Below are 60,948 nucleotides of genomic sequence, written 5' to 3'. Positions count from 1 at the left end.
GCGCCGAACATTCGGCGTGAACTCGACGTGGGGCTTCGTAAATAATCAATTCTACTTTCTAATGATTGGATTACAACAAGTGGACATCTTGGGACATCTAGCTAAATATTGTTTAGGCATGTCTCAAATTTGGCCTCAATAAAATTTTAGTACGGATTAAAGGCCAAACATGTCTAAAGGTCCTATCTGCAGAAGAGAGGCTCTCTTTGGTTTCCCTCTCTTTCGTTAATATCTCAGCTGTTTATTTGTATTATGATTGTCTCCTTGCATTGACCGATGGTCAAAACAATCGTCTTTTGATTTGTACTGCAAAAATAGTAGAAAAGTTCCATTACATTGCAATTTGGGTTGTTTAGTGAATAAAATATTGCTATTTTCTATAGCCTAATCGATAGAGCTCATTTTTCTGAGTATGACGTGAATTTATTGGATTCCAATACCTTTGTTTTGATGGTTAAATTAACAAAACAGTTTTAATTTTCGTGGATAGAATGACAGTTCAATCGATAAAATGACAGTTCGACCCGAACAAAAAAATTCCCCATACAAACTTTAAATGAATTTTAAAAATAGTTCCCGGATTCCAAAAATTATGAAATTTCGGATTTCGACTAATTTTTGGGCGGAGAATCCGATAATGAAATAATCCGGATACCCCTAAAGAACCCAAATTGAAAGTGAACAAACAGAGCCTTTCAAATGCAGATAGCACCTATTGAAATGTTTGGCCTGAATTTGTCATAAGGGAAGATTCATTTATTACGTCCATCGTTTTTCGGGATTTCTAGACCCCCCCTCCCCCCTCTGTCACGCTATTTTCCTATATCTAATACACGTACTGTCACACTTTCTTAGACCCCCCCTCCCCCCAAAATGTTGGACGTAATTTTTGAACGTTCCCTAATCCAAACAAAAACCATCCGGCAGCCCCTCGCGTGTGCGTCGTTGACATTTCTCTGTCTCCACTGTTTACATAATAAAAATCAGCCGGTTAGTGTGTCGGGCGCGCATTTCAATTTATTTTATTTTTCAAAAAATAAAGTGCAGTTTTACTTGATTTAAATAGTTAAAAATGAATAAACTGAGCTTATTTAGAACCCTGCTTAGCAACAAACTACTGCTGAACCGTTTATCTAGTTCAGAAACCAGATTCGCAAACTTGTTCGACGCTTCGAAATTCTTCTGTCCTCTCCTCGGTAAGGAAAGCGGAGCATTAAATCAAATCAAATTTTGATGGACGCGTTTCTTATTCAGTTTTTTTTATGTTTCAGATGTTAATGAGCCAGCTATGTATAGATATCTGGCTAAACATAAGTATCTGATAGATCTGGATCCCGCGGACGTTCGCCGAAAAATTGCCTATTTCAAGTGTTTGAACGCCACCACAGAGGAAATTCTACAGCAACCAACATTATTCACTTTGCATCTGATAACTCTAGAAAACCGAACCACAATCCTGCGAGAATGTGGATTTGTGGAAACGTTAAATCTGATGGCTCTTTCCAAATATATAACAATCGTCCGGCAAAAAATAAAAGCTCTAAAAAATAACAAATTGATTCCACCGGATTTAAACGTAATGGAACAGCTAAGCAAGCAGTTTGAGATAGAAGTTAAGGTCAATATCGACTTCAACGAAGAAATGCACCTACAAACACTTCGTGAACTATTTATCAATGCTTATATTCGCGAAAGACTGCAGCTTAACGATGAAGAGATCAATAAACTATGGAAGTCCTATTCCAAGATCAAACACAAAAGTTTCGGCCATACACAGCGGGTAGTGGACATTCTGGAGCATGACCTCAAGTTCAGCAGGGATAAAATCGTTAGAAATCTCTATCTTCTTCATGCGGATCCGGAAAACTTGCTTCGCTATCAAGAGGTGGTCCCTTCGATAGCCGGCTTGGACATCAAAGAAGTTATGCTGAAACAGCCGAAAATTGCAATGATACCATGTGACTCGGTCAAGCAGATTTTGGGTTATTTTCGCGAATTCGGAATCGGCGAAGCCGGTGTATTAAAGTACTCCACTGTTCTAACGCTGTCGCCGAATACGGTGCTGGCTCGAATGGAGCAGTTGCAGAAAACCAAAGAGTTCGAAGTGCTTTCGAAACATCCTCGGATCACGAAGCTGATTGCCTATCAAACCAAAGCTGCCATTCGGCTGGACTACCTACAGCAGCTGAAGGTCCGGTGTGCATCGCTAAATGTGCTTGCCAGCCATTCGCAGAACTTTGAAAAGTATGTACCCTTATTTGATAAAGCGTAGTCTCTATTATAGGGCACTGCATTGTTTTGATTTTGTATGGAATTTCGACGTTTCTTGGCCTTGTTATTTACAAAATTTCTGTAAGAGTGAAAGAGAAGGAGAGAATTTCATGCAGTGCCCTATAATACCTAGTAATAGTATTTTTTATAGGGCACTGCACTGTTTTGATTTTGTATGGGATTTTGGCGTTTCGTGGCCTTGTTGTTTACAAAATTTCTGTAAGAGTGAAAGAGAAGGAGATAATTTCATGCACTGCCCTATTGAAAACGATAGCCAGTTACTACATAGGGTAAATCGGGGTAATTTGGCCACCTTAAGCAAAAGTCCATTGATGATGCAGAAAACAACAACCGGCTGCGATGCGGCCATGTTTTTGAAGTCATCATCTGTTTCAGGTCAAACATTTGATTTAGGCGTAGTTTACGAATGATATTTTTTCTTTAACAAAAAAGTTCTTTGCATCCCCAATTGCGGCCTAATTTGAACACGTTTTTATTTATTGTAACATATTTCAGCTAAGAGAATTAGATTTTTTCATGATTCTCCTAGTATTTTCGAAAATTTTCTTTTTTGTTGTGGAAAATATTACGCGCTTTTCAAGTGTTGGTCCAGAAAAGTGTACTGTTTACAAACTTTTGCTGTCAAAATGGGGTTCAACGCACAATGGGGGTCAGAGATGTTGGCTCGCTTTTTTACTGTGGGGTAGTATTCGGATGACAAGTGGCTGGAAAACAACGTTTAATCTTTCGTACATCGTATGGTCAGAATGTTTCTGATAATACTATACTAGTTGCATAAAAATATCATGGTCAAATCGTGTTTAAATGCCAAAAAATGATTTTTGAAAAAAGTGTTGTTTTTGGGTCGATTTTAAACCGTCGTGGTAATATGAGCACCCTATTTTAACAAAGAATTTATATCACCTAATGCAATACAAACTTAATATGCTTCGCTTGATGTTGAATCATATAGTATCAACTTAAAGTGTACAGAAAACAAACTAATTTGAAAGTTATTTAAGATATTTAAACAAGACTTATGAGATGTTTTTGTTCAGCCCTCGTCGGGGTAATTTGGCCAACAATTTTAAATTTTATTTTTCTAATTTACTATGAGACTAAATTATTTCGTTCTAATGTTTCATTCGCTTCAATATCAGGCCAGTATTGGAGCTCCTAGATAGATTTTCAAAAAATACTAGATTTTAGGTGATTTTCCAGTGGTGCTCAAAGTGCCCCATTGGCCAAATTACCCCGACTACCCCTAACTTGTAATCAGATCAAGGAAGGTCAACCAAACGAATCACTTCATAATTTCTCTGCTCTGTAGGCAATTTGAAGAACAGTTGTACAGTCATTGCACAATTATGAGTCACTTTGTCACAATTATTAGTCAGTCAGTTCTCCTTGCTATTCAAATGGAATTGATCCATAATTATGGGTGACCTATGATTTTGCTATGGCTGAAGGATTTTTCATAGTAAAGCTAAATAAAATTTTTTTAAGCTTTTAGGGTTTTTTTTACATTAGGAGTTCACGCAAGTTCTTTAATTTAGGTATACACATAATTAGTTTTCTAACTGATATTCTCAAGATATCGTTCCTCTATGCGAAAAAAAAATATCCAACAAGTTGTAAAATGATGATTTTGAACGAAAAACGCAATTAAACGTCGACTTACACACCAAAAATGAATTGTGGGTTTCAGCCAAATTTTGCTGACTTTTACCGAGCTGAAGGTTCCAGCAAAAAATTTGCTGAAATTCAGCAAAATTTTGCTGAGTTTTTCAGTAAACTCTGCTGATCACCAATAATGTATTACTGAAACTTTCAGCAAACTTTGCTGAAAGTTCAGCTAAAAATTATGGCTGGACCATTCAGCCCGGCAAAATTTAGCAATATATTGCTGAAAACGTTTGGTGTGTACGCATTTTATCCATTAATTCATACTCTTTTGCAGATACATTCGCGATGGGTACGACAGAAACAATGTAAAAGATGTTGCCCACTACCTTAAGATGGTATTCCAACGACAAGACAATGAAGTCGTTGAACAGTTGAAACGGCATCCCAATTGGTTTCATGTTCCAACAGTACAAATGCAAGAAACCCTAGACCACCTGAAAGGCACGGGCTTCTCGATGAACGATATCTACGAGAACGTTCAGCTTCTTTTGTATCCTTTGTAAGTGCCATTACGTGCGATAAACAGCTATCTGTAATAATATGACTTTTCTACCCGCAGGTCACGAATCAACCACAAGCTGGGTAAGCTTTTAGAATGCAAACGAGCGAAAAAGAAACATGACGAGCTTGGAATTGAGTTGACTTCTGTGACTCCGACGCAAATGCTATCTCTGTGTCTGTACGCGATTGAGTTGGATTTCCACTTCACCGGTGATGGAATATGGCCGGAGCAGGTTCAGCACAGTGATTCTTCTACCGGCACCAATATTGAACTGCCAAAGTCACTGAGCAAAGATTACAAATTTGGCAAAAAACCATCGGCGCAGAAAAAAATGTCGACCTGAACAGTTTGTTGCGGTTTAGTTCGGACTAGTGGTTAAGATTGTACAAAAGTGTCCAATAAAAAAAATTACAACGAACTAGACAACAAATGTTACTAATTTCCTCGAATTATTGAGTTGGGTAAGATAGAGGTACCGACAGGATTTGGGACAACGAAGCAATTTTTTTTTTTCACTTAATCGCAAAGAAGGATTCTGATTGAAAGTTTTTACTTGTTGCGCTCTCCTTTGTCAGCCAAAATCGGATCCCTAAAAGAAAAAGTCTTATGATACTTATATTAGGATGTCCCAAAATTACACATGGTCAAAAAGCTTGGAGGCTCGACCTGCAAATGATAGCTAAGGGTGTTAGAAACCAGGAGGGCCACTCAACCGGGAAAATTCGGAAAGATAGCGCACAATTTATAAAATAGAAGTTTTGCAGTGAAATATTGTGAAAATGTTGTGTTTTCTGGTCTCAATGAGAAGGTAAGTGTCCTAAGCCAGCGTTGAAGCTAATTTTAAAACAACTCGATATCCGATGGTGGTGAAAATTCGAGTATTTCTTCATCTTCAATTGGCAACTCACACATGTTGAGAAAATTTTGCAAGCATGTGTTAGAAAATTGAAACTGATTTCCCCCCTGAAGGTCGAGCATCTTTAAAAATGGTGAAAAATGGCGCGGCGGTGTGTACAGCGTTTTATTAAATCGGAAATTTGTACCACTTGCCGGGGTAAATCTTGGCCCAACGATATCATCCCTACTAACAAGCATTTCTATCTACACTTGATTCAAGCAATTCTGAGTAGGGGTAGGCGGGGCAATATGGACACCCTAAGGTTTTTGCCAAATTTACCTAGCAAGATGTCAAAAAAGTTTAGTTTTCTGATACATGTATCCCTTTAAAGTCTATTTAGCATCCATTGCATAAGAATGCTCACGAAGAAAAATGATTTATCCACTTCAAAAAAAGGTTTTGAAAAATGTTAGTTTTTCATGACCGTCTTCAAGCATACGGGGCAGAATGGACACCCCCATGGGGTCATCCATTAAGTACGTCACGGTCCTAGGGGGGAGGGGGGGTTTGTGAAAGTGTGACAAGCAATGTATTAAGTATAGGAAAAACCCGTACGAAGGGGGGAGGGGGGGGTCTAAAATTCCCAATTTTAGCGTGACGTACTTAATGTATGCTCCCCATGGGGCAATATGGACACCATGAGACTTTTACGAATTTCGTACATTATTTACACCTATAAAGTCATTTCATTACAAAACAACTATTATGGATGATTAATACGCCTAAGTACATAGTTCATTTTTGTTCAGTTAATTTAAATTCAGGCTGTTTTGGATAAAGCATCGTTTTTGTCGGCATGTACAGCTGTGCCTAGAACAACTATTTTCCACTGCTGTCGTTTTTTGACCAATTTGTTTCACCCTATGTCTACTATAGTGAACATTTAACCGAAAATATACTGAAATCGAAGAATTTGGTTGGTTTGTCATTTAGGTTATATTTTTCCCTTGCCGCTTCTTCCAAAAAGGTGAGTGTCCATTTTGCCCCGGCAGCAGAAGATATTACCAAAGTTGATTTTTGATATAATAAAGAAGAAAATATAAACATGTTAAGCATATAGATACAGCAACACTACTTGCATGTGTTCTAGAAATATCAGGTTTTATACGACCTGCAATAAATTAATCACTAAATCTTTTTTTAGATGGTGTGAAAATTATAATTTCCATGCACAAAAAGGAGGACGCAACTTTTTCGTGTAAAATCAAGTTTAATTTTAATTTCGAGTGTTTCTTTCCTGAAACTACGTTTTAGACAAATGGACTATATTCTCCATTCATTAAACGTTCAAAAAAGTTCGCATATTTCAAAATATTGAGGGTGTTCATTCTGCCCCGGGTGTCCATATTGCCCCGCCTACCCCTAAGTCTAAGTTAAGCGTCGCGTTGAGTGTATTTCTGGGTGGAATAGACTAAAAGTTTTCTGCTCCCAAGTGGAGTGGAGACGCGCGATAGAATTTTCTTTTTGGCTTGTTTTTGCGTCAAGAAGTGGTCGATTGTTAAAGGCGGGTTGTGTATATTGTGTATACACACTAAGATCAGCTCGGTATTTTCCGCATCTTTTTACTGAGTTCTCAACAGCAGATTCAACTCGGTACGCTCGGTTGTTTATTTTGCGGATATTCTGTAAATGAGTTACCGAGCTCAGCTAATAAACTGTCAAAAGTTACTGAAGCACGGTAAATATCGTTACGATTACCGAGTGTACCGAGATAAATCTGCTGTTGAAAACTCAGTAAAAAAGATGGAAAAATACTGAACTCAGTGAAAAAATTACTGAGCTGGAACATCTGAATCTTAGTGTGTATGTTTGTGTGTACTGATCCATTGTCAAATCATATCACCAACCATAGGTGACTCCCAGACTGACAATGTACCCTACCCTACTAACAAAAATTCCTGAGGCAAACGTGGAGATGCAGCGATTTGCGGTCTTTATAAGGCGCCGTCCACAAATTACGTAACGCTCTAGGGGGAGGGGGGGAGTATGGCCGAGCGTTACGGCCCATACAAAAAAAATTGGGTTTTCATACAAAAAAGCGTTACGGAGGGGGGAGGGGGGGTCGAAAAATGTCGATTTTAACGTTACGTAATAAATGGATGTCGCCTAACAACATTTGTCTCACTAACATTCTCTCCCATCCTCGATGACCGTAAGGACGTGGCCGGCGCCGTTATTGACCTTACTTAAGTTTAGAGCTCTCGAACTGTGTACATTGTTGAGAATAGTAAGCTAGTCCCAAGCCCTATTCATTATAGACACTTTAGATTCCATAGACTCGCGGAGACATGGTTGAGCAATACGATTTTAGTGTGTTTTGCCGTGAAGTTAGAGTGTACCGAGCGAATATGACGTCACGCAATCCATTGTCGTTATTGAAATTGTGACGTCATGCTCGTTTGGCTACACGAACTGACAGTTCGTTTGGCTACAGTTGTCTTCGCCTCCGCGAGTCTATGGAATCTATAGTGTCTATACTATTCATTGGTTCCTTGTGTAATTTCGATTGCTCTGGTCAATCACAGAGTAGCAACTACGAATTGTGCGGTCATCTATGCTCATGCATGCTCATGCTCATGCTCATTTGAATAGGAAACCCAGCAAATATGAGACTGATATGCGATCAAAGGCAGTCAAATAATCTCAATTTTTTACTGTAAGTTCATCAACTAGTTGTGTAACAGTGGTCCAAATTTGGACTTTTCTACACGGAGTTATAAATATTCCAGAAAAAGGTATAACAATCTTATAGTTAACTTTGAGCTGTTATGCTGTTACCGTGAGGTGCCCATATTTCGTGCACTTTAGAATCCTCAATGTTTTATAAACGACTGAAATTTTACCATAAAGTATATCAGATTAATTTGTTCGATAATATTTAGTGCTGGCACTGTTACAGTAGCTACAGTAGCTCCCAAAAAAAATATATATAAATTAGACAACTTCACATTATACAAGATAGTTACAGCATTAGTTTTGATTTGTTTGAAAGTGCCAAATTTCGTACACGGGTTCCAAATTTCGTTCAAAATGGGTCCAAATTTCGCTCACTCTTAAAGACGTAGAATTCGTCTAAATGTGTTAATTTTAAAACGTAGCATACTCGTACAATACCAATGAAATCATAAAGTGTAGATAAAATCGACGTCTGTGAGTAAATGAGTGAATATTTGCTGTTTCCCATGTTGGTCCCGGATGTTTACATTAAGATTTACAAAAATCCTTCTGTAGTTTTAAGGGTTATTATTTTTGACGTTTGTTTGCTCTTTAATTGACATCTTAATTAAACAATATAGTGTTTGCTTTTTGAATCAAATGTTCACACTAAAACTTGATAAAAAACTAACTTTATTGATGGTCAGTAATGTAAATTAATTCATTTTTGTAATTGGCTTTTTAAACGATGTTGAGATAATACCATATTCTGAATCTGCACGCCAAACTGAGCCGAAATCCAAATTTTCATGAATTTTGGAGCCCGGGAACCTATTTAAAAATCAATTTGAAATTTGTATGGGACCGATTTGTCGAATCACCCCTCGTCGGGTTTTGTACTGGGCGCAGCTGTCAAGCAGTTGCCCAGCTGTCAAAAGGTGATTTGAATAAATCTTTTTGAAATTGATTTAAGGTATCAAAACAAAGTTCTAAAAATCTGAAAAAAATCATAGAGGCTTAGAAAAAGGTGCTTTTTCGTTTAAAAATATAAAATCATTGTATTTTTCTAAATTTAAAAACCCAATTGTAGCTTTTTACGTTTCTATTATGTGCCATTACAGCATCCGCTCGATAACTGACTGCTGTTTAACTGGACTGCTTTTTAACTGGGCGCTCGATAACTGGACCAAAGTCCAGTTAAAAAGCAGTTGTCTATCAAAAATAAACGAATTTTAACCTCATATTTTGTAAATCAGTAAACAAAACAAAATATAACAATAGCCTCCGGCTCCGGGAGCTCAGTCAGTTATCGAGCGGCGTTCGCTAACTGAACTGTCGTCAAAGCCCAGTTATCGAGCGGAAGCTGTACCGTGCGAGCACCATATTATAGACAGCTCCATATTCTGAACAGTCGGCTAACGCAAAATAGATTTTCCTTCTATGAAGCATGTATTGAATCGAGAGTTGAGGTGTTAATTTTATTAAGCCCCTCTATTATCCAAACGTTACAAAACATATCGTTTTTGACTGAACTGCGAACGTAGAGAATGTGTTTGTACATAGTAAGTAACACTATGTGTTCAGAATTAGGACCACGGCTTCTTATGGTGTCCATAATTAGGAACAAGTCGTCCACAAACAAAAATATGTCTAGATCAGAGACTGGAAGTTATTATGAGATTTAATTTATTTTATACATTTAACTAGACAACAAACACACTTAATGGTAATGTGAAGCATTATCTCTAGCAACAAGAACTTCCATTTATTTTAGTGTTTGTTGTGAGATTCCCTTAACCGTTCAGAATATGGGTACCGCACGGTACTTGGTTTGATGGATAATAGAATCTCAGCAGTAATAATCTAGCTTGTACAGGCTTCGTTAAGGTGATCGTCTGGGGGGATTGTTGTGGTTACACGTTCGCAGGCAAATCCTTTCATCATTCGTGTCTGCTGGCTCTTTAGTGTTGAGACTCGAAAAGAAATTCAGCAATTTGCTTTGATTGCCGGTGGGTCGGCGTCAATATCATTCTTTTCCGTACATAGCTATCCCCTTGGCACGACAATCGAGCGCGTGACTCACGTGAAGGAACTGGGTGTTATACTGGACTCACAGCTAACTTTCAAACAACATATTTCATTCATTATCGACCAAGCGTCTCGGAATCTAGGATTCATCTTCAGGATCGCCAAAAATTTCTCCGACATCTATTGCTTAAAAGCACTGTATTGCTCGGTTGGGCGCTCTACCCTTGAATATTCCGCTGCTGTCTGGAGTCCTGCTTACAATAACGGCGCCGAAAGAATCAAATCCATTCAGCATCGCTTTCTTCGGTTCGCACTCCGCAGACTGCCTTGGAGGGGCTCGTTTCGCCTGCCGAGCTACGAGAACCGATGTCAGCTGATTGATCTAGAACTACTCCGTTCGAGACCAGATGTAACCAGCGCACTGACCATAGCTGATACGCTCCAGGGCTGAATCGATTGTGAAGCGATTCTGGAGCAAATCGATTTGAACGTTCAGCCAAGATCGCTCCGAAATAGTATAATGCTGAGACTGCCTCTACGTCGAACGAACTATGGGATACACGGTGCGATCAGCGGCTTGCAGCGGGTATTCAATAGAGTAGCTTCGTTGTTTGATTTCCACTTCTTACGAGAGACTCTTCGACGGAGGTTTTCGTCGTTCTTCGCAGGGCGAAATGACGGACGCTGATAGATAGTGCACTTACTTTAGTCTTAACTCCTGACCAAGTTTTGTTTTGTTGAATGTATTTTTTGTATTTTTTTTTACTAGTTTCTTGACCATGTTATTGTATCCAATACCTATTGTATCATACTAAACCACATCATTGGGGCTACATTTATTCACACGAAGTAATCCATCGGTACAACTTAGATGAACATGCAGCAAGATCAATTAAACGGAACTACCTGCACCGGAAATTGGCCAAAGAATTACAAAATTGGATGCGAAGTGATAAAAGCGCAGGAAACTATTTTTCAATGAAAACGTCCCGATTATTTGTTAATTAGTTTTATTAAATGATGCTTACTACAATCTTAGTCAATCATTTTCCATATTTTTTTTTTTTCAAATTAAACTAGTTCTATTTAACGATCACCTTGAATCGTTTCCACTTGTTACTCTTAGTGTATTCAACTTTCTCATGCTGACCATGATTCATCCAATGTACACTGATTTTTCTTCTTACAATATGTTTCCTACTTTAGGAAGAGAAATACGACTACATGTGTATTAGTTAGTACTACGGATTTATGTACAACACAATTGAATAACATCAACTTCGCATTCGCACATTTCGCACACTCGCACCACTCTCAACATCTTTCTCATCACACTAAAGGATGGCTGCTCGTGGTTTCAGAAGGTTTTTATCGGAATAACCGAGCGAATTCTTGTAACGCTTGCGTTACAGCCCGTGGCGTCTCCGACCTGTCGAAAACGAAAGAAAAGCATAGCTATAAATGCTTGCCAGTGGAAGGATTAGGGAAAAACTTACTTGACGATATTATCCACAAACTCAATCATCTGCTCGTTGGTCACCGTAATGCTTCCTCCGCTGTTCTTCTTGGGCAGTGCGTCAACCGCTTTCTGCACGTACCCCTCCAGCTGGTGGGGGCTCAGATGTTTGATTTCGACAAATACGTCGGCCACGTCCGACAGCATGTACGAGTGCAGGCAGAAAACCGACGCGTACAGCAGGTTCATTATCAGCGATTCGCCATGCTGCATCAGGATCCCGTGGACGATGGAACGAAGCTCGTTGGCTCGATCGTGACGACCGTAACTCAGAAGGCTACAGAAAAACCGCATTACAGATAGATTCGCATCCCGGTGGTCTAGGGTACAGGCAAGCAGTCCACATTGAATTATGGGCGTTACGAGGGGGCTTTGCAGCAATTGGAACGGTGACCGTTGGATGAAACGTGCTACCAGTCGGAAGAAATCGTCTACCATGTCCGGATGATTTTTCAATCCGTTTTCTACCTGTAACACTTGGAAAGTCGGTTCTATGAACGCTTGGAGCATACTCAGGAGACCTTCAATGCAGCTCGGTTCGCACGCAAACTCGTCCACCAAAATACTGCCCAAGTATAGCAAACAGCTATGATTATGCCCTGAGTAGATGGTTATTATTTGTTTAACTAACGATTCGAGTATTGGCATGGCCTGTTTGCCAACGCAACGTATCGCATATCGAATGCAACGAACTATTCTTTCCATAATTTTCGGATCGTTCTTGTAACATTCCATCGCTCGGGACAGAACACTCCAATTGCTAACGATCACGAAGACGCACGGATTCACGTCATTATCGGCGACAGTTGGATTCACATGCCTATAAATGGACGCCAAACGATCCACCCAAAACACGGGATCGTGGCGGTCCTTCTTCAATCCAAGCCCATCATCTTCACCGCTGGTCAGTTGACCCAGAGCGCGGACCTGGAACCCGCAAAGCTCCTGCATAGCGGTCGTTAGCTGATCCGGTGGTAACCGCCCGATGATGATCGAAATTCCCTTGAGCAGACCAATGGCCGATTCCGTTTGTATTTCGAACCCGTCCAGACAGCGTGCGATTTCCATCAGACCGCTTATGTGACCCAACATGTGCTTCTTGCACGCCGAACAGATCGATTGCAGTGCATTGGCCGCCGCGGTAGCCAGACCGTTCTTTTGCTGCAATGCACAGAGCAAAAAGTTTAAAATCGGTTCCAGTGTTTCCGGATTCGAATCAATCCAATCGCACAGTTCGCCCAAGATGTTTATCGACGTGTACCGGATCGCTATGTGACAGTTGGAGGGTAAGTTCAGTATCGCTTCTACCACCTTCGGAACGACCTCACTTTCCGCGCTGTAAGAGAATCAAAAAAGAGAAAGAAAAAGAAGAGAAAAAAAGAACGCGTTACGTTCGGATCAGACGCCGAGTAGAGGGCGTAGATGGTTGCCCCATGTGTGTGGCCGGGATAGTCACCAAAGCTGATTGAATCTGGACGCCGGTATGTCGCGTTCTCCCAATTGCATTATCTCTCTAGAAAGTTACAGAAAGGAGAACAGCGAAGTTTCAGAGCGTTAAAAATACGTTTATGATGTCGAGAATGCTAGCATTAATCTAACTTGGAGCAGAGAATGAAAATTCATTAAATTCGACTACTCGTGTACGTATGTTTGTTGCGAAATAAGCAAGAAGGTAAATATTGTGGGGTAATAATATGATTAATGCTAGTTTTAACTCAACAACTGTTAAAATTTCTTAGCTGTTGCAGCGGATGGAATGAAATTAAAATAAATAAAGAAACAATGTGAACATATGTAATAAAACAATGTTTTGCATGCATCAAATTGGAAATGGAGCCATCGTTATTTCACAGTAGTTGATAATTGTGACGGTGCTTGAAGAATACCAAAGACGGTCTTGATGACGAGGCAGTAGCTACCGATTCTGATTCGTATGCAAGGTCCTGGGTTCAATCTCTGACCAGTTCCTGCTAATTTCTATCATTTCATCTACTTCCCTCCCTCTTATCTACATGTACAATAAGGTATATCCATAAATAGGGATTTCATATGGTCATACCATAACTACCTAGATGAATGTTGGTTGTTCACAAGGCTGTTCTTTAATATTGCCGCCTCTATGTCGAATGTATTTTATGCCAAAATTTAATGTCTTTTATGTTAAATAAATGTCAATAACCTTGGATGTGGTCCGTCCAATTAATTGCTATCTTAGCTTACAGGCAAATTCAGCTCGATGATATTGCGGAGATTTCACCCGTTTAGCAATGGTTTTGCATTGCAATCAAACGTTTTTAATGTTCCTACGCTAAAAACAAGTCAAATCATTTTGCGCGTCGAAATCTAGATAGGGTATTGGTTCCCTTATTAAGCATATGGCTCACATTTTCATCCTAGAAAAAAACAAAGGATTGAAGAGTTGTTTGTTTTGTTGCATATTTTTGTATTTTTTGTTAGAAAAGAGCACCCATGAAAACAAAAGGAACGGAATCGATCGGTGCAATCGCTTGTTTTTGAATATGATGAATATGGGAGCGTGAGATTACTGATGGAACACACATCCTATAAATTTGTTTTTCGCTCCTCGGCGGCAGGTCTTACCATCAACGTCAGCAAAACTTAATAGTTGGATATGAACACATTCGGTAGCTGGGCAAGCCGTTAAAAATATTGAAAATATTGAAAATTTCCAATATATGTATTGGTAGGCAAATTGCGGCCCGTGGCAGCACCAAAGTCAGCAAAGTTGCACGGAACAAGAAGGCGAGGGCTGCTTTTACGAGTTTAAGAAATGTATGAAACAAAAAAGTCCGATTAGTCGACGCACCCTAATCCGAATGTTCAACTCAAGCTCGAAAGATGTGCGGGTGTGTGTCAATGAAGAGCACTCAATGGCTGCAGATTTTTATCAAAAAGATGACAGGGGTACCAACACCTTACAAAGATTGAAGAGAAAGCATTGCAAAACAATACAAGATAGATACGAAAATTGAATTTCAATCTCCTTAGATCTTACGTAAGAGACGCTAGAGTGCATGTTCGGCATGCCTGTCTGGTTCATGTAGACCCCTACATGCTCGTATTAATTTGCATCATGAATCAAAACAAAAAGTTATAAATAAAAATCAAAATAAAAAGCATCCGGTGCAACTACTAACTTCGCATCGAGAAACAGTTTGTATCGGCGTTAAAACAATCATTATGGAAGAAAAAAAAACAATTTCCTGATCAAGCATCATCTAATCCACCTTCTTCCATAATGATCGTTCATTTCATTAATGAAGAAAACTAGCACTTACGGTAGGATATTCCGCGCCACGTTCTCCATGATGAACAGCGCCGCTTCGCTGGATTCCCATGTCACGTTCGGACTCTGCAGGATCAGGAACATCTGTTTGAAGCAGCTAATCGAGCTAACGATGAATATTACATCCTTGATAATCTCAGACACTTTGAAACGGAATTCCTACGAGATAATACATAAAACGTGTGGTTTTTATTATCGATCCAAATAAGGATTGGTTGATTGATTTGTCTTTATTTAAGAGACTTTCAGCCCTTGGCTGGTTCGTCTCTTCTCTCCAAATAAGGAGAAATGCCTGCAAACAATCGCTCACCTTGAACGAGTCGCCCTCCTCGATGAGACCCTCGTGATCGGCTTCCATTTGACAGTGCTTGTAGAGAGCGGCAATCAGTCGCTCCACGTACGGTTTGAAATGCGCCGTCAGAGCTTCGTTGTTGCGCTGGTACAGATCTTCGCTCAGCCGGTACCACATGTTGAAGGTAATTTCGGCCACTTCGAAGTCGTAATGTCCTACGCATATTAGCACCAGCTCCAGAGCCTTGATGGAGTAGTGAGGCGTCGCTGCCTCTGATCCGGCCACCATTCTGACCAAATTGCTTTCTACCAGTACGGTGAAAAGACGACACAAGTTCATCGACTTGTCCAGATCTTCTTGTGCAACGGAAGCATTGTATGCTTCCTCCAAACTCAGAATCCCATTGAAAAGTTTTACGTCCAGGCCATCGCCGTTGTTATTCATCTCTAAACATTGCAATAGGCCACACAAACAGTCTGTGGCCGCGTCGTGGATTTCCGGTTTGGTGTTAATATTAGTCAAAAGTTGAAACGAATACGCTATTATCATGTTGTCACCGATCTGGGACAGGTTAAAGGCATTGATATTCACCCACGAGGTGAAACACTTCAATATTTTCATCTGAAGCAACTCGTTGTCGTTGCAGTTCATCAAACACATCAGCAGGTAATCACCGACTAGACTGGAATCGGTTTCCAACTCGGTAAGAACGTCCTTCCTCCGGTTGGCACCGAGTCGGAGGTATCTCGAGTTGATTTCCTCCGGGATGAGTGTGAGCAGTTCGATGACCGCGTACATCATGTGGGGATTGCCAGAGAATCGCTCCAGCAGGGTAACCACCGGTTTTCGCCATGACGACATAAGCAAGGCCAGATCGGCCAGGGCCAACGACAGTTGAGTGACGATCACCGGTTTCGTCTCCAGCGTTATATGGCTTATGTGCTCCAGCAAACTTTGCCGCAGGGATTCGTGGGCAGACTCTGGCAGTTCGTGGAAACTGTTCTGAATTTTGTTTCGCATCGTCTGGGCGGCGAACGTGCACGAATTGAGGTCATGTTTTCTTTGTAAAAGCTGGTCTGCGATTTCCCAGGAATGGATCTAAGGAATAGAGAAAGAGAGATTGTTCCAACTTTAATATGGCATTCGGGCTAAGTTAAAAAAAAAAAAAGAATAACATCACAGCTTGGATCACAGTGAAGCTCCTATATTCAGCTTATTTTAAATGGAACGATTCCAGTACCGATTGATTTCACTTTTTTTTCGTTATTATAGGTCCTCACTTAAAATTAAAAAAAAAACGAGAATCGGTGCATTAAGACGCTAGTACAAAGGATCAAATATTAGACGAAAAGCATACCAATGCTCAAACATTTGGTTTGACTCGATTGAACTTTCATCAGTGTCAAAAAGATGTTCACTCTTGAGTTCAGTCCTTGCCAACTATTTGATCATGTGGCTTCAATTAGATGTCTGACTCAACCTCTTCTAGGAACACTTTTTCCATCGCTTTCAACCCGTCTGTCCTAGCACACGCCAGGGATGTGTAAAATACCAACCTGAGAGGATTCAATAATGGAGCATTCTGTTGAACAGTGGTGTCCTACATTCGGCGAATTAAAACTAGGAAAATTCATCAAAATACTTTAAGAATTTTTGCAAGGACCACTGGTGGTGATTTGGTGAATTAGAAGTTAGAATGAGACTACTACAAAAGGCCGCATCCCGAAAGACCTAACCATTCAGGTCAGAAGCACAAAAGGTCAAAGGTAACGAAAGTAGCAAATGGCCGAATTATAAAAGTGGCCATTCATAAACCACGTACACTTTTAGGGTCAGAGGGTGTCTGGATAAAGTCTATGATTCATACTAATGTTCGAATTTGATAAAGGACGATCGTCTATGAAGGGAGGAGGAGGATGGATGTGTGATTTCTGAAACAAATTTTGATCTCCATGCAAGGATCGATAAATTCGCCTCACACCATTCATATTCACTCCTCTTTGCTGAAGCGAATCGAGAAAGATGCAGCAAACGGATAGTCGTGATCAAACACGCAACCCCATCACCAGTGGGAAGTGATGCGCAAGCTGGTTGACATGGATATTCGTGGCCGATCGTCGCAGTTTGGATCGCAAGCGAATGAATGAATGGCGAATGGTGACGAATGCTGGTGAGCGATCGAAGCGGCTATTATCATAACTAGAAGAGAATTTCTGCATGTAATGCATACGTTTTTAGTGTATTGATGTTGAAATGCTACATTAGCAAAGAAAATAATAAACATTTTTTGAAAACTTCAAATATTCCTACGCGCAATATCACTCATGAATCGCACCAACTCTCCATCGCTTGCGATGCGAATGTGGACGAATGTTTAAATTCCATGTACACGGAACCAGAAATCAACCCAAATATAGCTTCTTTTCACTCATATCGGCTCTTCCGTGCGAGAACCCAAATTTGGCTATACCGCGTTAAAGCTCTGAGTGGGTAGTTTCCGTTTAATGCCGGCAGAAAATTGCAACCCATCGCAAAGTTCTTTCTACCTAGCGTTAACTTTCGAAGTACAGTCAGGTTTTTTTTACGCGGGGGATACGTACCGCGTAAAAAAAAACTCAGTTCAAAATTCGAAAAAACGCGTAAAAAAAGTCTCACCATTTCTCGACGATTCATGCAAAAATAAGACGATGAATTTTTTTTGTATGGAGTTTTCATTTACGCGGCCGCGTAAATGAAAACCGCGTAAAAAAAGACCTGACTGTACCCTAGTGGGTTGAAATAAACCCACTTTTGGGTAAACGGCAAAAAACCCAAATTTGGCTTCTCGCACGGACATTATCGGCTAGGTAGCTGCTTCTCGCTTTGTTTTTGACAACAATGCGAGCGGGAGAGCGAGGAAACAACCCACTGCTGGGTAAAAAGTTCAAGCGGTATACTTATTTTTGCGTTCTTTTAACGTATTTTTTAGGTAATCTGTTTTTTCCGTGTATGGCTTCCCACCGTTCGCCGGTGTTTGCTGTCGTGTCGCTGACAAGCAAACACACAAACTAAAGCGACAACCGTTCGCTGCTGACTATATTCGAGTGTGGAAGAAGATGAAAAGTGGAAATCAAGAACCCTGCATAACAATAATCAAAGTGACACACCTTTACTTATAGGGTAAGAAATCAAACTTTGAACTAGTCAAATTGTAATCTTAATTTGAACCATTTCGAAATTCATTAAAACGACGTACTTTTTAGGCAAATATTGTCCCGAAAAAGATGTTAAACAGTTTTCCGTAATATAACCTGATAACATGGGCTTTAAGCATTGAAAAAAGCTTTTTTGTCACGGAAAACAGGCAATTGAAAAATCATTGTAATTTCACCCATGTCCCCCCAGAGAAAGCACATTTTCGGTGCACTCGTACAGCTCATGCATTGTATCACACGCAATATGTGAACACGTCAAATGAAAGCTTATTTATCGTAGAATCGACCAACCGAATAATCTTTCGCATTATTTGCAATAAAATTATCAAATTTAAGTAGTTGAGTTCTTACTTGGAGAATGTTATCTTAAGTTGAACCATTTGTAATCTAAATTTGAACTAGTAAACGGGGGCGAGCTTCCAGTATTGGCCTGCAGATTGCTAGTGGTTGTTTTGTTTACTCTTGGGGGATGAAAAATTCCAAATTTAGTTTCCAAGTTCCTGAAGAGTTTAGAACATTCTTAGTTGAAATTCCACTGCCTAATGAAAAATAGTTATGGGAATTAGCAGATCCATGTTTTTTTCTATTGTTCAGCACGAAATTGGCTGTTGTTGGAGATGCTCGAGCTGCTGCCGCCAGTAGTTCAAATTAAGAATAAAATTGGTTCAAATTATGATTACAATGGTTCAAATTAAGATTAAAATCATTTTTGACAAATAGTCGAATTTTTCAATGAAAGTCGGTGCAAATACAAACTTTTTACCACTTAACAGAAAACTTATACCCGTGGCTCTCATGTACATAAGATTTTGCCGTCAACCGTCAACCCCTGCGAACTTGGCCAGGTTAAATATTATGTTTTCAGTTCAAACCTTTACTTCCGCTGCTTTTGCCTTGCGTTATACACAATGTCGGAAGTGGGGTGCTGTATAGAGTACCAGATGTACAATACAGCGCCCTACTTCCGACATTGTGTCTAACGCAAGGCAAAAGTAGCGGAAGTAAAAGAAAAAATGTCGCTAATTCGGTTTTGAACTGAAAACATAATACAGTGAACACATTTTCATGACAAAAACGTAAATTTTGAACGAAAACAATGCTTTCAGATGCATGATGATGACGATGATTTCAATGATTAAATGTTCAACGTTTGGAATCCAGTATCGTCGGCAAAGAGGAAATATTGAACAACAACCATGACCATAGCTGCACAAAAAAATTTGTACTGTGCCAAAACTGAGGAACTCCAAAGCCGGAAATAGAGCTTGCTGACGTTTATTCACCTTTCTCTTTCAAACATGCAAGCTGAATAGGATTTGTTGTCATCAGGAAAGGTTTCCCGATGAAAACAAATCCTATCCCGCCTGCAAGCTTGAAAGAGAGAGGTGAACAAACGTCAGCAAGCTCTATAGAGAAACTCCAAGTGGTACAGATTTGCGGTCTGATAAACATCCGATTACAAAGACCTGGAAACTTATATCTTTCAGGATATAGGGTAGTGGAGGTATTTTGGCCCGGGGCATGTATTTTGGCCCACCCTGGGTTTTTTATTACATTTATCATATAATCTCTACCAAATCTTAGCAAATGATTATTCGAACTTCCAATAATCATTTGCCAAGGTTTGGTAGAGTTAATTATGATAAATGTAACAAAAACCCAGGGTGGGCCAAAATACATGCCCCGGGCCAAAATACCTCCACTACCCTAACGGATAGTTTTTAGGATATGAAAGGAGAAAATCGCTCGTAGCACCTTAAGAGTGTTTACGTCTTGCCACACAGAATCATGCGCTTCTCCGCGGCAAGAAGAATCAGCCCGAAGATGGTGCGAATGTATCCATTGTAAAAGGAACTCAAAGAGTTGACTAACCGGCCGAGTACAAGATATGTAAGTCCCAGTTGCAAAGAAATGAGTAATTTCCAAATGTAATCATCCCACTCTAGATTTATGAAGGCGAAGAAATTCATTGGGAACAAAATATTGTCTCGAATGGGTTTGTACAAGAGTGGCTCGGAAAGTCATTTTTTCGAATATCAGATGAAAAATCTTTGAGTTTAGCGAGAGAAACGATAAAATAAAGTTCTTTTCTGGTTATGCTTTAGTGCATCATCTCAGATTTGAACTGCAGTAGTCTTGGACTATAATTAATGCAAGCTTTTGTTCTACCATTTTGAGCATACATAATAAAACATTGTTTCAAACATAAAAGAAGTCAGGGCCAGGATAGATAACGTTGGATCCATTAATTCTGCAATCAATGCACAGAAGAATATCACGAACTATTCTAATAACTGATAGATAATATAGATAATGTAAACTGAACTCGCAAAAGTTGCTATGTACTTAAATCATTTCTATCAATATGTATTAACTTGTAATGCCTGCTTCCTTGACCTAATGAAAAGTTTGTAACTATAGGCTAACGTTAAACTGAATAAATACAAATATGTATAGAAGAAAGATTTTTAAACATAAACAATTCAAGCATATCTTTTCAATCCGACGTAACTCGAGAATGTAAACAAATCCGAGTTAACCCTTTCCTTCCCACAAGGTTTTTTGACATTTAAAAATAGATAAAATGGTTTCTGAAAAAATCACCAGAACAAAAGATGTATAGTTTTACTTCAAAATATCGTTAGAAATGAAAAATTTGATTTTTTGGGTGGATCACCTGTGATCCATTGGGAAGATGGATGCACTGAATTCACATAATTATGTTTTTTATTTGTATTTTGTATTTTTTTTTTAAATTATATATTTATAAATCGTCTATTACATCTTTAATTCATCTCGAGATTCTTATCTAGCCCTTCTGTAAAACTTGTCGGACTTCTTGCAGTTATCATAAGTAGTTATTCGGACATGATTCGCTTCAAATCTATGGATTCTCTCCTCGTACCATATAAACCCTCCTGGATTCATCTACGACTTATTGCCGGCGCTAAATAGATTACATTATATGAAATAATGACATTTTTACATGAAACCCTATTAATAATGGAAAATATCTTGAATGTAAACAAACATGCTAACAACGAACAGGTTAGATCAGGAAGGATATTATGTTTTCAGTTCAAAACCGAATTAGCGACATTTTTTCTTTGACTTCCGCTGCTTTTGTCTTGCGTTAAACACAATGTCGGAAGTGGGGCGCTGTATAGAGTACCAGGTGTACAATACAGCGCCCCACTTCCGACATTGTGTTTAACGCAAGACAAAAGCAGCGGAAGTCAAAGAAAAAATGTCGCTAATTCGGTTTTGAACTGGAAACATAATAAAAATGTCGTTATGTTCCCAATGGATCACTGATGATCCACATGTTTGTTCATAAAATTAGTGTTTTATCGTCAACTTGTTTGTGAAACGGTATTTTATTGTGCTAATATACATACTGTAGGGCATGCTAGTATTTTTTTTTCCGTTGAAAATAATGTTCATGTTTCAGAATATTGAATATTCAAATATTGTTTGAATTAAAATATAAAAAATACCGACTTTCGCCTAATCATTTAGCTCCAGAACAAAAACGAGCAGAGAAATTTTGACCAAACTTGGCATAATAGTTCATTAAACATATACAAACATCTGAGGAAAAAATGGGAATGATCTAACTTATCCTGTATTTGTATGAACAGTGCAAAGTAGTGGATCACCTGTGCTACCATGGGAAAGAAAGGGTTAACTGCTGCATGCATGATTCATAAAGCAAATTGAAGAATCCACATCACTGTTCGATGATTTATTGCTTAATTTGTTTAACTAAGCATATTATTCGAAACGACGTATCTAACTATTTTGATGTTTACAACTTTACTGATAGATACACCGTTTTTCTATATGAGAAAACCAAACGACGTATCTAGCCAAAATCAAAAGTAACAGATACACCAAACTGGCACCATACAAAAGCGACGTATCTGGCATGACGTATCTCTAACCAACCCGGTGTATGAGTATTTTTGTCAAAATTCATTGTGAAAATGATATGGAATGTGTAGGTTTTGTTTCTTACCTAGTGCGTGCTATATCCCTGGTGATGTTAAGCACGAAAAAACTTACGAAAAGTCTTTTTATAAAAAACTATTTTAGTGAAATGGTCGTCAACATTGACCATGAATTTACTCAGATCTGTGAAAAAGTTAGATACGTCGATTTGAAAAATTATGCTTGAATTAATCGATATGATTCCTGAACGAAACGGGAATAGGACCCACCATCTCCGGATTGGCGATCCGAAGCCATTATCACCTCGGCTAACTTGAGGTTAATGAATCTACCTAAACAAATGCCAGATCATGTAAAACATTTGCTTCGCATCATACTGCCCATGATCGCATATCAGTCCCATCTTTGCTGGGTTTCCTATTCATATGGGACAATTATGCGATCATAGGCAGTCAACTCCATGTCAAATTCCTTAGGTAGTTGATTTTCCTTGACCCGATAATTATAAACTGGTTTACGTTCGATCAATACGCACAATTACAATTACTGTTTTTGATTGCTTTTCTTTTTCTTAGTTTAGTTTTCTAAGAGAACTTACAGTTATTTACTGCAAGCTTTTTTTTGTTTGAAAATTATTGTTGATCTTTTTGCACTTATTACAAAGATACGCTATGCCCAGGTCAGTCTAGGAAATTAAATTACGACACCCGTTCGGGAGTTGAACCCAGTTAACCCCAGTATTGTATTGTTGAACAGCTGCGCGTATGCCGACTGAGCTGTATATGTATCCCTTCTTGACTATTGTTCGGGTCAATTCAGGCCGAAACTAAAAGCGAATGAAATTATGACATTTCTTTCGAATTTTTAGGCTATGAATAAGTAGAAACAAATTTTACCGACTTGCATTCCAAGATTATAAGCGTATATAAATGTAATGACCATTTCAAATCTTTCCAATGTTCACAACACAATCGAGACGCAAAACCACCCATAAACTTACCGATTTCTGAAATTCTTCCAACCACTTGGAGGCTGTCTCTTTCTCCTGTTTGTTCGGGTTGTTGTACAGAGTGAAGACGCTTTGCAAAACTGCTTCGGCGGTTGGCGGTTCCATTGATTACAGCTTTCTGATAATCCAATATATTCACATAAACAGATTTGCGATTCGATTTTCCCCGAAGAACGGTATTTTTCCTGCTGCGAGCCCCGAGCCGATTCTTGTAAACTCGATGAAAAGCTTCTTCTTTCCACTCTAACGGGTGTCTTCTTCACAAGCCTCCTTATGCCGAAAACTTCCTCGGGTAGATTCTTTACGCATCCGCTTTTGACGCCGATTATGGTCAATTCCGGGCTTAAAACCACTATCAAATAACTGAGCACTGTCGCGTCTACACTAATATCGTAAATTTGCAAGGAAATTTTGACTTCGGCACCGTTTTTCTAACACATTTCGGACAGCAAAATTTTCTCAAGAATGTCAACGCGCCGTAGAAGTTTCGAAAGTTTCTGCAGCAATCGATGAGAAAACGGCGAGGCCAGGCGACTTTTGCACGTTTATTTCGTCGAGATTTGATCGATTTCTACCACCGAAAACGTCAAAATACTGAAATGTCAGCTGGCAACCTAGGTGGCGGATTAAACATGCACGCTCATTGAAAACTACACTGAACGGCGGGTTGCGGTGAAAAATTACTATTCTGAGGGTCAATTGGCTTTTAAGCGGTGTTGAGATAATTCCATATTCTGAATCTGCATGCGAAACTGAGCCGAATTCCAAATTTTCATTAATTTTGGTGATTGGGAACCTATTTAAAAATCAATTTGAAGTTTGTATGAGAGCGATTTGTCGAATCACCCCTCGTCGCATTTTGTACTGGGTGGAGCTGTCAAACAGTTACCCAGCTGTCAAAAGGTGATTTCAAAAAATCTCTTTGAAATTGATTTAAGGTACCAAAATAAAGTTCTAAAAATCTGAAAAAAAAACATTGTGGCTCAGAAAAAGGTGCTCTTTCGTATAAAATCAAAAAATCGATACATTTTTCTTAATTTAAAAACCCAATTGAGTTTTTAAATTAAGAAAAATGTATCGATTTTTTGATTTTATACGAAAGAGCACCTTTTTCTGAGCCACCATGATTTTTTTCAGATTTTTAGGACTTTATTTTGGTACTTAAAATCAATTTCAAAGAGATTTTTTAAAATCACCTTTTGACAGCTGGGTATTGAGCTTCTCGAGTATTTTAAGCATTTCGACAAGTTTCTCTTCGACCTCTAGGTTGTGCGCCAGGGTATAATGTGTGTTGGGCACTTTGCGACGATTAACTCAAATCCGCACACCAGCGCACAATTTGCGCGCCGATTGCCTATGCGCCAAGTTTTTCACTACACTGACAAAAATCCAAACTTTAATATTATATCGCCTTTTTCTATACAATTCATAAGACATTATTATCGTTATTTTTAATTGTGTGCGTATAATCATCATGAAACCCGTTTTAGCTTTCATAAGGTACCTCATGAGACTTATGCACCCTATAAATCACTTTTATGTTTGGTCAAACATAACAGTTATAATTTTTTTCCTATAGTAAAAAATTATGTATGTTCACATATAATTTTTAAGTTTGGCGATTCTGTTTCCAACAACGGCCATCAAAACGGTCAAGATGGACATCGCCATTGGATTTCTAAACGTAAAAATAATCTTTGCTCTTTCTTCGGTTCAGCTGTAGAAGTTTCAAGGTAAGCTTGCATCCTCGCATGCATTCTAATAAAACAAATTAGTTTAATTTCGAATTATTTCAGTGACGTTCGGAAGTGTCCGAAAACTTCAGCACCACCAAGCCGCCGAAGCAGCAGCAGAATGGCCATACCCCGACAACAAAACTAGAAATTTTCACCCGCACTCTCCAGCGAAATCTCATGTACTCGGTCAACACAGCGGACTCCGGTGGCCGGGAAACAACGTGCGGGATCCACATCCACATCCACAGGAAGCTGATGTCGGCGGTGAGCGCCCCTATCCAGCAAGCTCAAGCGAAAAAAAAACATTGTCCGGTCGATTTCAGCTCGCAAGAATGATGAAGTGCAAGTCCTCCGGTCGGTAAATTGCACCAGGTGCACCACAAGAAGTTCGTTGTCTACATCGAACGGAATCAGCCAGCGATTCTTGACCGACGTGCCACCGAGCGCCGCTGACTCCGCCAAGGAAACGGCTGGCTACCGCCGATGGATTGAATACCTCTTTAAATACGTTAAATATAGAAATAAATGTTAGGGTTATTATGAAAACAAAACATGAGTTAATTTCTATAAATTGAATTATCATTTTTATTTAAATTCGGCACATGATTTTTAAAAGAAACCATAATATAGAAGTTATAAGCCCCACACATAAATTGTATTGGTCAGGGCAAATAAATTTCATAAGATTTCAAACTTAAATTTTATAACTGATGAACGTCATAAAAAGTATGTTTGGCCTCTTTATTTTTTATAAGTGAATACAAATTGCAAAAAATTATGTAGTTTCACACATAAAAGGTATACGGAAAATCGCCTCAGTGTAGTCAAATCACTATTAATCAGTGGTTTAATGAAGTTGTTACCGTTGTTACCGTTAATAATATCTTTGTTGTGCATTATTTCCAGACATAAGGAAGTTCAATGTTTTAGACAAAAAATGGATCCGAACCCTAAGAGAGATAGAGCTCTTGGCGCGAACCATTTTGACACTTGTTTATTTACATTTTGTATGGCGCACAACCCGGCGCATGGGCTGTCGGCGCACAAGTTGTTGGCCAGTATGCGGATTTCAGAAAAGATTCGCAATAGCTGTTTGACAGCTCCACCCAGTACAAAATGCGTCGAGGGGTGATTCGACAAATCGCTCCCATACAAACTTCAAATTGATTTTTAAATAGGTTCCCGGGCACCAAAATTCATGAAAATTTGGATTTCGGCTCAGTTTCGCATGCAGATTCAGAATATGGAATTATCTCAACACCGCTAAAGAAGCCAATTTAAAATTTAATAAAATAGGCAGAGCTACACGTGAACACGTCTTTACTGGGTGAGAACGTCGACAAAAGAGAAAGAATTTTTATTTGAAATTTCTTAGCCTACTTCGATTGATCTAATATATTCACAACTTATATCTAGTTAGGTTGCTAAGGGCAACGCGTGGTCGGTTGCACACTCAACACCTCCGCTCAATCTTTGAATATAAATTAAGTGTTGTTACGTTCTTCATATAGTAGCTCCACGTAGTTTTGTTGATCCGTGAAAGTGTGATAATCGTATCGAGCGCATCAGAAAACCCAGTCGTGTCGGCAAATAGTGAACATTTCGTGTGATAATATCATCCTGCTATCGAAGATAATTTCCGCGGCGGTAGCCATTCTCGCCTTTTACTATGGAAAGTGAAAGAATGTGCAAAAAATGCTCTCAGAGAGTCGAAGCGAATGACGAGTACTACATCATCTGCAAAGGAACATGTGCTAGTATATTCCATTGCAACTGTGTTGGCATTCGAGGTATGCATTGGAAGGCTATGAACGATCTAACAGGAAATCTCATCTGGATGTGCGTCTGCTGCATGGCAAATTTCAATAGTACAAAGAACGGTAGCTCATCCGAAACTTCGACTGCTGAGCCAACGAAATCGATCGAAGCTGATGTGAGCGAACTGAAGATCGCAGTCGCTAGAATAACGGACACCATTGCTTCGATGACAAAAACCATACCTACAATATCACCGACCAACAACACTGAGCAGGTACGGCAGGTACACTCTCCCCCCGATCCTATCTCACTACTCAATGGGACGGCGGCGTCGTCCGGGGATACTACAACAACCGAGGAAAGCCTGCACACAACGGACGGAGATTGTTTCTCTCTGTTGCTTACGAACATTGACAGCAGCGCGACCGAGTGTGATGTGCAATGGATGGTGTCTCATGCGATCGGCCTTACAACTCCCGAGCACCTGGACGTAACGAAATTGGTGTCGAAATGGAAAACTCGTTGCAATTTGGACTTTATATCTTTTAAAGTAGTTTTGCCTTCGAAACACAAATTTCGCGCTTTGGATCCTGCAACATGGCCTAAGAATGTGCGGTTTAGAGAGTTTGTGCGAAAAACTGATACTTGGAAGCCTAACATTCGATTGACTGATCATTAACTCTGTTTAATTAAATAATTTGTAATAGATTTGTGTAATCGTCTCTGCTGTCAGAAATATGTTGATTGTTGTGTAATGGAATGTGATATAGTTTGTATTGAAAAGTGGTATATTATTAGAGTAAGGTATTCAATAAGACTCATACGAAGTCAGTTGAATTTAAATAAATAAATAAATAAATAAATAAACCGAAGAGCCCCAGCTTGTTCCGCAGCCGTTCGAACGATCCTCGTGCCAATCCTTTGGTAAAGATGTCCGCAACTTGCTCGGATGTTGGCTTATAGATGATCTTAAAAACGCCGTCCTGGATCTTCTCTCGGATAAAGTTGTACCGAATGTCGATATGCTTCATCCGCTTATGGTCTCTTAGCTCCTCAGCGATGCGGATACATGATTGGTTGTCTTCGAACAACGGGATCGGATGATGTAGAGCAACTCCAAGTTCGTCAAGCAGATTCTTTAGCCAAATCGCGTCACAGGCAGCTTGACTCAGAGAGATGTACTCGGCCTCCGTTGATGACAGTGACACTGTTGCTTGCTTCCGAGTCATCCATGAGACAGTAGCTCCATAAACTTGAAATACATTGCCGGATATTGATCGGCGGTCATCTTGGTCGTTGCCCCAGTCGGTATCGGCGTATCCAATTAGCGGCTGATCTTCTCCACGTTGGTTGTAAACCAGACCAAGATGCATGGTCCCCTTCAGGTATCGCAGTATGCGTTTCAGCTGGCACCAGTGGAGATCGGTTGGTGCGGCCCCCGCAAAGGCCGACTCATCTGTGTGATCATCCGCGTGGCACGTTTGGTTCGCACGTTTTGCCGATTCATCCATCAGCCGTTTCTTGACGTACTCCAGAGTCAACTGGTCCAGTTGGATGGTTTCCAGCGCCGTGATGAGCGCATCGTACGATTTCGGCAACGAAAGCAAAAGCTGGCATACGACGTCCTCCTCTTCGATTTTCACTCCGGCGGCCTTCATTTCTCGGAGCACTTTCTCGAACTGCAGCAGGTATGCCTTCACATTTTCGCCTTCTTTTAGCCGCAACTCCTGGAACTGCTTCTTCAGGAACAGCTTCCCGGCGATTCCGACGCGCTCGAATGCGTTTTTCAAGGCGTCCCACGCATCTTTCGCCGTCCGTTTGTCCTTGACGTAATCCAGTTGGTCCTCTGCTATTCGGGGGATGAGCAAATTTTTGCACTTCCGGTCTCTGGCCATCCGCTCGTCGAGTTTCTTCTTCTTCTCCGCTCTGACAGCAGCTGTGTCCTCCGGGAGATCCTCCGCGTACTCCTCGTCCTCGATGGCGTTCTCCAGACAGTCGAGCAAATTTTTGTCCTCCATCAGAACCTCAATTCGGAATTTCCAGTTTCCGAAATTGGTTCCGTCGAACAGCCACAACTTTTCTTCACCCATTTCCGCGACCGCGTGTACTACTTTCCGGATCGAACTAGATTTTTCTTCCGCGCTGGGCTCATAACCTAATAAAATAGGCAGAGCTACACGTGAACACGTCTTTACTGGGTGAGAACGTCGACAAAAGAGAAAGAATTTTTATTTGAAATTTCTTAGCCTACTTCGATTGATCTAATATATTCACAACTTATATCTAGTTGGGTTGCTAAGGGCAACGCGTGGTCGGTTGCACACTCAACAAAATTTAACCCTCAGAATAGTAATTTTCACCGCAACGCCACTATAAATTTGTGCAGGCTGAGTCTTGGGCTGAGTTTTGTTTCAATTCAACAGAATTATGTTTTCAATTTTACCATGGACTCGATTTTCAATTAAAAAAAGGTTCTGTTGGCAACCGGATTCGAACCAAGAACCTTGACATCACCAGGCTCGCACGCTACCACTCGGCTATCGAACCAGTTGATGTGAAAAGAAACAAAATGCACACGAGACACAAGAAGCGTTGGTGGGTCGATGGTCATGTTTTGCCATGATAAGGCTGACACAAATTTCGATTTTCTCTTATGTCACCGCCCCCTCGGAAAATTTTGATCGAAATTCAACATTTTGAGGGGGGACACCAATAAAATATTCAAGAAATTTTAAAGTTTTAAGGTAAAATTAGAGTTGCACAGAAAGTTTCTTAACAAATCCGATGAGTTTATAGATTTTGCCGAATTGTTTGGGTATTTCTTCGTCAAATACATTTATTATTTATTGTCCTCCCCCTTAGCAAGCCAACGAATATTGTGACAAAAGAAGAAAATGAGATTTGTTCCGGCCTAAATTCTGGATTGAGTTTAAATAAGGGCGAAAGTAACATGAGAGTTCTCTTCATCGACTCTCTTCTGCAAATTAAAGTGAAAAGATGCAAATTAAATCGAACTTTTTTACACTTAGACGCTAGATTGCATCGCAACCTAGCGATTTATGACTATAAAGTGCAACCATACTTGCATCTTGTCACTTTAATTTGAAGAAGAGAGAGTCGATGAAGAGAACCCTCTCATGTTACTTTCGCCCTTATATAAACTCAATCTAGAATTTAAAAACATTTTTATGCTTGTCATTACTGCAAGCCGCCTTTCAGTGTATATATTAATACCTATTTCAAAGGTTTTTTTGTCTGAAATTTTTCCTTTTTTGTCAAAATTGGGTTTTTAAATTAAGAAAAATCTAATGATTTTTTGATTCTATACGAAAAAGCACCTTTTTCTGAACCACTATGATTTTTTTCCGATTTTTAGAACTTTATTTTGGTACCTAAAATCAATTTCAAAGAGATTTTTTGAAAACACCTTTTGACAGCTGGGCTACTGTTTGACAGCTCCGCCCAGTGCAAACTGCGACGAGGGGTGATTCGACAAATCGCTCCCATACAAATTTCAAATTGATTTTTAAATAGGTTCCCGGGCACCAAAATTCATGAAAATTTGGATTTCGGCTCAGTTTGACATGCAGATTTGGAATATCGAATTGTCTCAACACCGTTAAAGAAGCCAATTGTTGCTAGTCGTTTGTTAGTTTTCATCAAAGAAGTGCTTGTTCTATGTCATTGTTGTAAGGAATCCCAAATCTCAATGTTCAACTCCTAAAAACTCATTGTATTCGTTAAGTTAGAAATAAATATTGAATTGAATTGAAAATTGAATTTGAAAATAAATTGAATATTAATACTTTAAAGTGAATCGTTTTCGACTCGCTCGTACACTGAAAAGCGGCTTGCATCATGTCCTGTATTACCTTAAGAAAACCTAGCTGGTGGAGTTCATTCTCCGAAGTTGCGTTTGCCCCGAATCGCCCAATGTTCAACATGTCATAACAATGCATGAGTAAACAAACCAAAAACGCGTTGCTTGAAAAATTCTGCTGGAAGTTTGCGATTTTTTTACCATTTTTCCTGGAAATTACAATAAAATTATCGTTTTTCAGTGCTTTACTTATGGAAGGTGTGCTAATTCACCGGATCAAGGTATAGTTTCATTGAAAATTTATAAAAGTAACATGAAATCTGATGTTTACATTATTGCATCAGGAGCGCTAACTTCATACCGATGGCGTCGATCCAAGAGCGGCTGCAGCTCAAGCGTGTCCCCCTCGATAAATGGTCAACAAAGGAGAAATTATGCCTGGCATCGGCTGTGGCCCACAGCGGGGACCAAAATTGGATGTCTGTAAGCCGATCGCTCAAAGTGCTATGCGGTGCCGATCGGCCGGGAGATTGGTTCTCGCAGAAATCCTGCGCCGCACAGTACGGCAAGCTATTGGAGAACGTTGAAACGCCAAAGCGAAAGAAGCGTACCGCTTCCGAGCGGGATGGGGTGGCTGCAGTTGAAACCCCGGGAGAATCCATTTTGCGAAAGCTGACCCAGGAAAGGATGATCGAGTTGAAGAAGATCATACAGGAAGAAGCCCAGCAGTACACCAAAGTGAAGGAGGACATAATCCTGATCCAGCGGGGAGTAACCGATGAGATGAAGCTCAGAGAAATGTGGAAGCAGATTCAGACGGAAAAAGCCCAGAAGGAAAAGGAACAGATTCTGCACGCTCAATGGTTAAAGGAACGGGAAGAGAAGAAACTGGAAATGGAGCGTCAGTGGCGTCCGCTCTATCCAGGATCACCTAAAACTCCCGGTTCCGGTGTCAAAATTAAAGAAGAATTAGATGAAGACAGTCAAAGCTCCACGAAATCGGGCACTTCTCCGCTGTTGACTTCTTTGCTAAAAAGTCCCTCGGCAAATCAAGCTCTTTCGACGCCAGGGAACAGCAAATCAGCTGCATCTCCTACAATTACAAATCTGCTAACAGGAAACTCCCCGGTGGCCATAAACATGTTGGCAAAAAATTTGTTCCCAGCCACAGAAGGTGAATCTAAACCAACTGTTGAGGTGGGCAGAAGTACTTCAGTACAGGAAGAAAGTCAATTGACCGTTTCGGAATCTAACGCCTATCAAGTTGCTCCGAATTTGACGAAGCTACTGGATACAAAGCAAAATGATAATCTCCCACCGATTGCATCCCTCACTCAAGAGCCGCAACAGGAATCAAACAACACCGCAAGCCAATCGGAAGACATGGACACAGACGACAATGTAGATCCTGCCAAAGACCTCATGGCCGTTTTCCAAGAGCTTATGCCGGAGGAACTCGACGAAATTCTCAACGAGAACAGTGGAATGATTCTGGAAGATGAAATTCTGGACAACGTAGTCGATTCTATTATGGAAGAGGAGGAAGAAGAGGGGGGATCTGTCAAAGGGAAAGATTTAAATGCCCTCGAGGCAGTGGCAAATCTTGCTGGCAGTAGTCTGAAAGATGGCGAAAAAGATCGAGGAAAGGGGTCAAAAAACTTGGAAACATCAGCTCCTGAAGTTGCGAAGGGAGCTTACTTAAAACCAGCAGCCGCGGCACCATCCCCTCAGCGACACAACCCTTTCGAGGAGGATGCCACTTCAGAAAAAGTGGATGACGCAGTGTTGAAAATGAATGAAAAGTCTAGCGACGATAAAGACGGCACTCAAGAACTCGATTCTAAAGGTAAGATTTTTTGTTACAGTTGTGTTATCGATTTGTTGCACACGTTCAAGAGAATTATAGAAATTGTAGCGGAAGGCCAGCTATTATCCACCTACTGAAAAGGCCATTCCTGCGAAAGCGCATTTAATTTAGTCAGAAAGTATGAATGAAGGAGAAAGTATAATGTTGTAATTGTGCACCGTGTAACATTATTTGTTCGATGCAGGGTCATTAGGCCGAAAGTCATTAGGCTGAATGGTCACTAGGCCGAATTGTCATCAGGACAAATTGCAATTCAGCAGGAAACTGGAAATGGATCTGTGGTTTTTATCTTTTTTAACAGTTATTGCCAAAAACTATTTTAACAATAAAACTAGAACCTATGTATAAAAGAAGGCAAAATTTGTGATTTAAATATCAGCAGTTTCAGTGCCAAAAACTATTTTGGCTATTATACTAGAAAGAACGATATATGTTCAAAAGAAGGAAAAAATCATGCTGAAGTTTGGCACTGGGTTCAATTTTCCGGTACAGTAACTTTCCGTAAAGGAAATTCCATTTTTTGGTTATAGTTTATCTTCGTGCCTGCCGTACGATATACACATACAACATGGTCATTGGCAGCGGAAGCTCTCAGCTAATAACTGTGGACGTACTCATAGAACATACAAGTTGAGAAGCAGGAATTGTCCCAGTGGGGACGTAACGGCAAAAAATAAGACCCAATGACCATTCGGCCTAGTGACCATTCGGCCTAGTAACCATTCGGCCTAATGACTATTCGGCCTAATGGCCATTAGGTCGAATGGCCTGACACCCATTTGTTCGTTTATTTTGATAAAGTTTTAACGTGTTATTTGTTATGACACGTGTTTATATTCACCCGCGGACGTAAAACGATTCATTGACCAATCCAAATTCCTGTGTGGTAGTGGTTTGTGTTCAGATTTCCCGTGTTAATCTATCTGTAAGAACTTTGTAAACACCTTTTGTTCTCACGTATATGGATAGGCTTGCAATAGGTTTCGTGAGACATTTTTTGGACATCTCAATACCTTGTTCTACCATGATACCAGATTCTGGTGTCCTGCAGTAATGTTTCAGCTATTCGTTCGTGCTCGGTCGGTGCTATTGTCCACTCTCATACGCTTGCAAAGAGTTGAGATACATTCACTTGTAGCTTCCTTAGTTCCGAAGCATTTTCTCAAAAAAAAAAACAACTTTTTTTATAGTTTACCGAGTAACGTAAGAGTCGCCCAACGTATATCAAAGTCGTGGAAGATCTATGAAAGCAATTCTCTACGCAGCGAATTTAATTTAAATTCTCGGCTTGGAGAGTCGCGTTCACTATAATTAATTTCGAAACAATTCAAATCAAGATTACAATTGGGTTTTTAAATTAAGAAAAATGTATTGATTTTTTGATTTTATACGAAAGAGTACCTTTTTCTGAACCACCATGATTTTTTTCAGATTTTTAGAACTTCATTTTGGTACCTAAAATTGATTTCGAAGAGATTTTTCAAAATCACCTTTTGACAGCTGGCCAACTGCTTGACAGCTCCGCCCAGTACAAAATGCGACGAGGGGTGATTCGACAAATCGCTCCCATACAAACTTCAAACTGATTTTTAAATAGGTTCCCGGGCATCAAAATTCACGAAAATTTGGATTTCGGCTCAGTTTTGCATGCAGATTCTGAATATGGAATTATCTCAACACCTCTAAAGAAGCCAATTTGACTATAGTTCAAATTATGATTTCCAACTATTCCAGTGTCAAAGTGTTGAATGAAGCATCGGATTAATTCCTGAGCTGCAACCCAGCAAATTCAATACTGGAATAGTTTGCAGTAATGTCGCCAAATAAAATTGTATTGTATTGAGCCACCTCCAGTGGTTGCGAAGTATCCAACTAATCTTTTTTTTTTTGAGGCTTTCAATTTATTAATTTTAATTCATTCGCCTCCAGGTCCAACTAACCTGTCTTAGCAGAATATTAGCATTTCTGTGTTAGTGCATTGTTTGCATCAGGAAACGATTTTTACCACGAAATTCTCCTGATTGTAACAAAATTTTCCATGCGAATCGGGTCATTGAAGTGTGCGTACGTTATTAAGTCAGCAACGAAGACCAAGAAGTTTTTGTTAGTAGGGTAGAGTAGAGGATGGATCGGATGATGCAATTCATCAAATAAACTATAAAACCAGAACATCCCGCATACAAGCCGAACAGTATGCGGTATTTTTGAACCGTCTACATTACGGCCCGTGTATGGTGTTGGTTTATTAGCGATGACTCGTTTATTGTTAAACATTTACGCGATTCACAATAAGGGAATTTAAAATTTAAAATGTGTTATTGTTTCAGGACCCCAATTATTGTCGTCCATCAAGGATTCGACAGAAGAAGGAACAAAATCAGCCAATACAAAGGAACTGGAAAATATTCTTGCTTCTGAAGAAGATAGCAGCAGCAGCTCTAATCCTATCATTCCACCTATTGACGAAAACAAAGAATCAATAGAAAAACAGGACGTGGTCGCTGGTCAGTCTGTATCAGAGATCGGCACCACTATTAAAATCGAACCTGAAGGAGTTTCCAGTGAAAAAGAGCTGGCAACGAATGACCCTTCTTCAGTTGATATCAACCTATCTGCCATTAAATCAGAGATCAGCACCGATATCAAACGAGAAGAAGGAGTAAAGTCTGAATCTAGCTTGGTCGAAAGTAGCGTAACCACTCAGAACGTAGACAACAAGTCACATGCAGAACCAAAACCTCTAAGCAGTGAAGAAGAAGCTGCCCGGGCTAAGAAAGAAGCGCTAGAGAAACTAGCAGCGGAGTACGATTTTAAAGACGACGAGGAACCGATTGTTCCTCTGTCCATTCAAAAATTAAAAGAAGAAAAGCATGTTCCCGAGGAGGACGTGTACATGGATGCACAAGAGCAACTCGACGAGGTGGAAAGCCCGAAAGAGCCTGATCAGAAGAAGCACGATGACACTGTAGTAACAGTCACCGATACCGACGATGATTCATTGATTGAAATGAAAATTTCCAAAACTAAACGAGATTATTCGCGACGACGCACCGTGGAAGATCTGTGCAAGCCCAAAGAAGACCCCCTGGCGACCCCAAAAAACGACGAAAATGAGGGAAGATCATTAAGAAAGCTGCGCGATCGTGAGCGCTCGGAAAGTCCATTCGTTTGTTTGGATGACGATCTGAATGACAAAATGAAACGGAGTTATTCATCAACTCCTGTGATGGATTCGATTCCCAGCTCACCGGCATCAAGCGAAGATCGAGAATATCGCGCATGGAAAAAGGCCATTCTTTCCATCCTGGCAAAAGTAACACCCCTTCGCCAAGCAGCAACGTTCCTGAAGCCATTACCTGACGATCAAGTGCCCGATATCATTTATCGCCCGATGGACCTTTCGACCATCAAGAAAAACGTCGAAAATGGAATCATCAGAACGAGTTCCGAGTTTCAACGTGATGTCATGCTGATCCACGCAAACGCTATGATCCTGAACAGACCGGACCTCTGCTGTTCAAAAGCTGCCAATTACCTGGTGACAGAATGCATTGCTCTGATGGAGTCCATGCCAGAAACCAGCAGAAATCATCGTGAAAAGGAACCGGAAGGGCGTGGCAGTAGCGCCAGTAAGCGCACTTCAAGGAAAGGTACGACCAGAAGCTCATCTTCCGGTGCACGCAATTAACTGCTCGCATCCAATCTTGCTTGATGTTCGGTAAGTGAATACCTAATAAAATGTGAGTAATAATCACAGCTATCCATGTTTGGACAATAACTTAATTGCTTCGAAATCCTTGTAAGTGTTAGATATTAGCATTTTCTGTTTTCTATACGAATGATTGTCTGCAGATAAAAACTTTTCGAGAAACGAAATAATTGGTTGAATAATGATTAAGCTTGACCAAATATTATTCTCCAGTACCGTAAAACGGGGCGAATAGAAACACCTTTCAGCATACTTGGGCAAGTATTTCTGGAACCGTGCGAAATAAAGTCAGTTGCAAGGGTCTCAACTTTGGGTCCCACCTCCCTCTTCAATTGCTGTAATTAGAATTCAAAACCAATTTTGGGTATGAAAGGGTTAAAACATGCAATTTTATAGAATGTATACGATCACGATAAAAATGGATGAAAACAACTAATCATGACATTTTCTACTGAGGCTGATACAAATTTAATTTTTACTTTTTGTCTCCCCCCCCCTCCCTTCAAAAAATTTTGGCTGGATTTCTCATTTTGAGGGGGCAGATAAAAAAACTTATCAAAATACCGGGTCTTGCCAAAAATTCTTTAACAAATCCGACGAGCTTTTGATATTTTAGATTAAATGCTTTATTATTTTTTACACAGATACACAGATAGGTAATGATAGGTAATGATTTCTAATAAAGTACCGTGAGGTCGCCATTCACCGCTCATTTAACGGCATTTTCGTAAAGTATATGACATTAAAAATCGACGTTTGCGAATATTGCACTTTAATTTACGTTATCAACTCAACAATTATGTTGTTATTATAGAAAAAATATAAAACGATTGTAAAATATGTTTACAACGGAAAAAATGATAAATCAAATGTGTGATCTCTTGGCTCCTATTACCGCTCATGCATCCATTCACCGCTCATAATGGATCCATTCACCGCTCACTGGATTATTTTTTAATGGAATCACAGAAACTATTCATTTATAAAAACAAAATAACTTTTATTTACCAAAGTGTTGACGATTCATGACGTTCAGTTCATCCTGTTTTGTCAAAATGGAATCTTTAACGGGTTTTACCTGTTGGATATTTCTTCCGCTGTTTGCCCAGAACAGTTCCCATGTTGTCCTGCAGCGCAATGTGAGAAATATTTTTTGAGAACGTGATTTTAGGTACACCCACATAAAAACTTGATGAAATGCAAGTTTTTAAATGTGGCAGCATGTTACATTCACTTTTATTACGATACTTTACTAACATTTGATCATTTTTGTATGATTGACCCAAAATGAGCGGTGAATGGGGCATGAGCGGTGAATGGCGACCTCACGGTAATTGAGTTTTTCCTTCAGTACTCCACAAACTCTCTTTACGTACCTACTCACCATGATACGTAAACTTAGCAGAAATTTTGCATGCTTTAAAAAAATCGTGATACGCCCTGTTCCTTTTATTTTTGTATCCTTTGACAGATACGTATTTCGACCACAACTATAAGGTCGTCTTCAATGTCTCGTACTTACAGGTATTCCACTAACACGCCCAGGCTCATCATCATTCCATGTGTTGAAATAAAATTCAACCAGATCTCGCGCTCAGTATCATACGGGCGTATCTACAATGATCAATTTCTCTTCATCGATTCTCTCTTAGGTTAATAACATCGCCGGCAAATCTTTTTTGGTGGTTTTTATTGTTTTAGATGCTAGTTCTAGTCGTCCTCCACCGAAACACGCCGAGAGATCATAGGAATATTAGTTGTATTTCCCGTAATAATCTGAAGAGAAAAGCGACGAAGAGAAATCGATCATTGTAGATACGCCTGTATGATACTAAACGCGAGAGATGTAGTCTACACGGCTTCCCAGCCAACCACATATCGTAAATCATTGTGTGGAAAAAATCGTATATTTTCATATATTGAATCAGAATTGTATAATAATATGTATATTTGTTGACAATGATTGCGTAAAATCGCATTTCATGCCAAATTAAATTTCAATTGCGATTTTGTTTCATATAGTCGTCTCTAATCATAAAAGGTGCGAGATACTATCGGTATATTCGCACAGAATCGGATAGAATCGTGAAAAAAAACATACATTCTTAGTGTCAAGCTGCAAGTTCGCTAGCATCGTATATATGATTTCTTTGAATCATGAAAATCGTCGCTTCACATCGTATATGAATCTGCTAAATCGAGCTTGCTACCTAAAGGTATGATGAAAATCGGTGAAATCGTATGCAACTATAACAATGTTGTATAATGATCGTTTGCGTCACACTTGCGTCGTATAGGAAGTGAATGAAATCGTAAAAATCGTATATTCATTTTTACAGTCGCATATGATTGTTACGGCCAGTCCTGCAAAATATCAGTCTCAGTGCCTGTTTTTCAGCCGAAAATGAATGACTGCGGCGGTCGTTTTCAGTTCCTCGATGTGAGAACTGACAGAGTCCGAGAGCTCCATTCGTGAGCGACCCAACAAGATCAATTTCCAATCATCCACACACTACTCATGCTGAAAGGCCATTCGTCTCAAGCGGTGGCTTGTGAGAGTGAGTGCCCTGTACGTTAGCACGGGTGAAAACACTCAACTACAGAAAATTGAATGGAAATTTAGCCCTGTCAGCTCTCGCTTTCAGCACGCTGCGTGCGAGTGTGAGTACCTATTTCATTTCGCTCCCGTGTTGCTGATCGGAAAGCAACTTTGACAGGAAAACCAAAACGGAGAAAATGAAAAAAGCAAAATATCGCTATCACAAGGGCCTGTCGAAAAATTGCAACACTGGTTACGGCACTTTAGTCGAATCTTAATCTCGGAAATCGTAAATGGTTTTGTTTACATAATTGTATGATGGAGAAAAAGAAAAATGGTATTCATCACAAACAAATTTGTATTTTTGTTGTTGTTGACACATTCCAACCAACCATGGTACATAGCAATAATTTCAACCAAATATATAGGTTTTCATACTAGCAGATGGCTTACAATAAGTTACGTATAGATTTCAACAACGATGTGAATTCCGGGCCTTCTTGCACGGCACCACTTTTGTGCCACTCAATGCACAACAACAACGCTCCCACCACAAGTCCCGCACCGTATCATGCTAATTTTGATTCGTTTCATGCCATTCACTTTGAACTCTCTATTTTCAACTTGCAATATAGCCAATAGAGATAACGCGCAGTTCTCAATCAAAGGACCTAAGTTCGAATCCCACTGAACACCAATTGGTTTTTTTATTTGAAAATCTTGAGTCGTATATTGGTACTCTCAATCGTAATAAGATCATACATAATCGTATATTTAGACGGATAAAATCGGCGAAATCGTAGAAATGTTTCGAGAAATCGTAAATTATGTTGGATGGAATCGCAGTAATCGTATATATGTTTCGATATGGCCTCCACTTTAGTATGTATATGCCTGTTTCGTGCATTGAATACGATTTCTTTGGTGCTATATATGTGTGACTATTTCAGTTGCAATTTCGATATAACAACCAAATTGCTGGCTGGGTTCTCCACTTATGTTTGTTCTACTTCATGATTTTTTATTCGTGAACAATATGTGGGTTTTATGGTGTTATTCTGGGCACTTTCAAAGTTACATCGTAAACATAATGTGTTCTCCGGCTACATGAAAAATGATAAACCACCCAAAAATTTAGTTTTATTCGATCTATCAATTGTTATTTAGAATAACGTACAATGTTTTGCAGACACATAACGCAGGGGGGATGAGCATCCCCGGTAGAAATCCCTGAAGGAATCCCGGGAGGATTTACTGAAGGAATTCTGAAATAATCACAGAAGAAATACCGGGAGGAATTGCTGTATAAATCCCGAACGAGGATCCCGGCTCGTAGAAAGAATTCCATTAGGATTCTCTGAATATGTTTCGACAGAACACTTTGGAAGTATACTAAAATGAATCTGTGAAGTAATTCCAGTAGATATTTATAAAAGAACGGTGGTTAAAATTTCTGAAATAATACTTTCAGTATTTTCTAAAGCAATTCTGGCAGAAATCTCTGAACTTATTCCTGAAGGAATCCCGCAAAGAATACCTGATAGAATCGTTAGAGAGATCATGACAGGAATGCCAGTCAGAAGCTGAGCAAGTATTCCTGTAAATACCATAGAAGATATTTTTTCATATTTTTTCGGAAGGAATCCCTTAAGGTATCACAGCAGGAATCCTGGAAGGAATCTTTGAAGGAATTTCAGCACAAATTCCTGAAGGAATGCAGAAAAGAGTAACTAAAACAATCCTTTCAGGATTTTCCAAAGCAATCCCTATAAAAAATCCTGAAGAGAACTCCCGAGCAATCCGTACAGCAATTTCGGAAGCAATAGCTGAAGGAATTTCGGGAATAAACCTGGGAAGATTCTCGAAAGGAATGCCTGAAGAAATTCTAGAAAGAATTCCCAAAGGTATCTCGAAAAAAAACCTCGGCTCATCTAATCTCATCTCAATTCTTCAACCTACTCTCTAGCCTCTACCTTACTGTCTTCTTTGCCCTCTATTCCAACCCTCTATCATAACCTTCAACCCTACCATCTGCCCTACTCTCTATCCTATATTTTACCATAACCACTGCCCTTTTCTTTACCGTACCCTCTAGTCTATATTGTGCTTAATCGTACCGTCTACCCTACTCTCTACCCTAACCTTTCTCCTACCCTCAACCCTACTGTCTATCCTACCCACTTCCCTACCGTCTACCGTATCCTCTACCCAAACCTTCTACTCCACTCCTTCATCCAAATTCTCTACTTGACCGTCTGCTCCACCGTTTACCCTACCCACTACCCTACCATCCATCATGACCCTCTACCATTTTTCTCATAAGCCCGATCGATAGATATCCATATTGAATGGTATCATAGCTCAAATTACCATACTGTGGCCGCAATCTTAGATGTAATCCACCATCTTTGATTTCAAAATAGGGTCATATATCGATTTTTAGCTTCTACTCATGAAGCCCGATATGGTCTGTCATCTTGGAATTCGAAATAGTATCAAATGTCGATTTTTGACTTCTACTCGTGAAGCCTGATCGATAAATACCCATACTGCATGGCATCATAGCTAAAACTACCATTCCGTGTCCGCCATCTGGGATATGATCCGCCATCTTTGATTTCAAAATTGGGTCATATATCGATTTTTAACTTCTACTCATGAAGCCCGATATGGTCTGTCATCTTGGAATTCGAAATAGTATCAAATGTCGATTTTTGACTTCTACTCATCTAGCCCGATCGATAGATACCCATATTGCATGGTATCATAGCTCAAACTATCATTCCGTGGCCGCCATCTTGAAAATGGTCTGCCATCTTGGCTTTCAAAATAGGGTCAAATATCGATTTTTGACTTCTACTCAAGGAGCCCGATCGATAGACACCAAAGAGACGAATGCCGAGTACGGTAAAGTCTCTCTAAACAAAAAAAAAATAGACACCCATATTGCCCGGTATCATAGCTTAAACCTAGGCTTAAACTATCATTCCATGGCCGCCATCTTGGATATGATGCGCCATCTTGGTTATGGTCCGCCATCTTGGATTTCTAAATAGACTCAAATATCGATTTTTGACTTTTACTCATGAAGCCCGATCGATAGATACCCATATTGCATGGTATCATAGCTCAATCTACCATTTCATGGCCGCCATCTTGTATATGGTCCGCCATCTTGGATTTCAAAATGGCGTCGGATGTTCATTTTTGAGTTCTACTTATGAAGCCCGATCAATAGATACTCATATTGCATAGTATCAGAAGCAGAATTGCCGTTAAAAAGCATATATTCTGGAGTTTTGACCGCCATCTTGGAACCTAAGCCGCCATCTTGAATACCAATACCCCTACTACCACCTCCACATCCTAAGAAATGTGCATGCCAAATTTGATTGAAATTTATTGACGCATTCCAGAGTTATGCCGGAACATTCATACATATACACTGGAAAAAAAAATCTTCATTCCTTCTATGTGTCCGGGACATGGATTTTTGCAATGGGGGTAAACAAATGTTTTCCATTAGTGCGACTCATACTTTTGATGAGGCACCATACAGCAGTGACTCATACAATTTAGAGCACATACTATTCATGCGCTAATTTGCCTGCGTAATCGGGTGTTGGTTGCATATACTTTGGATGTGGTTTGGCTCATGGATATTTGCCATTAAGTATGAGGCAATTTTCCTGAGTGTATACATAAGGACTGTTCATTTTATAAAGAGGACACCTTATTTGTGTGATATCTTTTTTATTTTTCAATAAAATCATTATCGGTTTTTTGCATAAATTTCCATAGCTATTCTACAGTGTAGCAAAAATATAACATTATACAAATTGTCCTTAGTTATGGAACTGAAGCGGTTTTCGTTAAAACTCAATAAAACCCCATTTCTCAAAATTCTACACAACTTTCCACATACATAACTTTAAAATTTTCATGAACTTTTCAATGTGTTGGGATCTAATACTATTCTTCTAAAGGTAGAGTGTAATAGTTGGTCAGTAATAATGCACCAAGCATTATACAGCTTGATATAGTGAGTTGCCTTGTTATCAATGAAATTGATAAAAAATACTTATTTAAGTCCAGTGATGCAATAACACTACGGAATCAGTTCAAAATTTGTCCAGTATAGAAGAGAATCGCATTCTAAATGATACCGAAGAAAAATATGCTTTAAAGTACATTCTTCATCATAAATTTAATACTTAATGATGGCCATAATGAAAAATTGCATACTTTTTGTTCCATCAACGCAAGTTTTTGATTCTAGAGAAGCTTATTTTTATTTATTTTCAGCAAGGTTTGACCCTATGTGATTATATGCCTTATTTAAAAATAACTACATGTTAATTTTTATTTTCGACATCATTGTTAAGTTGTATTTGCAATAGAGTACATCGTTATTTAGAAGAACCTTCAAAGAACGAAGCGGTTTTATCTCCGGTAACTTCCATGAAGCACAGTAACAAAGCCAACAATGCTATCAAGAAGCGGTTTCCTGCATTTGAAATTGCATTATTAGTACTTTCGACTAGATTCATTGAAAACATTCAAAATTTAATATTTTTATACATTTTTGTTTAACAAATAAATTTTATTCTGAAAATCGAGTCCAACTTGTAACTTTAATATCTCAACAACCATTATTCCGATTAGGTTTATATTTTGCCAGAATATGTATCACTCAAACTGCTGCAGCATGACAAACACTTTTATGCAATTAAAAACGATACACCGATGTTTAACAGAAGTTTTGTGTTTATCTTTAGTTTTTGGGAATTGAAAAATTGATCTCTCGAAACACTTTGTTACATTTCTATGAAGTTCAATAGTTTTAACCCAATTTATTTATGGTTATTATCTGCTAATATAATGTACTGAATCATTAACCAAGGCTGCTCAAATTTGAACTACGCGTTTTCTTTTTATAGCCTTGCAAAGTTGTCCTCTTTATAAAATGAACAGTCCTTAGGGTCTGGGACCATTTGGGCAGGAGCACCTATTTTGGACACTTGCTGCTACAACTCAGTCAATTTTGAACCGATTGCCTTGATTTTTGAAACACGATCAGATAAGCACAGTATCTAGCCATGTTCAAAAATTCAGGTCAATCGGCTTGAATTTAACTGAGTTATAGCACCAAGTGCCCAAAATAGGTGCTCCTGCCCAAATGGTCCCAGACCCTACGTACATTCATATCAACATACAAATAGACAAACATACAAATATATAAACATACAAACATATAAACATACAATCATACAAACATCGACTTTTGTATGTATTGATTACCAACTCTGCCAAAGAAATCAACTAGGGTTTTGTACCTTTTGGGCAGGTGTACCTATTTTGGGCACTTGTCGCTATATCTAAGTCAATTCAAACCGATTGATTTGGAATTTTGTATAGAGTTAGGCACGTACAGTATCTAACTCTGTACAAAATTCAAATCAATCGATTTGAAATTGACTTAGTTATAGCGGCAAGTGCCCAAAATAGGTACACCTGCCCAAATGGTACAAGACCCTATACATTATTTACATTGTCAAGACTCCAGGGAAATATTTTTTTTAATCGGAAATGATCATAGATCGTGACAATATGTAATCTTTGCAGCATTATTTACGCCACCTAGTGAACCAGTCACAAATTATATTGTCCACTATGAGCAAGGTATGGATATGGAGAACATCTTCTCTGAAGAAAGTATTCTAAAATTTTGCATAATTCTGGAGATATTCGCATCAAAAGGACTGTCCTATTTATAGGACGCTGGGCGGATATGGGTTAATCGGACGGTCTTGCATTTATCCCAAACACATCTGCCACTTAGTCGAGTCGGCTTCGCTGTCTCATCTTCAATGTCAGGATCATCAACCACTGCGCTAATGCTTCTTGACCATTTTCCGGGGTTGGTGTGCTTAGGCTTACTGCTTCGCTTGGACGATATGCTGAGGCACGGATTAGTATCGGTTGGTCTTCCCCCTCTGGTTCCATTCCATCGACGGTGGTTCTAAGCTTTCTTCCAGGTAGAAAACTTTCAGGATGCTGCCTGATTGATAATTCCAGTTCGTAGAAACTTTCTTGCAACGGACAAACCGCAACCATCTTTCCTTGCAGTTTCATTTCCGCCGACGATCTTTTGTAGTTCACTTCGACACCTGCTGTGCAACGATGGACTGGTCGTTTTTGGCAACGCTTATCTCCACAAGCCGATGCAGCTTTTCCAACGTTGTATAATAATCCTTCGATTTCACGAGATGACCTGTGGCTCCAGAATCCATCTTGAAGCTGATAACCTGTCCACTGTTACGAGGTACGCTGTCAGTCAGAAATACAACCGGTTCTCCTCCACAAAAGGTCACAGGTTCATCGGATGACTTCTTCACCTTACAGTTTCTGGCCGTATGTCCTTGCATCATGCACTTATTACAGATTCCGTTGAATTTTCCGGGTTTCTGCTTGGATCCGACAAAATCCGCCGGAACTTTATCACCAGCATCTGTCATCCGATCGTTCTGCTTCAACTCTTCTGCCAGAAGACATTCACGCACTACATCCAGGATCAGCTTGTCCTCTTCGTTGAAATTTGCCGCTTCGGGAGCCGTGGGGGACATCTTGACTTAGGACTTCAAGTAAATCAACTGACTTCAAGAACTTTTCAACGCAAAACTTCCAGTTTCTGTAGCCAGCTCCGAAAAATTGCGGAATCCCGTTGACTAGTTCTCGCCGTGATGGGCCCATAACCTCTTGAGTTCAGAGAAAACACGGAGTGCTTTAACGAGAACGAAATAAGGTTGGTGGTTGATACAGGAGTGAAGAAAAAAAATGGTTGGTGCTATTGAGCTTCCGTAACAACAGGTTGCTAGGTGTCTACCCAAGCAATCTGGCTTCAAGCATGGGAAAACTCATTCGCTCACCCGAATACCGGCGATGCATAATAGCAAAAAGAATGCAACAACCCAATGCTGAGTGAGAGCCCGGCGCACTAAAAACGAACGCAACACGAACGGCTCGCCACCGACGCCACCGAAGCGAATCAGGAGAGAAACAAATAGAGTTCGAAATGAATCAGCTTGCATCGGTGTATACGAAAAGAACGTTCGCTCTCTCAACTACCGAGTGGCATTCAGCTGATTGAATCAAAACGCACTCACTGATTCAATCCCCAGTACTGAATGCTTCCACTGAACGCTAAGTGAACGTTCCAACATGAATGCTCTCGCACCCGACTCAGTACGCAAACACTCGTTCAATCTTGGTTCGTTCGCCTTCGGCTTTCAGATTCGGTAGCGATTCATTCGGCCGTCGTTGTTTGCTTCGCCTGGTGCTCGGCGATTAGAAAGAATGGGCAATGAAAGTGGAAAGATTTTGCTTGGCTGGGGGAGAAGCACACTCGCATCAGATTGTGCGTGGATGTGAGTGAGGCATACGCAATAAATGAATGATTTTTTCCCATTCTTGTCTGGCTTAGGCATCGATTACTACTTTTCTTAACATAAATATACAATATCAGAGCATTCGGCATATCCTAGGTCATCCAAACTGTTCTTGAGTTTACATCCTAAAGTCTACGGATGTAACGGTAACTTCTTTCATTAAAAGCTACGATCTGTAATCTATCATGTCCAGTAAGTCCTCTGAAAGTTACAGTGGTTTTTTTATCAACTAAGCTTCATAACAGTAAGGAGCCCATAATATCTCAAAAATATATAACAACGCGTATTGTTCCTGTAACTGCTTTGGTAAGTACAGTGGATTATGTAATACCTAACGTAGTGGCAAAAGCTATTTTCACAAGTGTAGACCTGAAGCTATGGTCTCCAGAGTAGTGATGTTGATCTGGAATATCTCAAAACTATCTTGAAATGACTCATGATATGCCAGGAGGATTACAGATTACAGTCTAAAGTTCATTGTGAGACTAACTACTGGATAGATATCAAGAGCTAAACTTCATGATAGTTTGGACGACCCTCAATGTCCCAAAGGTTCATAATAATAGACTTCAGGTTGGTACAGTCACCGCTATTGATTATGAAAAGTTACTCAGTATGTCAGATACAGCTGACGTTACGAGTGTAGACCTGAAGTTCTGAACTCATAGATAGTTTGGCTGACCTGGAACATTCCCATAGTGCCTCTAAATGACATTTGAGATTTCAAGAGCTTCACGGATGTCAGCAGATTATGCTATGCTATTATTTATGGTGAAAACACCAAAAGTTTTTCTTGTAGATTTGAAAGACTTTATTAAAGAACAGTTTGGACGACCGTGATTGTCCCAAAGGTTTATAATAAAAAATAGACTTCAGACCCCTCCAGCTCCAAAGGGTTAAGACCAATAAGGCAGTATCTTTGGCAGCATGGAAATTCCCCCCACCTTCCTGTACAGGCGCATTGTGGCAGGAAATCGTGCTTACTTTGGACTCCGCAGAATTTTACGATCGAATAAAGTTCGCCGTGACACGAAGTTAACTATCTACAAATCGCTGATTAGACCGGTCGTCCCCTATGGGCACGAAACATGGACCCTTCGTGCAGAGGACCAACGCGCCCTTGGAGTTTTCGAACGGAAGGTGTTGCGTACCATCTACGGCTAGTGCAGATGGAAGACGGGACTTGGAGAAGGCGAATGAACCACGAGCTGCATCAGCTGCTGAGAGAACCAACCATCGTCCATACCGCGAAAATCGGGAGGCTACGGTGGGCGGGTCACGTCACCAGAATGTCGGACAGCAACTCGACTAAAATGGTTCTCGAGAGTCATCCGACCGGAACAAGACGACGTAGAGCGCTGCAAGCTAGGTGGGTCGACCAAGGGGAGGATGATCTGCGGACTGGAGACAAACAGCCATGGACCGAGTGGAATGGAGACGACTACTATGTACAGCAGAGGCCACCCCGGTCTTAGCCTGATCGCTGCTGCTGCCACTGCTGCTTCCTCTACAGCGTTAAGTGATTTGTGGCTGGCGCCTAAGAGCACATCTATCATTGTTACCTGGCAGATAATCTGGAAATGTCCAGGACAGCCGCCGTAGAGCAAACCAAACAAGTTTGTATTGAATTATCTTAATGCGGGATACATTGCATGGTTGGGGCCCAAATCGAACTCCATATTCCAGACCACTACAGACCAGAAAGCCATTGAGGTACTTCAACGCATAAATGCCATTTAACAGCACGCAACCAAGCATTGAATTTGACTAAGCAATTGCTGGGGAAATGTGCGTCTTTAATTTTATCTTTCTGTGGCTTCAATAACTACGGAAGAACCCATAGAACACTAAGCTGAAAGCAGACTTTGTACCAGTGAGGACGTTACGCCACGAAGAAGAAGGCTATACATCGCCAAATTTCTGCCGTAATGCGAAACACATGAAATGCCTGCACACAATCTTTTCCCAGCGAGACAAACATGTTACATCAATGTCTTTAACTGGTGCGGAAAACTTATCACATCTCCCAAGGTCATCTTAGTTGACTCTGAAGTTGGTTTCGCTTTCCGCCTTAACCTGAGAGCACAAACTATCCGCAACCAAGCGTCGCCCGCACCAGGCCAGGCCCTCCGCTTTTCGCCATGTGACAACATCAACATGTAGGTTTCACGACGCCACCACCGCTTCTGAATTTGTAGGTATCAATGTTGGGTTGGAAAATAAAAGCGCAGGTCTTTAGCTTAGTGGAAGGTCCCAGAGAGGAAGGTATGCACAAGGAAGAAAAATCACAGTAAGGCGTAGGTATAGTACCCGCATGGTTACAGAGTTGGTGAAAATTGAGAAAATGCAGGAGAGTCATAGAGAGATTTCGCATTCACAACAAGAGATCATGCTGCTGGTGGTGATCGTTGGCGGTTTGGCGCGCGTTGGAGTTGCACATGCTTGGCGCTAAAACGTGTTCACAGTATGTCGGTGGACATTCGCGGCGTCGGTTGCTTATCGGGATTAGTTGGAGGCAGTGCATTTTCGGAAAACCTTAGGTTTCAGAGTGATTGGATGTAGTGATTGCCACAATGAAATTAGTTCTAGCGATTCTTTACAGTCAATCGTAATTACTCTTGACGTTTGTTGTGGTAAAAATTTAAAAAGAAGTGAGCTGTACATAATGTACTTAATTGGCGGAACTAAAGTAATGTTCCTGGGAGTTCTGATTGGTTTTCTTCATATTGCGGTTGCAAAACGTGTTGGTAGGTTTTGTAGTATGACGAATGAATTTATATGTTAAAGAGATGTTAAGAAATATGTTAAGCAATTGACTTAGTAGTACTATTTGTATTCTTTTCCTAAGAAACCCTCAAATTTTAGAGGTTTATGTGATATGTTGAAAGAATACAGATCACATTAGCATTTCTTTCTTTCTCTGACGACCGCAACCGTTGTTGTCATTATTTTACTTCAAAAATTTCGATTCCTCGAAAGGTTGCCTTAAGAATGGTCAGCTTAAGCTGTGCAAAATAAACAGTGAGTGTGTGTGCGTCTAGTTTGGGAAGATTCTTTGCAGGAAGTGCATTGTTTGACACGGATAGTAAACAGCGACTGAATTCGGTTACGATCGACGAATATCATTGTTGCTGATGTGCCAGTGAATACTGGTCACCTTAACCAATGTTTAATTGTTTAATTCAAGCTATGCTCTGCCCAAGCAACAATGACAGCTGCATAACAGCTTATTCAACCAAAAATTTCAAAATCAAGCTTATGAGCGGCTTATTCGTCTGTTATACAGTCATAATGTTTGTTAGGTGATTGATTTGGTAGAATGTGTAACAAGGGAGAACGGTTCCCTTAGGGTAAAAGCTCCCTTAGCGGAGGTAGTACCAATAGTGGTGGTAGCGGAAATTTAGCACTATTTCGACCAAAAAGTTTGCAAATGACATTTTTAATAGATGCATCATACCTAATTAATGACATTAATTCAGTTTCGTGTTCAGGATTAGTCGAAAACCCCATTTTAAACAATTATTTTCCTTATTTTTTTTGCTCCTTTGCACCTATAGTGATTGTAGTGTTCCTATAGTGGTGGGTCCCTTAAGAATTCAATAGGATGCGCCACTGTAGGAACCAATGTTAAATTTTACCACCACAATAGGAACCGTTGTGTACCTATAGTTGGTGCAAGTGATTTATTAGAAAAAAAAACCTAAATAAACAATGTTTTTTACATTTTTCCTAGCAAATTTAAAAGAAAAACTACCGATTAACGTATTAAGACTTTTTTTTTGTGGTTTTATCAACTTTATTCAAATATTTTACTGCAAGGAGCTACTAATAGCACCACTATTGGTACATTTACCCTAGTTGCGTGCAATGTAAATCGTATTCATTATTATCAAAAATTTCTGCGAGTTTTGATTGTTAAGCAAATTATAGTGGTTAAGTTTTCAACTTCCTTACCTTGGTACATTGGCAGACCTTTACTCCAGCGCCGTAGATATTGTAAAGCACCACCTTCGTTGATCTTGGGTGATGTCGCTCCAGTTTCCTCAAAAGTTTAGAGTCCTATTTCCTAGGTCCTCTTCAACCACGTGCGGTCATCGCAATTGGTCTCATCGACCTCTACCTGGTTCCTTGTTGAATATTGTTCTTTCAAGCTATATCTGAAATCCTGTCATAATTTTACCTGAGTAGGATGATAATGACTCAGATAAGAAGTAGATCTGTCCATTTTTCTGAAAAAAAATCATGCTCACATTCAATTACGAAAATATTTAAAACTATTCGTTTCTGATATGCTCAACAGATCGTTCATCAAAAAGGACCCGATCGCATTTATCAGTGGATAGTTATGATCGTGAATTGGCAGTCTTGCGCATGAAAGATCGAATCAGGAAAGTGCTCAACGTTCAGAATGAAAACGAAACTGTAAGTGAACACGTTTTATCAGTGTTCAACGTCGAAAACATCAATCCAACGTACGTGTTTCTTTTGCCAAACGGTGAGAAGAATGGGATTCGTAAGTTAATCTATCAGAAAAGTGACTTCTTAGAAGCAGAATATCCCAACGTTACGTCGCTCAATAAATTCAAACGAAGCTTGAACTCCTCGTACAGTGTGATAAGTGAAGTGGATTATCCGGATGTAAATTTGAAATCATTTGCCAAAAGTGTTGACAACGAAGACGCCGAAGACACGATGCTGGAAATTGTGGCGGATAACATTAGAACGGAGCGAAATTTTATTAAATTTATGGATGACCTGAATGAGGATTTGGAAAACGAATTGAAACGGCAATCACTGAAGTTTACCCTCAAATCGCAGAGCAGCTTATCAGTGAAGAAATCAAATCTATTCACACCATATACTTATGTGAATACACAAACGGTTGGATGGGACGATTTGGGTTTGGAAGGATGGAGTGGAGGTCTGAGGGAAGTGCATGGTCATCGATATGAGCACCCAGTGATAGAAAGGTAAGTCTTGGATGTTCGTGTTTATAAGATTTGATTATAAATATCCTGTAATGTTTACTCATGTTTAATTAATTATCAATTCTGTTTTACAATCTTCGAGACCTAAACCAGAAGAAATCCACCATGAGCCCGCTGTAAGTATAGATGCCAGTTTCAATCCATTGAAGTTCCTTAAGGCACCTGCCCATACAAATGCAGTCCAGCCAAATGTCTTAGTCAACAGCTCAATGAACACTGCGATTCCAACGAAGAGCAAAAACCCAGGACTGATTCTCAGTCCTGAATTGGAGCAAAAACTGGAAGAAATATATAACAGAACAAAGACGATACCGGGCAAGCCTCCCCGGTGGCCAATTACCAACAGTCGTGATGCACACCGAGATGAAGACGTGTTCATAGCTCGTGCCAACAATCCATTCGGACACTCCACTAAATGGCGTTGGAGGTAATTGTGACTACTTCTTATTTGTGTTAATTGTTATGGGCAAAAATGATCCGAATTTAATACCGGGTGTTTTTTTTTAATTCATACGTTAGGAGCAGGGCCGGATCTAAGGGGGGGGCAGGGCCCCGGGCCCCCACATTTTAAGGGGCCCCATAAAAACCAATTTTGGTTCAAATACTGCTCAAAAACAAAGAAAAACTGTATTGCTCATCGCATTTGTACCTCCAAGAGGCCTTCACAACCGCTCGGGCCCCGTTCCCCCACAATCCTTGATCCGGGCCTGGTTAGGAGATATTTTAAAAGATCAACTGAATCACATTTGTTAAATAACTTCATTAAACCTGTATAAGCAAGCAGAACCCTTGATAAATTTAAATGGAAATTCAAGTTGCTTAGAGGATATGAGCGAGTTTCTAGGAAATTGATAATCAATGATTAAATTCCCGTCGAAGCACGCCAAGTGATTTACGCACTTAAAATTTCAATTACAAGTTGTTCAGCGAACTTGCCCTCTGATGTCTACATGGGCGTCGATTTCCACCAAGCTTTAGCCAAAAACATGCTAAAAAACTGCAGAATTTTAATTTTTGTATCCAGCGGTGGTTTGCAATACATTCTGCGTGAAAAGGGTTTAAAATAAATAGAAAAATACACTTAAAAATTGAATGTTGAACGTTGAACAATAGAAATCATTGTACAAATAACAATACAAAAACAATAGGTTGAAATGTAGTTAACCGTAGATTGAATTGTAAAGGAGAATTTACAATGAATTGTATACGACTAGAGGATTTTTTTTTGTAGTATTGTACTTTTTTACAACGGCGCGTGTCCTGTTTTTGCTAAATCATACAGTTTGTTGTGAATAAATTGTACTACTGATACGTGAAATATACCGTACATTGTAGGCACTATAGACAAATTTACCGTGCTATATAGGGTGAATCGCTAATTATTGCTCACCTAAAAACTCGCCAATTGTTGCACTTCTCATAAGAAATGCATGGAATTGCAACAATTGGCAAGTTTCTAAGGTGTACAATAGTTGGCGATTTACCCTAATGTTCCATGAGCACTTTCACAGTTATTAACTGAAAGCTCACTTGTGTTAAGAAAATTTCCTGGACCGACCGGGAATCGATCCCGTCACCCTCAGTATGATCATTCTGTATTCCCACGCCTTTACAATTGTGGCTCAGCTCAAGCTTAGTATGTACATATCTTTCCCCAGAATGACACTTGATTCGATGTGCCTCAATACCGACCATATTTCCCTTTAATCTGCAGGCCTAAAAAAAGTAAAAAGTCATTAAACTTTTCGTGTGCAAAACCGGCTAACTTGCTGGCTAATCCTACCGGTTTGACCAACATAATTGGGTTATAATTTGCCCCCTCGATGGCCCGAGGAGACGATACGACACAAACCAGATATGGGGGCCGGGCAGATATGTACGTAGCCAGAGCCATATAGATGTGAAAATTTGTGCCGCACGTGAAGCGCCAAGATTTAAAACCTAAACTTCCGTTTCTTACGATTGCATAATCGGAGCGGTGAAACAAGTATAAATGGTATAAATAAAATGACTAAACTGCACAAACGTGTAGGCAAAAGTGCTACAACGCGTGTCGCTCTCGTGTCTGGGGAAATATGAGCACCATAAGAAGCACTGATGGTGAGCGATCGTAGTTGCGCTTCGCGCTTTAATCTCAAGTACCCGCACCCGGCTGGAGACCGTCGCGTCGCATCATCCACAGAGGAGGTGCACCATGGGAGAGCAAGGGTAGTATAATTGAGATACTACATAGGTTCATCGTGGGTTTCCAACTTGTTTTAAATTATCACAAATGTAAATAAAACAAAAACATTCCTCGTACTTAATTCAGTAGAACATAAAATAGCTATAAATTTAACGAACGAAACTAAAATCAAAGACCTTATAAGTAAACAAAGCCAAAAACCAGGCTTAGGGCACGGTAAAGGCTGGGTATGTTGCGCAATGCAGATCGCATTGTGATCCATTAGCCTCTGCCCAGCAACTCCTATCCCTACCTTCGCGTGGTACCGGCTGCGAAATATGTATGAGCAACCTTAGGGAAGATCGGGTAACCAACCTCGGTGGGAACTTCGGTTGTAGTCTGATAGGGAGGGAGGTTGGTCATTTGCTTCTGCAAACCTGAACGTCTGTTCTTCAGGAGGAACGGCTCACAACAGCACCTAATCCCCATCTTAGGGGTGGCTGATCAACATCCGAGTGACAGGGAAGCTCAACTGTCCACAATGGTCCTCCGGAAAGTAGGGGGTTGGTGTCAGGCCCTACGAGCCAGCCGTAAAAATCTATTGTAACGGAAAATCAACAACAGAATAATACGATCCGAGACCAACGGCAACGACCCCAGCGAACAAAAAGGACTGAAACTACCGATCTCTCAACTTCATTGAGAGCACCCGCATACTCGCCTATCTATTGAAGAACCGCGGGTTCGGCATCGTTGCGCTGCAGGAGGTGTGTAGGATAGAATCCATGGTGCGAAAGTTTAGAGGAAATCATACCATCTACCAGAGCTGCAGCAACACACGCGAGCTGGGAACAGCTTTCATCCTGATGGATAATATGCAGAGGCGCGTGATCGGTTGGTCGCCGATCGACGAAAGAATGTGCAGGTTGAGGATCAAAGGCCGATTCTTCAACTTCAGCATAATAAACGCTCAAAACTCTCCGTCATCAACAATGTACGGTACCGGCGACCGCCACGGTACAACCTAGAGCGACTAAAACAACCGGATGTCGCCTTGGCATACGCGCAGAATCTGGAGGCCGCGTTGCCAGACGAGAGCAAGCTCGATGAGGCCCCTCTACAGGACTGCTGGAGTACAGTGAAAGCAGCCATCAACGACGCAGCCAAGAGCACCATTGGGTACGTGGAACGGAATTGATGGAACGAATGGTTCGACGAAAAGTGCAGAATGGTTTTGAAGGAGAGGAACGCAACGCGGGAGGTAATGCTGCAGCAAGACGTGGAACGTTACAAACACAAGCGAAAACAGCAGATCCGCCTCTTCCGGGAGAAAAAGCGCCGCCTGGAAGAAGCGGAGTGCGAAGAAATGGAACTACTGTGCCGTTCCCAAGAAACACGGAAGTTCTACCACGAAATATGCAGGGATAAGGACGGAGGCCTCTTGACGGACGGACGTGAAGTGATCGAAAGGTGGAAGAAGCATTTCGATCAGCACTTGAATGGCGTAAAGAACGTAGGCACGGCAGACCAGGACAACTGAGGAAACGACGCAGTGCAACGGAGGACGGAAATGAGCCAACTCCCACGCTGAGGGAAGATAAGGATGCCATTCATCAGCTCAAAACCAACAAAGCAGCTGGTAAGTTTAGTATCGCTGCTGAACTCATCAAGATGGGCCCAGAAAAGTTGGCCATCTATCTGCACTGGTTAATTGTCGGGATCTGGGAAACCGAACAGCTACCGGAGGAGTAGAAGGAAGGGGTAAACTGCCCCATTCACTAGAAAGGCGACCGTTTGGAATGTAAGAATCGCAAAGCGATCACTATTTTGAATACTGCCTACACAGTTCTATCCCACACGGTAAAAAATCTACACACTGATATAAACAGATTGGCAATTGAATTCGCACTACTGTCCAAACAGTTTGTTATCATCTAATTATCATTTGAAAAAGAACATCCAATGCCTCTTCAGTTTTACTGGAAGTGCACTTCAATCCATTGTTGACAATGTTTTGATTTCAAAATAAAAAATAAAAAAGTGTACCCCCGCAACACCAAGACTCGATACCAGGACCTTGAGATTCACGGTCTTCAGCTTTACCACTACACTACTTTACATCCACGGTAAAAAATCTGCACTCTGATATAAACAGATTGGCAATTGAATTCGCACTACTGTCCAAACAGTTTGTTATCATCTAATTATCATTTGAAAAAGAACATCCAATGCCTCTTCAATTTTACTGGAAGTGCACTTCAATCCATTGTTGACAATGTTTTGATTTCAAAATAAAAAATAAAAAAGTGTACCCCCGCAACACCAGGACTCGATACCAGGACCTTGAGATTCACGATCTTCAGCTTTACCACTACACTACTTTACATCTGATAATGAGGTGCGAATCGAAGCGAAACACTTTCTACCACCTGTTATCTATATTTACGTTCATGCCCAAAACAGTCATTACCAAATCAACAGCTTTTCGCTTTGGATTGTATTGCTTTGTACATTAGTGCAAATCGAAGTTATTTTCAGTTGATTTCTTCGGTGGGTTTGTTTTGGTTCTCGAATCAAAACTGACAGCATTGCGATTTAAAAGTTGAATAGTTAAGGGATTTTTCCCTTACATCCAGCGTGCAGAATTTTTACCGCATGCGCTTAGAAGGCGTCTTTATTTTCATGAATACTTCCTGAGTGGGACGTATAATATGATAAGCCTGCTTCGCAATACCTATATAGGTTCTATGAGTATACCCACAAGCCACAGTTGTTAGCTGAAAGCCCAAGACCATTTTGCATGTGTATTTTTATTTTTCTATACTCAAGGAAGTAAAGGGAATTTTCATTACGAAAAGTTCCTGGATCAATCGGATATTTGTCACAGAAAGGAAAACTGGAGCTCGATTTGAAAAGGTCGTATGTACATTTGTCGATATAAAATTCGATCAGTTTATTTTAGTTATTGTAGCAATAGGGAAGATATTTTGGAGACTTTTAATGATGGAACGGAAAGCCTGTTTTGTGATGATTCTGCTGTATGTATCAACTTTGTTCAATTTCAACGGTTTTTGCTACAATAAGCGAATCCAACTGATCGAATTTTTAATCGACAAAAGCACATACGACCTTTTCAAATCGAGCTCCAGAAATGTATTAAACTCTATCTACGTATTTACCAAAACACCATGTTATAACAAAAATAGTTAGAAATTGCGAGAAAATCTTTATTTACATTTTCACAAATACCACACATACCTACCCAAAAATACTCATTTACATTTCCACAAATTACATCCCTGTCCCTGTCGAAAGATATAACTACTACATCGTCCTTCGAATACTTCCATATCATCAGGGATTACTCTAATAACTTTATCGTAATTCTAATCCAAATCATAATAATCCGTAATATTATTATTGTCCACCGAAACAGACCGAGATCGTTGCGGTGGAGAACCTCTGTAGCTTTTTTTCACTACCGACAGTGCCATTGAGCCTCTTTAAATCTCTCGGTGAGCACTGCTCACTGAGCAGCAGCGGCAACTCGTTTGGGGATGCGTAAAGAAATGGCAAAGGAAAACAAACCTGATGCCCGCCCGACGCCTAGTTATCTACTGCCCTAGATTTCGTTACACTCTCGACAATGGCAAAAATGTATCCAATTTCAATGGTACGTTTACTAACTGAATTATGCAATCGTATTGTTATCTGCCGGTCGTGCAGTTACAAAAATAGGTGAACAGTTCAAATCTAGACCAACATGTGAAAAGGGCGGAACAACCATTGCACGCCTCAGCTTCTTCCGTCTCTCCTAGGTGTATTTTAATTTATTTATGCAAACTTTTCCCGTTATCAGAAAGAGGGGAGTCTGCTCTACCTGTTACTGCTAAGAGATTTCATGAATAATGGGAAATACGCTCAGGAGGACCTAGAGAAGCAGGAATTCAAAATGGTTGTTACGCCCTTTTCAAATGTTGGTCTACAAATCTGCTTCAAGGAGTAGGCTCGCCGCTTGTAGGCATTTAAGTCGTTTGTATACTAAATTTGCGTGTTACGACGATCATGACTTGTGCCCACACGAGTTATTAAATTATATTGTTTTTCTGACTCGTTTTGGATTTTGTTTTACTTTCAGCAACGAAAGTGAAGAAGTGGAGAAAGACATCGAGGAAGCGAACCAGCAGACACGAGAAGGTCGCTCCAAGCGGGCGGTTTTCAATCTATACTCGATGATAAAGTGTGCAACTGGTTGCGATCCACTCATCTATAAAGGATACGGTTGCTACTGTGGATTCTTGGGATCGGGCCACGTGGTGGACGGAATAGATCGATGCTGCAAAATACATGATAATTGCTACACTACGTCTAAGTGCCCGATGTTCCTGGAGTACTTCGTACCATATCTGTGGAAATGTTACAGGGGACGTCCTTTATGTGGTGAGTAATAATTATACTACGATCTATCTGTTCATATTCATCATTATTTAGAATTAGCTGAGATGTTGATTAAACTAGTTTTGTAAGTAAGTACCGTTCAAACATTACATAAATGAATATTCGCGAAACAAACAAATTGACCAGGTATAATGAATATTTGGTATTGCTTGATGAATTCTCTTGAATTTTAGCTTGGATTGATTCCCTCGTACAAAAATACTATTATATAGGGCACTGCACTCAGAGCCGTAGCGTGCGGCTGGCCAGGTTGGCCCCCGCCAAGGGCGCCAACCTTGGAGGGGCGCCGAAAAGGCATAAAGCTAGAGGCAAACAGAATGAATGTTATTTTTATTTCTCTTTTCAATGTATCTTAGATTGATGATGTGTTTTAACGCTCTTCCGATGTTACCTGGAAATTTATCTACTATGTATTTTATTTTGAGAAACCTAATATGTTTTCGAAATTCTCGTGAAAGTTTCTTTCTAATTTCTTAAACATTGAGAGGGCATTCGTCGCATCCATTCAAATATATTACAGTATTGAAAAAATATGTTAAATGGAAAATTTCAGTTCATATAATTAAGTGTAGAGATAGCAAAAGGTTAATATACACGGTAAAAAAAACAGAAACAAAAAAGGTTCATATAATTGTTGGAAATAACTTTAAGTTTATTCGGGCATAAACGCTTGTAAATGTAGCACAAACCATCAAGTCGTGTTCACTTAAAAAGGTATCAGTGGGTTTTTTATTTCCTTAAAACAAATTAAATATTTTAGAAGTCCCCAATAAAGTTCATAAGGCCTTTCTTCGGAATTTCTTGCTAGGTTTCTATCATAAAACCATTCAAAAATCAGAAATTCACCTATGGGATTCTTTGAAAAATCCTCAAAGAATTTCTCCTGAAATACTTACGCCGTAAGTCTTACGGAACCTTTGAGAAAATCAAATTTAAAATTCGTCTAGAGATTTGGCACGAAATTTCTCGAGCGTTTCTCGCAGACATTTCTCCAGGGAAGCTATCAGGAAGTTATCTTATTTATTAAGAAATTGTTCAAAAGATTCCACCGGATGTTTCTATAAGAATTTTATTAGATTATTTTGCACAAAAAAAATATGAAATTTCTGATGATGTTAACCCTGGGCGAGAATTTTCTGCAGATATTCTTTCAAAAAATCTTTCAAGAGACAATTTCAGGAATTACTACAGAGATTCTAACATAATTTTATTCAATGATTCAGCAGGATTTTTCCAGAGATTTCAACAAAGTCATATGGATTTCTTCCGGATTTCCTCCTGTTATTTCTCCATGTCTATGATTCGTCTAATGCTTACTGAAAAAAATCTTGAAGGGTTTCTTAGAAATATTTTGATTTAACTTTAGAAGAGACCTTTTGTAAAGTTTATGGAAAATACGATTAAAACCAATTGAATAAATCATTGAAAATTTGTTACATAGATTGTTTGAGGATCCCTGAAAATCTTCAAGTGAATAAACACAGAAATTTTGAAATCAAGGGGAATTTCTAACTTAGAAACACCAAATTCCAACTAAAGAAACATAAAAAAAAGTATAAATCATCACCTTTTTAGCAAATTGACAATGTTCAATTGTCGTGGGGCGCCAATCAGGATGCTTGCCAAGGGCGCCATTGGATCACGCTACGGCTCTGACTGCACTGTTTTAATTTTGTATGGGATTTTCACGTTTCTTGGCCTTCTCTCTCTCTCTTCTTGGCGTAACGTCCTCATTGGGACAAAGCCTGCTTCTCAGCTTAGTGTTCTATGAGCACTTCCACAGTTATTAACTGAGAGCTTCCTCTGCCAATGACCATTTTGCATGCGTATATCGTGTGGCAGGCACGAAGATACTCTATGCCCAAGGAAGTCAAGGAAATTTCCTTTACGAAAAGATCCTGGACCGACCGGGAATCGAACCCGTCACCCTCAGCATGGTCATGCTGAATAACCGTGCGTTTACCGCCTCGGCTATATGGGCCCTTGGTTTCTTGGCCTTGTTGTTTACAAAATTTCTGTAAGAGTGAAAGAGAAGGAGAGAATTTCATGCAGTGCCCTATAGTTGGATATACTATTTCATGAACCCATTTCACAATTCAATTATGCCACCATATGCTGTAGGGGTAGGCGGGGCAATATGGACACCCGGGGCAGAATGGACACCCTCAATATTTTGAAATATGCGAACTTTTTTGAACTTTTAATGAATGGAGAATATAGTCCATTTGTCTAAAACGTAGTTTCAGGAAAAAAACATTCGAAATTAAAATTATACGAAAAAGTTGCGTCCTCCGTTTTTTGTGCATGGAAATTACAGGGTGGCCACAGACTCGGGAAATGCGGGAAAAAGTCGGGAATTGAAATCCATCGGGAAATATGCGGGAATAAGTCGGGAATTTTATTCATGATCGGGATTTTTTAAAATGATGTGTAACTCCTCCAGAATGTAAACTCAAACCTAGATTTAGCACTTGATTCACTTAAAATCCAGATTCCTACACAGTTTCAGAAGCTTCACGTAGGAATTTCAAAATCCAAATAATGCAGATGAGAATTTGATTCTGAATTACGAGTGATTTCTTGTTTGATAGGAATTATACGATAACAGGTTTTTATGGTCCGGATGCTCGAGTCAACAATTAGACCTTAAAATTAGGCAAAACATATTTCAAATCATAATGTTTAGAAATGAAGTTTAGAACGACTGAAAAACCCAATCTAAAAAAAACGAAAAAAAAAGTATGTATCGCAAAAATAATTTTGGTAGTTAAATTTTGAATGTTTTTATCAAAAATGCCATAAAATACTCCATCATTTTCTTAGAAAATTTTTAGCTTGCTACTTGGTAGAAATTTTCTAAATGAAAAAGAACATGCCTCTGAAGCAGATTTACTGACACACACATACTTAATTTAGAATGCCGAATCTCGGTTTACAAATGCCGAGATTTTTTTTCTCAAAACCGACTGTTCTAGATTCATTTTAAATCCTACAGAAATTCGATTAAAATTGGACAAATTACTTTTTTTGAATAGATGTACCTATACTCTACGCAAAAATTCCCATCGAAAATTATTCACGAGTTTTCAAATGAGTTCTTCAAAAATGGGATTAGAAATAAAGCTCAGACTATCGAATTTTTCCTGAAATAA

General features: G+C 39.8%; 4 protein-coding genes across 6 annotated transcripts in view; 3 read left to right on the top strand and 1 right to left on the bottom strand.

Annotated features, from left to right (window-relative positions):
• Positions 1 to 962: 962 nt before the first annotated feature.
• Positions 963 to 4,880, top strand: LOC109429093 (transcription termination factor 5, mitochondrial). Its single transcript, XM_019704932.3, has 4 exons — positions 963 to 1,196; positions 1,272 to 2,244; positions 4,232 to 4,456; positions 4,517 to 4,880. The coding sequence occupies exons 1-4, from the start codon at positions 1,073 to 1,075 to the stop codon at positions 4,800 to 4,802; spliced, it is 1,608 nt and encodes a 535-aa protein (XP_019560477.3). The 5' UTR covers positions 963 to 1,072; the 3' UTR covers positions 4,803 to 4,880.
• A 6,153-nt stretch (positions 4,881 to 11,033) lies between these two features.
• Positions 11,034 to 23,840, bottom strand: LOC109429094 (transportin-3). 2 transcript variants are annotated; one of them, XM_019704933.3, is made up of 6 exons: positions 23,301 to 23,840; positions 15,174 to 16,253; positions 14,856 to 15,022; positions 13,013 to 13,069; positions 11,537 to 12,892; positions 11,034 to 11,469 (listed from the first exon to the last, which is right to left on the bottom strand). In XM_019704933.3, exons 1-6 carry the CDS (start codon positions 23,412 to 23,414, stop codon positions 11,409 to 11,411), a joined length of 2,835 nt encoding a protein of 944 aa, XP_019560478.1. In that variant the 5' UTR covers positions 23,415 to 23,840; the 3' UTR covers positions 11,034 to 11,408. The 2 variants fall into 2 exon arrangements, with proteins under 2 accessions (XP_019560478.1, XP_019560479.1); XM_019704934.3 differs by lacking the exon at positions 13,013 to 13,069.
• A 6,905-nt stretch (positions 23,841 to 30,745) lies between these two features.
• Positions 30,746 to 36,246, top strand: LOC109429096 (bromodomain-containing protein 8). Its single transcript, XM_019704936.3, has 3 exons — positions 30,746 to 30,904; positions 30,968 to 32,469; positions 34,818 to 36,246. The coding sequence occupies exons 2-3, from the start codon at positions 30,987 to 30,989 to the stop codon at positions 36,176 to 36,178; spliced, it is 2,844 nt and encodes a 947-aa protein (XP_019560481.3). The 5' UTR covers positions 30,746 to 30,904; positions 30,968 to 30,986; the 3' UTR covers positions 36,179 to 36,246.
• A 12,095-nt stretch (positions 36,247 to 48,341) lies between these two features.
• LOC109429098 (uncharacterized) overlaps positions 48,342 to 60,948 on the top strand; it is a 26,854-nt gene continuing 14,247 nt past the window's right edge. The window contains exons 1-4 of one of the 2 annotated variants that reach the window (XM_029863146.2): positions 48,342 to 48,933; positions 50,487 to 51,156; positions 51,257 to 51,601; positions 57,477 to 57,778. In XM_029863146.2, the coding sequence (XP_029719006.1) occupies positions 48,852 to 48,933; positions 50,487 to 51,156; positions 51,257 to 51,601; positions 57,477 to 57,778 (1,399 nt within the window). In that variant the 5' untranslated portion in view covers positions 48,342 to 48,851. The remainder of the gene's footprint in view (positions 48,934 to 50,486; positions 51,157 to 51,256; positions 51,602 to 57,476; positions 57,779 to 60,948) is intronic. The other variant, XM_029863145.2, reaches the window with a different exon arrangement.

This window comes from Aedes albopictus, chromosome 3 (genome assembly GCF_035046485.1).
Source record: "Aedes albopictus strain Foshan chromosome 3, AalbF5, whole genome shotgun sequence".
Classification (NCBI taxonomy): domain Eukaryota; kingdom Metazoa; phylum Arthropoda; class Insecta; order Diptera; family Culicidae; genus Aedes; species Aedes albopictus.
Note: the sequence above shows the minus strand (reverse complement) of the source record. Positions and strands in the feature narration are given on the sequence as shown.

Bases quoted from the DNA above. Each gene is read 5' to 3' on its own strand.
- LOC109429096 (XM_019704936.3), top strand. From the start codon at position 30,987: ATGGCGTCGATCCAAGAGCGGCTGCAGCTCAAGCGTGTCCCCCTCGAT. The intron at 32,470-34,817 runs GTAAGATTTTTT...TTATTGTTTCAG, and splicing joins TCAAGAACTCGATTCTAAAG to GACCCCAATTATTGTCGTCC.
- LOC109429093 (XM_019704932.3), top strand. From the start codon at position 1,073: ATGAATAAACTGAGCTTATTTAGAACCCTGCTTAGCAACAAACTACTG. The intron at 1,197-1,271 runs GTAAGGAAAGCG...TTTATGTTTCAG, and splicing joins ATTCTTCTGTCCTCTCCTCG to ATGTTAATGAGCCAGCTATG. The intron at 2,245-4,231 runs GTATGTACCCTT...ACTCTTTTGCAG, and splicing joins CATTCGCAGAACTTTGAAAA to ATACATTCGCGATGGGTACG.
- LOC109429094 (XM_019704933.3), bottom strand. From the start codon at position 23,414: ATGGAACCGCCAACCGCCGAAGCAGTTTTGCAAAGCGTCTTCACTCTG. The intron at 16,254-23,300 runs GTAAGTTTATGG...TCTATTCCTTAG, and splicing joins TGGAAGAATTTCAGAAATCG to ATCCATTCCTGGGAAATCGC. The intron at 11,470-11,536 runs GTAAGTTTTTCC...CGTTTTCGACAG, and splicing joins TTTGTGGATAATATCGTCAA to GTCGGAGACGCCACGGGCTG.